Source organism: Tasmannia lanceolata, unplaced genomic scaffold (assembly GCF_043159265.1).
Source record: "Tasmannia lanceolata isolate RefF3 unplaced genomic scaffold, GAP_Taslan_0.1 ptg000025l, whole genome shotgun sequence".
Lineage (NCBI taxonomy): Eukaryota > Viridiplantae > Streptophyta > Magnoliopsida > Canellales > Winteraceae > Tasmannia > Tasmannia lanceolata.
Genome location: NW_027518702.1, coordinates 2,800,897 through 2,872,500, shown reverse-complemented (window position 1 = coordinate 2,872,500; position 71,604 = coordinate 2,800,897). Strand labels below are relative to the sequence as shown.

The 71,604-nt window shown below is 41.3% G+C and overlaps 2 protein-coding genes and 1 pseudogene across 3 annotated transcripts; 1 reads left to right on the top strand and 2 right to left on the bottom strand.

The window, feature by feature from the left end:
* Nucleotides 1–10,898: 10,898 nt before the first annotated feature.
* On the top strand, nt 10,899–12,756 carry LOC143858256 (uncharacterized). Its single transcript, XM_077368912.1, has 2 exons — nt 10,899–12,010; nt 12,633–12,756. The coding sequence occupies exons 1-2, from the start codon at nt 10,899–10,901 to the stop codon at nt 12,754–12,756; spliced, it is 1,236 nt and encodes a 411-aa protein (XP_077225027.1).
* Nucleotides 12,757–23,735: 10,979 nt separating this feature from the next.
* Nucleotides 23,736–23,845, bottom strand: LOC143858337 (U6 spliceosomal RNA; annotated as a pseudogene).
* A 1,136-nt stretch (nt 23,846–24,981) lies between these two features.
* LOC143857505 (6-phosphogluconate dehydrogenase, decarboxylating 2-like) lies at nt 24,982–40,038 on the bottom strand. 2 transcript variants are annotated; one of them, XM_077367936.1, is made up of 2 exons: nt 39,730–40,038; nt 24,982–26,716 (listed from the first exon to the last, which is right to left on the bottom strand). In XM_077367936.1, exon 2 carries the CDS (start codon nt 26,706–26,708, stop codon nt 25,239–25,241), a length of 1,470 nt encoding a protein of 489 aa, XP_077224051.1. In that variant the 5' UTR covers nt 26,709–26,716; nt 39,730–40,038; the 3' UTR covers nt 24,982–25,238. The 2 variants fall into 2 exon arrangements, with proteins under 2 accessions (XP_077224051.1, XP_077224050.1); XM_077367935.1 differs by lacking the exon at nt 39,730–40,038 and adding an exon at nt 37,854–38,269.
* Nucleotides 40,039–71,604: the final 31,566 nt, after the last annotated feature.

Sequence of the window (71,604 nt, the reverse complement as noted above, 5' to 3'; positions counted from 1 at the left end):
ACAATAGGTCCTCCAACAATCTAATCCCATATATGAAATAATCTTTAGTGCTATATATTGTGAGCACATATTCTAGTAATTATGGTAAAGGTTTCGCTTGGATAATTATACATGACTTTTTATTTGAAGATGAGAAGTAATTTTGGATTACAATACCCCTAGGTTATTTTTATATTTGTTTGGCTATTTGTATCTCCGGAAAAAACTATGGAAGAAAACTTTTATGCAAAAGGAAAAAATTCCAATTTCTTGTAGGGTCAAAATTTTCCTACAAAAACATAAAATTATTTACTTGTAAAATAAATAATCAATTAAAAAAAAGTTAACCAAATATTGGAGAACTTATTTTCACGAAACAATTTTTTGAGATTTTTTCCTCCACGCAAATGGCCGCTTATTGCAATTCACCCTATTGCTCATTAGAACAAGAGGAAGAGTTGCGGAAAAGAAGCTTCTATCTCAATTATAAATTAACCTTGGCCGGAGCCCACGAGGGATGGCCAAGATCAAAATGATCTCAACCAAAGAAAAGAATAGTTACAGGAATCCTCAACCGGAGGAAATGGATGTCACTCAACGTTGCTAATGGCGGAAGTCACTCAACGTGACTAAGCCACAAGCTTGATTCGTAGGAGAAATCACTCAACTCCAAAGTAAGGAAACTTGAAGAGAAATATTTTTATAGCAATCAAAAGTCCCTTTTGCTTCCATTCTAAGTCATGTTTATAGAGATTACATCAAAAGACTTGTAGTCCAAGACTCCATAAATGCATAGACAGATTTCCTAGACACATACAAGTTACTAGCTAGTCAAAATACACTTTCAAAGTAAACAAATTACAATGTATTAGGAAGACTACACATTTCCAAAGATTAAATATTAAAAACCAAAGACTAAATATTAAAGACCAAGACTAAATAATAAATGTGGTTGCATGTGACTTTATGCTGCTGTATTATTCTCCTTTGCTCGACTTCAAACTAAGCATACTTGGTGATTTCCGTTTGCATCATACTCCCCTTGTTCAAAAAATCTCGTCCTCGAGTTTTGAATTGCCAAAAATGCTTATCATCTGAAACACTCGAGAATCAAATCCTACTGCATAATCCCGAAGACGAAAATATAACTTGAACTTGCTTGAGGTCATTAAGATCAACTCTAGACTTCAACGCAGGATCTAATCAAAATGGATCGATATATATATATATATATATATATATATATATATATTGATGGAGAAATCGACCCAAACTTTCTCCATTTATCCATCACTTCAATCTCCATGCTGTCAAATCTAATTTCTTTGAATTCTTCGTTCAATATTTTGTTGGGTACCTCAGTCATTTCTTTAAGTGAATCATTGATCATTTTGTCACCATCAAAAGTTAATGACTCACCATTAGAACTTTTAGGAAAGATTAGATATCCATCTTCCGAATATTCATCATAGATTGGTGGCGATTCCCAATTTATGATTTCTTGCTCTAAGTAATAATAAAAGGATTTCAAGTCCGAATTTACCTCCCAATTTTGGCATTCGGGAACTCTCCTTTGAAGTGATCGAAGATACTCTGTATCCATCGTGAATCCACGTAAACTTTGCTACTAAACTTCTTCAAGCAAGGAAAGAATCAAGGAAATTCGGAATTGCAGTCCCCTCCGCCGGCCTTTACTAAAACGCTAATAGTTCCCTATATAAAACTATGATTTATGATATGTTTATTGTGTTGGAAACTACACTCAAAGATCTTTTCGTTGGTATATGACTTGTTTAGATCGGACACCGATAACCCCTTCAAAAATAGCATGAAACATACCCCAACTTTGATGTAGGTCGGAGCTCACGAGGGATGGCCAAGATCAATTCTGGATTGTGAACGAAGTGCCTCACGGGTTCTTGTAACTCCAATACCACTTTGATGCAGGTCGGAGCTCACGAGGGATGGCCAAGATCAAAATGATCTCCACAAAAAAAAAAGGATAGTTTCGGGAAGCCTCAGCTAGAGGCAATGAACTTCACTCAATGTTGCTAATTGCGGAAGTCACTCGACATGACCAAGCAATAAGCTTGATTTGTAGGAGGAATGACTCAACTCCAAATCAAGGAAACTAGCTTGCATAGAAATATTTTACAGCAATCACAAGTCCCTTTCCTTCCATTCCCATTAATGTTTATAGAGATTACATCAAAAGACTTGTAGTCCAAGACTCCATAAATGAATAGACACATTTCCTAGACACACAAAAGTTACTAGCTAGTCAAAACATACTTTCAAAGCAAACAAATTACAACTTTCTAGTAAGACTACAACTTTCCAAAGATCAATTATTAAAAACCAAAGACTAAATATTAGAGACCAACACCAAATAATAAATGAGGCTGCATGTGACTGTATGCTCCTGCATCATAAATCTTCCAAAACACTATCAAAACATACTGTGCCCATTAGAAACCTTATTCTAGAATGGATTTTTGGTTTTACTACTTGGAATTTATAAACATGGAGATAAAAACACAACCCCTTTCTTTGATCAGCCCCTCAATCAGTAGATCAAATTTCTTGCTAAAATCAAACTTTTGAACATAGAAAGCTTCAAAATGCATGGCATCCTTCATCTCTTGTATGCTCAAATTTGATTCAGAGCTTCTCCGACCGGGGGTTAAATATTAGGATCTATTGACACATGTGTTCTTCCTCAATTTTAGAGAAATCTATCTGATTTTTGAAGATTTTTGCCAATCGATGGAAAGTAATTGCATGCTTTACTCCATTGTTGCACACCCAGGTTGGTACTTGACTCTATTGTTGCACACCCAGGCTTACCGTTCAAGTACAATTTGTTACTTCTCTATTTTTCTTGTCTTGGCTGCTCAAGCTTTTTGTAAATTACTTCTTTCCTTCTTTAATTTTATTTGAACCTTCTATAGATGGGGTTCGATAACCAGCTAAAAAGTATGGCATCCCCTCAAGTAGTTTTCTATTGAAGCAAGAACTTCTTGATTTGGTCCATCATCTACAAGGTGGATCGCATCTGAAGACGGGTAGTTTGGTGTGGAGCTTAGATTGGAAAGTCATTTATAGAACTTTCCACAAAATGAAGGGTTATTATAAATAGACTAACTTTGCAAACACAGATGTCTCCACCCCATATTTCTCCATTCCCTTTGTTGCCACTTACATATGGGATATTATATACATAGATACATACATAGACACCTTGGTATTAGGGTATTATAGTCTTTTTTTCGACCCTTCCATCATGTTATGAAGGTTGTGTCCGCTTCATAATCGAGACGATCCAAGTAATCATCATCTTGATCTTCTCTCACCTCAGTACAGATTTCATCTCACAACTTCTCCGTTGTAAATCTTTATGTTCTGTTGAATTGGTTTCCTTTTTTTGAGAAAAATAGCAGGGAATGTAATTCTACTAATTCGCTGAAGGGTGTTTGGTAGGGAATTTAGCTGGAGTTTGACCGCCAGGGATGTCGGGCTCTTGTCGGTGACGTGGACCCTCAAATCGCAGGCAATTCTTTTTTCCCGTAATTGTCATAAGTTTTTAATTTTCATCATAGTTTTTTTTTGGTAATTGTCATATGTTAGTAGGTATTTTTTTTGTAATTTTCCTACTTTGCTTCCATTTTTTCATAATTTTTCATTTAAAACTTACTACTTCCCACAAATCCTAATACAAATCGTAATGATTACTTTTTTTCTATTTTATGTTTTTGCTAGCCACCTTTGCACCCATGCCAATTTTTGTACAAAGGATGGGCCACAAGCCGAAAAGTGGGTTCGGCGAAGGTGGCTAGCAAATTCATATACCAAAAAAAGAGAAATGTTATCAGCACTAATGTGTTTTTACGAGGGCACTCTCACTTTATTAAAAGTAGGGTATGGCCCGCACCATAGGATGATCCAAACCGTCCATTAGATGGGCCATAGCCTAAATAGGTTATGCCCTAAAAATCATTTCCATAGGCTGATCCTAACCCTCCGATCTGAATGTTAGAGGGTTGATCCTAACCCTCTATAGATCGGAGGGTTAGAATCAACCTATGGAAATAATTTTATGGCATAACCTATTTAGGCTATGGCCCATCTAATGGACGGTTTGGATCATCTTATGGTGCGGGCCATACCGTACTTTTAATAAAGTGAGGACTGCCCTAATTAAAAAAAACAGTAGTGCTGATAACATTTCCCAAAAATATCTTAAAAAATACGGCAAAAAACCTCCTTCAAATCTTCTGGCACAACCAAACAACATCTGGGAGATTTGCTCTCAATCTCCCCGTTGACTGATTTCCTTTTGATCTCCCTTTGACTTCTTCTCCAAATCCTCCCAACATCTACCAGAAATAGACAGGGATTTGGACTATAGTACGTGTGCCTTCAAAACCAGTGATCCATTTTCCTTTATTATCTGTGAGTCTTTGGTAGATCTCACAGAACCCTTCTACCCTATGTATCTGATCTAATTTTCCGCAGCCAACTTGTATGGGTTGTTCCCTGACATTTGTTTTTGTGCTGTAATCTTTCAAAAAAATCTTCTCCTTGTTGTAGGCGGATAAGATAAATTTTTTTGAATTCATGTCTTTCATCAGTCCATTCTGGGGGTGCGGTTATAATTTCTAAGTACCAATCCACCCATGTGTTTTCACGAATTAATGGTCCTACGGCCGTTTGTACTCTGTTAGGCAGGCCATCAAGGTACCAAAGTCTTCGCACATTCATGGCGAAGATGAAACCATTTTCATATAAGTATGACAATAATTCGCGTGGTAACGGTCCTCCTATTTTTAGGAAATTTCTCCTGTAATTGCTCTTTAGGACAGTGCTGTTGTGTTGTGGAATGGGATTTACTCCATAGTAAGGATAGATTGCTATCCGATACCATTCCTCATAATCCTTGAATGTTTTCTCAAAAATATTCGTCCTCACTTCTGGTGGGAGAAGTGTAATTACTTGTTCGAGTAATTGTCTTAGGAATGTAAGGAAGAAAACCTTTCTTAGGATGCAGTTGGTCCGGCATGGTATAACTCGATTCTGTTTTTCTTGTTCTCTTTGTCCCCATGCCGTCTCGGTTGTGGCCCTTGCTCATTAATAAAATTCAACATTTAGAAAAATACTAAAGAATATTTTCAGGGTAAAAATTATGATTTTAGAGTTGAAGGAAGGGCATTTTAATCCAACATTACTTTCTCATTTAAAGACATTTTGGCAATAGCTTTTAAATACTTAGGTGATACGATGGAAGTACCACCCTTGATATTTGATCCAACAGCAGCTTCTAAAAAACTGAGCTGCTGTTGGATCAAATATCAAGGATGGGATGATGAGTACGTGTTTATAGACCCATTCATTATATAATTTCTCCCTCTTTGGATACAAGCAAAATTGGTTCTTGTTTGCATATAAGATATTTAAATTTAATTGTATTTATAAATGCATTAAGGGCCCGTTTGGATGCCAAGGAGATTTTGATTTGGAATTCTCACATTTACAGCCCTTTTTGTGTTGTCATTTGGATCCGATCAAATCCTTGAATTTCCAATTCAGCAACCGACAGTGAAAAAAATCAGATTAGCTGTGGAAATAAGAAATTGGAAGTCCACAGATGTGGCAGTTTCCTTCACCCTCTTGGCTCCTCAACCTCTCCCCTACAGCAGGAATCACCCCCTTCTCTCTCTGTCTCCCTCAACATGAGCTGGCAGATCTATTCATTTTGCACTAAAAATTCAATTCCAAATCCAAATACAAAATCTGAGGTATCCAAACAAGCCCTAAGATCACTTTGGAAGCCATATTAAATAAGATAGGTATACGACAATATAAACATTATCTGTATATAAAATTATATGCAAATAATTTTTATAGATTTCCAAACAGGCCCTTGAACTTCATGACCACTTCATAATTTCCAATGAATATTTAAAAAATAATTTACAAATTATGGTTCTTTAAAAGAAAAAATCCTTTTCCAGAAACATAGAAAAATGAACAGATAAGTAATAAAAAAATGCATTCATATGCTTTGAGTATCCTTTCCAGCCCAAGGTAAGAAAAGAAGGATATATATTAGAAAGGAATAAAAAATAGTATGTATATAGACAAAAGTGAAATTTAAAAGTTTGAAATACCTTAAGCTTTGATTCCAACTACACAGAGTAAATATCTCTTTGCTCCCTTTCTCCTCTTTTCTTGCAAGAAGAATTATTTTCTTGAGTGTTTTAAGATACAAAAACTAGAGAGGAAGTAGAGCTTTACAGATAGAAAGCATGCTGAATATATGAAACGTGGTTCCCGATGCACTGTAAGTGAAAACCATGCTAAAAGAATTCACAAGGCTTTCTGTGTGATTTATCATGAAAATTGTATTAATCATCCAAAGAACACGACAACATGACTCATCTAATATATAGATTCATAGAAGTGTAACTCGGGTCACGTAGGGTCGGGTTGAGGCCAACCCGACCTGACCCGTCCCGTGGAACCCATTTTTCCAACCCGACCCAACCCTACCCGATTTCCAACCCGACGAGGGTCAACCCAACCCAACCTAAGGAACCCTTTTTGCCACCCGAACCCGACCCTACTTCAACACGACCCAACCCGAGTTTTTAAGCTTAAAAAATAAAAAATTATAAAAAAGTGTCGGGTTACACTCAGGTCAGGTTGCCAAACCTTCAACCCAAACCCGACCTGAAACTCAACCCAGGTTGGGAAAAGTCAACCCGAACCCGACCCGACTCGTAGGGTTTGGGTTGAACCCGACCCGAGTTGCACCCATTATAGAACAAATGCTAATATTGAAAGGAAAGTGATATATTCCCCCTTTTCTTTTACTCGAGACAGCCACTCTAATGTATTTACGCAATTACGCCTACTCTTTTACACTAGAAGGGGCTGTCCCAAGTGAAACAGGGGGTGAATCTATCATTTTCTTAGGAAATTCTTTTTTTTTTCAGTTATTTTTGTGAGAAGTTTAAAGAATCAACCTATCAACTATGGGGAGTGATAAATTGACTCTCAAATATCTTAAATCGACCCCCATGTGTCTTTCTCTCTCCTCTTTGGGTCGATTTAAGATATTTGGGAGTCAATTTATCACTGCCCTCAACTATTTATTATAGTAATATGATAGTTTTCTGTTTTGCTAGCAGCTCTCCTTAATGTAACTGTTTGTTAGTCACTTCGGTGAAAACCACTTTTTTCACCAAGAGTGTGCTAACCACCTTCCGTTGGAATCTCTACTTGTCTTTAATCACCACAAGCCTACCTCAATTTGCCTTCTAAAACACCAACTACATACATGATCAAGTCATCCTGGTCCTAACTTCACCTTACTGGATTCAGGGTGTCAACTGATTCACTTATGTCTTAGTCATGATCCACTTAAATCTCTTATCAGTCTAATCGGAATCGGAATGTTTTTCAGATCCTAATTCATACATCTCAGTCCTGATCCATTTCAAATCGGACCGTCCATCAAATGTGTCAAGTAGCTGCAAGGTGAACTACAGGCAGTGGCAATGCAGTGGGCTAGGAACGTAAGGTCAATGGTTAGAGATGGAAGACAGAGGGTGACTCGAGACTTGAGAGAGAAGAATGAAACATACTAAAAATAGGAATTTTTTTAAAAATGCATATGGCTTATTTTTACTAAAATACCCCTAAATAATACTAAAAATTTAGGAGAAAATAACCAAAAAAAAAGGGTTTTCATTTGATAAAATCGTGTGAAGGGGGGAGTGTTGTAAATGACCAAAGTAGAGTGACTTTGACGAGAATACCCTTCCTTACATACGTTTTTCTCTCTCCCTCTCCCTCTCTCTTTCTCCCTCTCTCTCCCCTATCAAATCAACTGAGAACTATGATGATTACTTTCAGCTGTTGGAAATATAAATTTCAGAAAACCAAAGCACTTTACCCACCCACCTCTCTCTCTCTCTCTCTCTCTCTCTCTCTCTCTCTCTCTCTCTCTCTCTCTCCGGCGGTCTTCTCCGGCGGTCTTCTCTACCTCTCTCGCCGGTGTTGTCTACCTCTCTCGCCGGTCTTCTCTACCTCTCTCGCCGGTCCTCTCTCTCCCCGCCACCGGCACAAAAGAGGTTGGTACCCCTCTTACTGTGACTTTATTTTTTTGAGATGGGTTTTTTTTTTTGGAAATGGCCTCACCGTGACTTTCTCCTTCACTTTTGTCAAAGATCAATGGTTAAAATCTAATAGAGTTTTGGAAAAAATGGTTTAAATCAATATTTGTGAAAAATCGTTTTTTAAAACCCTTAATATATTTTCTCATTTTTCAAAGATCAATGGTTTAAGAGATGGTTTAAAGCAATAGTTTGTCAGAAATATATTTTGAAACCCATAATCTGCATGGTTTAAACCACAAATTTGTAGAAAATCAATTGGAAAATTCATAATTTTTGCAAAATCAATGGTTTAAACCTACAGTTTGTAAGAAGTTGAGATATCATTGGTTTAAACACCTAATATTTTACAACTCAGTTGAGAAAACAGCTAATTTTTCAAATAATTTGTCACAGATTATTTGAACAATCAATTGTTTAAACCAATAATGTGTGAGATATCATTGGTTTAAACCACTAATATTTTATAACACAGTTGAGAAAACCTCTAAATTTTCAAATATCAATGGTTTAAATCAATAATTTCTCATAGATTATTGGTTTACAACCCTAAAGTTTGAACAATCAATTGTTTAAACCAATAATGTGTGAGATATCATTGGTTTAAACCACTAATATTTTATAACACAGTTGAGAAAACCTCTAAATTTTCAAATATCAATGGTTTAAATCAATAATTTCTCACAGATTATTGGTTTACAACCCTAAAGTTTGAACAATCAATTGTTTAAACCAATAATGTGTGAGATATCATTGGTTTAAACCACTAATATTTTATAACACAGTTGAGAAAACCTCTAAATTTTCAAATATCAATGGTTTAAATCATTAATTTCTCACAGATTATTGGTTTACAACCCTAAAGTTTGAACAATCAATTGTTTAAACCAATAATGTGTGAGATATCATTGGTTTAAACCACTAATATTTTATAACACAGTTGAGAAAACCTCTAAATTTTCAAATATCAATGGTTTAAATTAATAATTTCTCACAGATTATTGGTTTACAACCCTAAAGTTTGAGCAATCAATTGTTTAAACCAATAATGTGTGAGATATCATTGGTTTACACGCCTAATAATTTAGAACTCAGTTGAGAAAACCCCTCATTTTTCAAATATGAATGGTTTAAATCAATAATTCCTCACACATTATTTGTTTACACCCCATTCCATTGCTTCCTTTGTAGGGGCATAAACCACCATTCGACTGGTTCACTCCAAAGTACCATTCTATTGCATTGCACCAATACTAACCTCCCTTCCATGGAACGGTATGTAGTTCCCTTTCTATTCTCCTCTCTTTCAATTTTTAGCACATTTAAATTCCATTAAACAACTTCTAATCAGTGTTTAATTTTGTCTTTACAGGAAAGAGAAACGAAGGGCTTCTTTTGTCTTACACATCGACGGCACTCTAAAGGATGTGCTATCATTTGAATACGTGGGCGGCAAGATGTTGCCTCTTATTGTTGGTCGGAGAGCAAAATATAGAGATTTTGATAATCTAATTCATAGCAAAATTGGGACCAATAGAAGTGACGTTTCTCTATTTATAAAGTGTCGATATGTTTTCGACCCATCTCATATCATCTTATATGATATTCAAGATGACAACGACCTTGATCTAGTAATGATGCTCTTTGATAGTACGGTCATTAATACTGTGAGCCTATATGTAACTAAAGAGTTCAGATTCGGAGGGAACAATTCTCCGGAGCCTACGATTCCTTCCTCATTTGCAGAGGCTTCGAGGCCGAATATTAGTACTGTCCCCGTGGTTCCTGCATCACCGATTGTAACGGCCGTTGGTTGAAAAGAGAAAAGAACGCTTGGCGGTATTCATACCATACATCGGTAAATTATAGTATTGAACGTTGGGTGCGATTAATATTCATTCCTTTCATTTGTAAATCAATTACTTTAACTTTAATTGGCTACCGATCTGCAGGTATGAAGTGGACTTGAATAAGGATTTTGAAGATCCCACTTTGAATGAGACCGACGCAATTGAGACCGACTTTGAGAAAAGTCAACCAGGCATAAACGATTGGGACTTCTGTAGGGATTTTGGAGGTGATATTCATGCTATTGATTTGGTTCGACCGAACGATGGAAGTAATGACGACGATGAAGAGGACTTCGGTTATGATGAAGACGACTTCGGTTATGATGAAGAGGACTTCGGTGACGATGATGAATTGGGTCATGAGGAGGAGGATGAACCTAGTAATTATGTAGGCGATGCTTTGGGAAATACCAATATAAGGCAGCCGATGGAAGCAGATGAAATGGTTGTAGGGGGTGATGAAGTAAATGTGATCGTGGGACCTGAGGATTTCACGGTCGGGGCAATCTTCCCAAATCTTAAAGTCTTTCAGAAGAAAGTCACAGAGTACGCAATCCGGCATCGGTTTGTGTTTGTCCCACAAGAGACAAATCCCACAAAGTACAGCGTTAGATGCAAGGATCGTACATGCCCATGGCGTATCACAGGGACCACTTATACATATTATGTTAAGGTAAAAACATTTATCCCTCAGCACACATGCTCAAGCACAATGAAAGGGAACGATCATCCCATGGCCACAGCAAAGTGGGCTGCTGAGTGCTCTCTAGCCTTATTCGAAAGCCCAGAAGATGTTAGGGCTCCTATGATAAGACGGTACATCAAGGCCCACTGGAGTATAGCAATGTCGTATTGAAAAGCCCACATGGCAAAGATGATCATATAGGAAATTATGTGTGGGAATGCCGAAGCGTCATATCGCATCCTGCCTGCATATGCTGATGAGTTGGTAAGAAGGAATCCTGGCACAGTAGTGCAGTTGTGCCGAACTCGAGAGCTGCGGCCAAGAGGGGATGATACATTTGGGCGTTTCTTTTGGTCATTTGGCCCTAGCATTAGTGCGTTCAACCGAACAGTTAGGCCCCTCGCTCTAATTGATGGGACCCATCTGCGGGGGAAGTACAGGGGGACTCTACTAGCCGCAACTGCGATAGATGGCAACAATGGGTTATTCCCGCTGGCACTTGCAGTAGTCGAGGCCGAGACGTATGAAAGCTGGGTATGGTTTTTGCATTTGTTCCGTCAGAATTTCATTTCGGCAGGACGAGATGTCATCACGATTGGGTCTGACCGGATGAAGGGGTTGCCTAGAGCCGTAGCGGAAGCTCTCCCAGGGTCGTACCATTTCTATTGCATCCACCACCTCAGTGTCAACTTCCATGGAAAATTTAAGAGTGAAGATCTGCGAAAACCTTTTATGAATGCTGCATATTCCCTAAGGGAGGGTGCTTTTAAGGATGCGATGGAGAGTATTAAAACCATGAGTAAAAGCGTAGAGAAATGGATATCGGAGATTCCTAAACAAAATTGGGCCAGCTCTTATTTTGAAGGTTCTAGATATAACGTGCTGACAACTAACGCGGCTGAGAGCTTCAATGCACTTTTAAAGGGCGCAAGGGAGCTGCCTATTGCAGCACTTGTCGAACAGACAAGATGGAAACTATCTGACTTCTTTCAGTACCGTCAGAAGGCAGGTACGAAGTGGACGACTCGTTTGACCCCAAATGCGGAAGACTGGTTGGCCGAACAATGTATTCTAGCAGGTGCTTATATGGCGCACCAGTGTGGTTGGACCGTATATGAGGTGAAGTCCAAGTACCACGTTGATGAGGTGGACTTAGAAAAGAAAACATGTACGTGTCGTTTGTTTCAAACGATGGGAATGTCGTGCTCCCATGCAATAGCAGCCATGGGACTGGACCAACGAGACCCATACAGTTACTGCGGGGAATGGTATCATGCCGATACGTATCGGAGGACTTACGATGGAGCAATTTATCCCACGTTAGACCGATCGCAATGGCCGGAGTGTACCCATCCTTTGCCGTTGGTATTGCCGCCAAAATCAAGACGACAGCCAGGCCGACCGAAAAAAGTGAGAACGGAGAGAGGCATGCAAAGAGGAGTGCACCATAAGTGCGGTACTTGCGGTCAACTTGGACATAATAAGAGATCGTGCAAGAATCCGCCCATCGTAACTCCTCAGCCAAACGTGGTCTCAATCGGGCCTTCCGCACCAATGGAAAACTGGTATGTAATTTTTGAACTTCTGTTTACTCTTATATTATGATCCTCAATACAATCCGTGCCCCACCTTGAAACTATTCTACTAAATTGATTGCAGGCCCGTCCTATCCCGCCCGCCTCCGTTCTTTTAAGTAGGATTCTTTTGTTCTATTTTTCGGATCATTTGAATTGAAGGGACTTGGATTTCGTTGATAGAAACTGTTTCGAGGGTCGTCATCTAATGCTTTATCGAAAACTTCTGGTCTAAGGACCAATGAAGCACTGCGCAATTCAGAAGTTTGGATTCATCTGAAGATTATGAAGTTATATGGGAATGGCCTAGAATTATGTGTAGTCTATTTTTGAGAAATTTTACTGTTTGATACCCTATAATGTACAGCCTTCAATTTGTACCTAGAAAATGGTTGATTAATGAAGTTTGCAACACAGGTTTCATTTTAGATGCTACTTTCATGCCATTTGCAAATGGGGGCAATTATGAAGGCAAGTTTTGTTCTGCCTAAAATGGGTATCCTTGATCAAGCACACTCACTGTCAAAAAGTATAAAACTATATAAATATAAAGCTCCAAAAATATCCAACCATCATATAGCAGCTGTAGAAATATAAAGCTAATACAGCCCAAAACATCCAGAAAGAGACTCAGAATATAGCAAAGGAGTCGGACCAAAAAAATTGAGCCATCAGCAAATAACTGCATCCATCTACTGCTCTGGAGGAGGTGGTGGCGGATAAGAAGAGGAACTGCCCGGGTGCTTACTCGACGGACCACCGGTGAGGTACTGATAAAGGGTAGAGAACTGGGCGTCAACGTGAGTCGAGAGCGATTGGAAACGCGTAGACATCTCTGTGTCAACATGGGTAGTGAGCCGCTCAAACTGCATCGTCATAGATCGCTCAAGGGCCTCCTGCATGGCTGCGAAACCCTGAGACAAATCCGAAGAGGCATAGGGCGCCGCAGGGGCCTCAGTGTCCAGAGCGTCCTCGTCTTCTTCTTCATCAGGGTCTACGGCAACTTCTTCATCAGGGTCAACGACAACAACTTGATTCGCAAGTGCCATGCGCCGGAAGGTCCGATCATCAAAAGGAGCGGTGGGAGTGTCGGTTGCCTCACTCTCCAGAGTGATACCGAAGTGGCGAAATACACAGGTAAGGAGCATGCCATACGGCAGTGAGGCGCGGTGTCGAGAAAGAGTCTGGAACATAAAGCGAAAGATGATGTATGGTAGACAAAGCCGGCAACCCTCAAGGATGCAATATATGATGTATGCCTCAAGGGGTCGGATGGCATCGGTCATGCCACCGCGTGGGGTGAAGTTGTTGAACATGAAGTTATGAAGGATTTTGGCCACGGGTATGAGGTGAGAAGTTTGTACAAGCATGTTGGGCCGATAGTTCTTCGTAATTCGGCTAAACACAGTGTCGTGATCAAGATCTGGGAGGGAATGGATCCCATTGCTTGGCCAAAAGTAATGGTGAAAGCCGTCGGAACTAATTGCGAGAATCTCAGCAAGTTGATGAATATTGAGTTTGATGGGGGTGTTCTTGACACGAGATTCAATTCGGAAGTAAGAGGGAGTGATAGTGAGATTGGTATAGAAAAGACAAACTAACCGAGGGTAGACAAGCTCGTTGAGATGAAGAAATTTGGTCCACCCAACGGCATCAAATCGCGCTTGAAGGTCGAAATGGTGGAGAACGTCGGGCTCAATGAATCGGCCAGTGAGGATGCCCCGATTAACCACTTTTGGACATGTCTTCTTGGCTTGAACGGAGGAGAAGTATGAATCGGAAATAAACTCGGTTTCCCGAAGCGGAGCTTTAGCCTTCGCTCTCTTTCTTTATGGTTCTTCATTGTCTCGGCCGTCGGAGGAACGGCCAAAGTTAGGATTTTTCGTTCTAAGCATGGTTGGAAAATTAGGGTTTGAAGAAAAGGAAAGAAAAGAGAGAAAAAGAGGGATTTGAAGCCCTAAATGGAAAAATATGACGAAAGAAGGGGGGAGAAGGAAGAAAAACGGGTTGCATGTAGGATGGAGATGAGAGATTGGGGAAAAGAAGAGGAAGGGACACCTAAAAGATGGAAAAATGAGAGAAAGAGGAAAGGGTTTCAAGAAAAATGGTGTGGGTAGGGTTTAGGAGAGAAATGTAGGGTTTCGTAAGGAAGAAGAGGATCGAGGATGGAGGGAGTATGGATGGTGGATTTAGGGGAAAAAAATAAAAAACAAAGGAGGTTTTTGAGATGGAGGAGAAAAAGGGAGAAAGAAAAAATGAGAAAAAACGAGTCGGTCTACTCTTTATGCGCGCCTGGGCCGACTCGGAATTCCGCACAATACATTCGGAATTCCGACACATTTTTTTTATCATTTCGGTTACTGCGGAATTCCGCGTAACAAACTCAGAATTTCGGCCGCGGAATTCCGAGAAAATTCGCGGAATTCCGCAGTACAAAATTCGAATGTCGACGTTTGGGATATGGGTAATGCGGAATTCCGACAGTAATCGCGGAATTCGGAATTCCGATTATTTGTCGGAATTCTGTAGTAAGGTTCCCACGAATTTTTTTTTCCTTGTTTAATGTTTCCCCAAATTTCTCACTGATTATTGCGCACAATTTGTCATCTGATTTTTGGCCACGGAATTCTGGGTTCAAAACTGATTATTGGTCACAAATTTATTACCGACTGAAGTAATCAACTTTCGGCTTACATTGGATCTCAAAATCTAAAACAAATTTATAGAGTAAAAACCATCATCCATGTATTTGATAAGATCCACATATAGAACAACAGAGATGTTTTCGTGTTGGAATGTGTACCACTTACATATCCGTGTAAAGCCTATCTTATTTACAACAGCATTTTCTGGTGGTTGGTAGAAAAAGACAAACCAAATACAATGTTGATATAAAAAATGATTCGGAATTCTTCTGAGCCTTTACTCACATATAAACATTACAAGGATATTTTTTCTTACAAGCCTACATTTCAAATGGAATTCAACCTCGCCAAGCCTGCCTGTTCATGAACTCCTACAAGTTCAGAACCGTGCCACACCGGCCTTCTAAGAAATCCTCAAACAATTGTCGTCTCATCAGCGCTATATCTGCCTGACTGAACTCAGGCGGAACGTCACGTGCGAGGCAGTCCATCTCCTTAGGCATAAACAGCCCGCAATCATTGCTGCAAAACAACAACACATCATCGACCACGCTCTTCCACAATAAATTTAAACTTCCAAACTGATTTTAAGTGAACTTTATTACCTGTTGAGTTGTAAGGGCCTCTTCTCGACTTCCACCACTCTAAACTTGCTTACATCGAAGTCCCACATACTTATGTATAGCCGTTCAAGGTATCGTATCTATAAAACAATCCATACAAGCTAAGGATTTTATATACATTGAAATATAACCAAGGAAAGTGGGACCCGAACTCACCAATGGTACAACATCTCTATAGTAGATCTGCTCTCGCAAGGAGTTGAAGATGTAGAACTTCTCATCCACCATATCGAGGACCAGGAGAATCCAATGGTCAGGGACATGCAGCGGGAATAAGACTCTTTTTAGGGTATCCGGCGGGTAGTCGTTTAATCGTTTCACATACTTCATAAGACTATCTCCGCCAGTGTAGTCTTTGCTAGTTAGACAATCCTAAAAACATAATACAAGAGAAGTTAATGAAGTGACGAAAACAAATTCAAACCTTGTGAACAACCACCTATAAAAAATAACTTGTGATTGGGAATGAAAAACTATCTATTCTTACATAGAGGAAGGTAGTAATGACCACACAGGCTCTTTCTCCAGGCTTTCTTTTATTTTCGTCCCGAACGTTTAGATATTCGGTGTATACATTCATAATCTACGTAAAATAACATATAGAGATTTGAGACAAATATCGATGGTGAAAGAATTCAGCTGTAGTATAAATAACCAAATTATTTACCGGAGAACTTAACCACTCAATGGGGTTGTTAAGGATAAGCAAGTCCTCGGCATACAGGAAGTCGCCGTTAACCTGTATAACTCGTTCGCTGCAAAACACCTGATAGTTTAGGATTTACAAAGGCTAGATAACTATATTGGAAAAGGGCTTCAATCCAATTTACCTTGGGGGAAGCGCAAGAAGCTTTGGGAGCAACCGATGGCATTGCGGGTCTGCCACCAGCAATGCTTTATCATTGACCTTCTTAGTCCCGAAAGCCGTATACGGCGAAGTAGTGTATTTAGAGGGTTTACTTTTCCTCAAACGCAGCCTCACTCATCTCTCAATACTCCAAATCACTTTTGCAACAGGTTTCAGTGGACTGTCGGGGATGGAAATCACATTCCGTTTTATTTCCTCCTCCAACGAATCCTGGCTGGGGATGACTACCACCCCTCCGTCATCCCCTCCCATCATCTCCCCCTTTCCTTCATCCTGCGATTCGGCCACCCCTCCGTCATCCCCTCCCATCATCTCCCCCTTTCCTTCATCCTGCGATTCGGCCTCCATTCCACCCGAGGCAATGATCCTCTTAAGCTCGGCTATTTCATTTTCATGTCGTACTGACCTCCTTTCAAGGTCTCTAACCCTCTCCACTAACAAATCAAAATCAACCTTGCTTATAGACACATGGTCTTCCTTCACTTCCCTATCAACATCTCTTTTTCTCTCTGTCCTCCCCTTAAAAGGTATGCTCCTCTGAAAAGTGAAAATGGAAAATTATTAACATATCACTCAGAGAATGTACTATATAGTAATTGAATATAGACTTAAAATTCAGTACCTTACGTAACATATCACTCAGAGACGCTATCGTTTCTTTCTCTAAAATCCGAATGTCTTGGAGGCATTCCTCAACTGTTGGGGCGGTCGCAGAAGCTTCTTTCTTATAAATGTATCAACAATAGAGAAAATTTAGATAACTTGAATATAACGACCCTATGCAAGAAAGAGAGTCATTTTCGTTACCTCTCCCATCACAGTATCAGCCTCATCTACCGTGAAAGATAGCAGGCCCTCTTCTCGAGGAAGAGGTAGTAGGCACCTCACAACCTGAAATCAAATAGTTAATCTCGGTTAGAAGAAGTGAGTACTAGGGGAGTACAGAAGCTCTAGGTCTAACTTGGGTCTTCTTTAGCCTCCCATCACGGATCTGTCTGATAAAGGCTGCATGGTCAGTCCGCCGTGTATCGATCCCTGTGATCCACTTTAATAGGCGTGGATGTGCATCTGGAGCTGAAGGTGCCCACAAGGTAGTATGCTCAAAGAGCCACACCTGGAATGAATACAGACAGTCGGCCTTTAGAGAACAAAAACCCAAACTTACAAAAGAGTAATCATGTATATAATATATGTACTCTTCACCTGTAGCACAATAGCGCATCCGGTGATATATCCTGTCTTTCCGTTTTTCGAATATGAATCCAATGACTCTACCAGGAAGTCGTACACAGGGTATGCCCAAGCAATTCTTCCCACGGTCTCTGCTCCTAAGTAGGGGAAGAGGCAGGATTTTGTCCTGTGATCCACAGGGTCAGCTCGGGCAAAAAGCACACAGCAGCACAAAAGCAGCAACACATGTCTCACTGTTGCGTGGACCGATGCAATCTCATCCGATCTGGACTCCGCCCTTATAACATCTGCAATCTCACCAAATCTCGCCCAAGCACCGGAAAACCTCCAACCTTCGACCTCCTCTGTCGAATCCCAGTCTATTCGTATTCTATCTCCTACCAAGCTTAGGCTCAATGCCAATGCTAAATCCCTTACCTCAAAGGGGAGTAATATGCCACCTATTTGAAATGCCCTAGACTTGGGTATCCAAGATCGCACGAGGACGGTCAAAATTGCCTTGTGCAATTTCAGACCTTCCAAATTAAGCAAGGCCCCAAATGGGCCGCGCTCTAGCATATCGGTATGTGCTTTCCTCAAGTCAAGGGACCTGAAGAATTCGTCAAACTTAGAGGGGCAGCATCTCGACGTAGCATAAGACGCCTGCAAAACAAACCATTATTAGATATATACAACATTTTAAAAAATACAAGGCTTAAAAGAATAACGGAGGCATTACCATGGTTTGATGAGATGATCACTAGGGGGAAAAGATGGAATAAAATCCACTAAATCAGATTTCCACCTGTTCAAACATAATGTGCTGAAAGAAAGTTAACAACTGATTTAAACCAAGTAATTTCTCAAATATTTCGGGTTTAAAATAATGATTTCAGATCAATTATTGGTTTAAACTATTGATTTTTCAAGAATTAGGGGTTTAAACCAATGCTTTATATCAAATATTGGTTTAAACCATTATTGTTCAAAAGTTAGGGGCTGCTTTTCGAAATAGAAGGGGTCTAAACAAATGATTTGTCAATCATTATTGATTTAAACCATTTATTATTTAAGATTTAGGGATTTAAACCAATGATTGGTCAAAAATTAGGGGTTTAAACCAATGCTTTATATCAAATATTGGTTTAAACCATTATTGTTCAAAAGTTAGGGGCTGCTTTTCGAAATAGAAGGGGTCTAAACAAATGATTTGTCAACCATTATTGATTTAAACCATTTATTATTTAAGATTTAGGGATTTAAACCAATGATTGGTAAACCAATGCTTTATATCAAATATTGGTTTAAACCATTATTGTTCAAAACTTAGGGGCTGATTTTCAAAATAGAAGGGGTCTAAACAAATGATTTGTCAACCATTATTGACTTAAACCATTTATTATTCAAGATTTATGGGTGTAAACCAATGATTGGTCAGAAATTAGGGGTTTAAACCAATGCTTTATATCAAACATTGGTTTAAACCATTATTGTTCAAAAGTTAGGGGCTGCTTTCCGAAATAGAAGGGTCTAAACAATTGATTTGTCAACCATTATTGATATAAACCATTTATTATTCAAGATTTAGGGGTTTAAACCAATGATTGGTCAGAAATTAGGGGTTTAAACCAATGCTTTATTTCAAATATTGGTTTAAACCATTATTGTTCAAAACTTAGGGGCTGATTTCCGAAATAGAAGGGGTCTAAAAAAATGATTTGTCAACCATTATTGATTTAAACCATTTATTATTCAAGATTTAGGGGTTTAAACCAATGCTTTATATCAAATATTTGTTTAAACCATTATTGTTCAAAACTTAGGAGCTGATTTCAGAAATAGAAGGGGTCTAAACAAATGATTTGTCAAACATTATTGATTTAAACCATTTATTATTCAAGATTGTGGGGTTTAAACCAATGCTTTATATCAAATATTGGTTTAAACCATTATTGTTCAAAACTTAGGGGCTTATTTCTGAAATGGAAGGGGTCTAAACCAATGATTTGTCAAATTTTTTTGATTTAAACCATTTATTATTCATGATTTAGGGGTTTAAACCAATAAGGTGGGAGAAATTATTGGTTTAAACCATATATTGTCAAAATATTAACGGTTTTCTCAACTAATTTTCAAAAAAATTGATATTTTAACCAATGATTTACAAGAAATATTGGTTTAAACCATCATTTTTCAAAACTTAACAGCTGTTTTCCGAAATACAAGGGATACAACCTGTTTTCTGAAATAGAAGGAATTCAAACGAATGACTTTTCAACATTATTGGTTTAAACCATTTATTATTCAACATTTAAGGGTTTAAACCAATAATGTCTGACAATTATTGGTTTAAACCATATAGTTCTGAAAAATTAGGGGTTCTGTAAACTGAATAGGGGTTTTAACAAAATATTTCTATCAAATTTTGGTTGAAACCTTTATATTTCAAAACTTAGGGGATTTCCAAAATATGGGTTCAAACAATTACGGGTTTAAACCAAACTTTAGGGCTATAAACCATACATTTCTAACAAATTAATGGTTCAAACAAAACTTTACGTCTTTAAACCATAAATTTGTTAACAAAATAGGGTTTTAAACCAAACTTTAGGTCTTTAAACCATAGATTTCTATAAAAAATAGGATTTTAAACCAAACTTTAAGGCTTTAAACCATAGATTTGTAAAAATTAGGGGTTTTGAGAGAGAGAGAGAGAGAGAGAGAGAGAGAGAGAGAGAGAGAGTATTGATTTTCCCAAAACCCCTAAACTGATTTTCTCAAAACCCCTAATTTTTTGTTTCTAAACTGATATTCTCAAAACCCTAACTTAATATCTCAAAAACTAACTGAGAGGGAGAGACTACCAACCTGGGAGAGGACGTTCGCTTACAATCAGAGGCTACCGGAGAGAGAGGCCCGGAGAGAGGATACCGTCAAGAGAGAGGATGCCGTCGAGAAAGAGGGCCGGAGAGAGGGAGAGAGAGAGGGGGTTCCGTCGACAGAGAGGGTACCGTCGACAGAGAGAAACGCCGTCGAGAGAGTGCCGGAGAGACAACACCGACGGCCGGCGAGAGAGAGAGAGAGAGAGAGAGAGAGAGAGAGAGAGAGAGAGAGAGAGAGAGAGAGGTGAAAATAAAAAGTCAAGTTTCTGAGGGTAAAATAAACGATTTTTACCTCAGGATAGATTTGTCTTAAAAATCTCAAACCTGTCAAAGTCACTCTACTTTGGTCATTTACAACACTCCCCCCTTCACACGATTTTATCAAATGAAAGCCCTTTTTTTTTGTCATTTTCTCAAAATTTAGAGGATATTTTTTGTAAAATAATATAATAAATCAGATTTAGGATTGTCCCAGTGGCCTTTTGTTAGTTGTCCGGATCCAATCGGTAACCATTTCTGATCATATGTTAGGGTCCTGAAATGTGTCCATGGATCCTAGTAGTGAATCTAGATTATGTCCGTTTTAAGTTCCGATTCGAATGGTCCATCAGACCGTGTGGGTCCATTGATACCCCTATGCTCGATAAATATAGCCAATGCACGTAATTTTTTTGAGTCAGCTCCAGAGAGAGACACCTTGAGCTATCCTCTCCCATCAAAGGGACGAACCTCTCCCATTGTCATAATTTGGAAACCCATCACTGCTCTCTTCTCCAATTGCAAAAGAAATTCTATGCAAGGCCTTGTGATTCCATGCATTCCACTTCCAACTAACCATCATGATCATGACATGCTTTTACAAACTATACTTTATACCAGACAATACAATTGAACACAGTCTTCTACATTCATTAAAACTATGCAGCCATAAGTGATTTTTATGGTTTTAACTGTAGTTGAGTACCTGCAACCTCTCGAGTCGTACTAAGGGATATTAGATTCTTATGGATATTTGGGGTGTAGATAACATCATCCAAAGTGTGAACCACTCTAAATTCTGATATTCATCGTCCTAACCCCCGTGACATCACAAGTAAACCCATCACACGAGGATACCGTACCTTCCTTTTCTCTTTGAATGTATCAAATATCCTCTTCTAGACCATGCTTGAACAGAAAATCTTGATCTAATATCCACATATCATGAGGAGAACTGGAAAATGCCTATGGATACTGTTAGAATAACTCCAACCTCCTCATTCTTCACACCTACCACTACTAATTAAAACAGTATTTGTAAAACTTTTATAATTCTTGTCAGCATGTTCTAGATAGGTTCATTTCATGTGGCTAATTTTGTATAATGACATAACATCGCAGGCCTTTCCCACTAACCGTAGATCTCAACATGTTTTTTTGGATCCCTGTGAAACAACCTTCCTCTTTGACTCTCCCCACGAATAATCAACTCATGATCTTGATCAACGTAAAGATTAGGCTTCCTCCTAATCTAATAAAAAAGGAGCAATGACATTACATCTTCTATCTTCACTATATCTGTCCTGAATGGTAGATGTCACTAAATTTTTCGTAACAATTAGAGTCACTTTAGAAATAATAAGGCCTTGTTTTTTTTCCCTTCCTTATAAATTTTGTGGAGCTAATCAACAATCAATTTGAAAACAGCAATGTGTTGCAAAAAATTCATGCCTTCATACATCTTTAGCTGGTACAATTGATACTTCTAATACAACCTATTAGCCAAGCCCTTTGAACTGTAGAGCTTCTGTAACTTCTCCTATAATTTAAGGGATGATTGTCCCTTTATAATGCTGACATAATAATATCTATTAGACATTCAAATTTTCCTCACAACCCTCAGCTCCCTTTACTCGACATCATAGTCAAATTGCGTAGAGAGTCATCAGCTCAACATCCTCAGCTCGACATCTTACATGTCTCTGGAGTCAAACCCTTTCACTTCAATGCCTAGCTAGCAACAATGATGTCCTTCACCCTTCTTTGCCATAGAGTGGAGCTGTTTTTCATCAAATTTATCAATCTCGAACTTGGAGATTGAAATCATTATAGACGTATCAGATCACTCCACACCTCTAAAAATATACTTTCTAAAGTTGGTGGCCCCACAAAGAAGCAGAAAACTCAACAAAGATGGGCAAAGAGCTCTCTTCCCACAAACCAATCAAAGTAAAGAAATCTAGATCAATTCAACACTTACAAAATCACAAAAAAGTTCACATGATAAATACTTTGTTCCATAACTACACCTTTAATGGGTCTCTCCAAAACAAGCTTTCTAAATCCTTCATTCTTCTCTTACTAGATTGATCCAACCTCTGGTTCTGATACTACTTTGCAGGAAATTCACAATATAAATCTGATCCGACCACTCACAAAACAATAAAAAAATAACAGAACAATGCAAACGCACAATCACTCACTATAACCCCTAAAACCCATGTTGGCACCTCATTTTTTCCCACAATAACTCCTAAAAAGCTTTGCATCCCTATAAATATCCCATTTGCCTTCCTAAATTAGTAGTTGAAAAAACCCTTAGAAAAATTTCTTAAGAGAGTCTCTCTTTTATGCGGACCAGTTCTAGGTCTTTTGCCTTTCTCCTTTTCTTTTATTTTCTTCTTATGAAATTATCTATCATAGAAAAATCTCTGTCAATATTTTGCCAATTTTATAGTGTTAATTTTTCTTTTCTCTTCATTGAACAATCTTGAAATTTACCCAGTTTCTCTGTTTCTCTTAAAGAATTTAATGTCGTACAATAATCGCTCATGATAATCTAATTATCAAATTAGAGACAATCATGACGTAGATGGTTGCAGGGGCTACAAGAAATTCAATGTACTCTTGAAATAGCTGAAGCTAGCTTAAGTAGAACTAAAGGCAAGAGACAAGAAATTGAGGCAAATCTAACCCTCAGAAGAGCTTGGATACGAGTAGAGGCTATCAACGTTATTTCGTATTAATCTTTGTACCAGAATAATCAAAAGAAGTTAATGTTCTATAACCGTGACAATGAGCTCAAAACTCTAGACCCCGTGTTTTATTGTTTCCCATTACGTTTTAATTAAAGAAATATATATGATTTCATTGAATTGGGCATCTTCTGCACAGAAGGGCAACATACTTCATCTGTTTGACAGTGAGGATTTGTTGTTAGTTGATATGATAAGGGGCAACTTTGTTTTATGCAAGCAAGATCCAAATCGTTTCACATTGGGTTGTAATTTAAGAGCTTGAGTGATCCACTTGAACCATTTCTTGATTTGTGCATGTCATCCTTGTGCAGGCTCCATGCTAATCTTCTCTGTATCATTCCAATCTTATCCCATGTAGAGACAGCTTGAGTCTAAATTCGCTCCAGTCTCACACTGTCATCCGGCAACGTTTAGAAGACAAGGCTATTGAGATATTATTGGGCGTGGAACTTGGGTCGGGTTCAACACAATTTCATAGGTTTTTTTTTATTATTATTTGAATGGTACGATTTCATAGGTTTACTCCATTTCAATTGTACATATAGGACATTTTTGCTTGATTCGTTTTGTTTGAAGATTTAATCTCAAGATGTTACTATGGCCTGATATCTAATTTCAGATAGTTTTTGTTCTGCTTTTGGTTCTTGTTCAGAGAGCGTAAGCTTTATCTTTTTACAGGGGTGACTTCCCAAGAGGTCACCCATCCGAGTACTACTCTGGTCCAAGCACACTTAATTTCGGTGTTCTGATGGGATCCAGTTCATTTGTGCTAGTATGATCGCCTCCTGAGGGTAAGCTTTATCTTCCATAGTATTCTTCTCTGTGCTTTCGGCTCTGGTTTATGATGGTTTTATTTACAAGCTCATCTTCCCATATGCAAAGTGATCTGAACTGAAAATATCAACAATTGAATTGTTCTGAGCAGCAATGATCATTAGACGTCCTAAGCCAGAATTAGGCAATGGATGAGCAGCCACAACATTTAACATGCCAAATATCCGTTAAGATAACAATTAGGGTTGTTCAATTGGTGTGATTTTTAGATTGGAGTACCCTCTCCTCTCTCAAAGTGCTGTAATTTTCGAATTGTGGCGCTCATTTTCCATAAACACAGGTTGTGTTTGGAAAATATTCTCAGCAGGGCTTCTCACATTTTGGCCTTGCGGATAATGAAAACACGAAGAACACATTCGGCAAACCAGATCCACAACACTAGTTTCTCCAGATACCCACAAAAGACGGGGGAATGAGATTTCACACCATTTTTCGGAGTCATATGCGGTGCATTTTGGGTCAGATTGGGTTGAGCTTTTGCTAAAAACCTACCCGAATCAAATCTGATTTTATGGGAAATGCTTGACCCGAATTGCCAAAAATCGAGTTGCATCCCTGCGAAGGATATTTGAGGAAAGAATATAAACAAAAGAACCAACAATTCACAATTAGTAAGGAAAGTAGAGATTTTCATACCGAATAATTATCATGTTCCTTTTTCAAGTTCTGTCAATGAATTCACCCAAACAATTTCAGTTTAATTAACCCAAATCGATAACAAAAAGATGTTTATATCAACCTATGATCCATGATAACGCAATCTCAAGTCTACAGCAAACTGCAAGGAATCCGATGGATTGCCGAAAATCTAAGCTCAAACAGATAAATTCAGAGAGGAAAATAGAAGTTCAATACAAGTGTTCAGCCCCAAAGGCAAAAATTATTGTGCTTAAATGATAAGCATTTGATAAAGTAGAAGATTCACCCAAGAACCTCATGCCTTGGACTGTTTCGCAATCTTGAACCACTCGGTATGGAAGGCTCCAGGTATATCAGTCCTCTCATAAGTATGAGCTCCGAAATAATCCCTTTGAGCTTGGACCAAATTAGCAGGAAGTCTGTCCCTCCTATAACTGTCAAAGTAAGCCAGACTAGTTGACATGCCTGGTGTACTGATACCCGAATTAATCGCAAGGCAAACAACTCTGCGCCAAGCAGATTGTCGATCAATAATCTCCTTCGCAAACTCTGGATCCACAAGAAGGTTTGGGAGATCTGCATTCCTATCATATGCCTTCTTGATCCGATCCAAGAATATGGCACGAATAATGCATCCCCCCTTCCAAATCCTTGCGAGCTCCCCCAATTTTAGGTCCCATCCCTTCTCAATACTCTTCGCGCGGATCAAATTCATCCCCTGGGCATAGCTACATATCTTCGCTGAGTAAAGAGCTTGCCTCACATCATCAATCAACTTCGCCTTATCCACATGTTGATCACTTAGGATGTCACTAAAACCACCCTCTTTGAAAACTTTAGCCGCCGCCACCCTTTCCTCTTTCAACCCACTAAGAAACCTTGCATCCAAAGACGATGCAATGGTTGGAGCCGCAACGGATAGGTCAGCAGCTTGTTGAACAGTCCATTTACCAGTACCCTTCATCCCAGTCTTGTCCAAAACCTTGTCTACCAAATACCCATCACCCTTATCATCCTTAATCCCGAAGATATCTGCCGTGATCTCAATCAAGAAGCTCAGAAGCTCTCCCTTGTTCCAATCAGAGAAAACACATTGCAACTCATCATTGGAAAGCTTCCCAACATATTTCAACACATCATATGCCTCCGCGATCAATTGCATATCACCATATTCAATCCCATTGTGAACCATCTTAACGAAGTTACCCGATCCTCCTTTGCCAATATATGTGACACAAGGGCCACTGTCCGGAACCTGAGCCGCAACCTTGAGAAGGATATCTTCAATGTTCTTATAAGCCTTGAATGACCCTCCGGGCATCAAAGAAGGCCCATTTCGGGCACCCTCTTCGCCGCCGGAAACTCCCATCCCAAGATAGAGGAGACCCAATTCAGCCACAGCTGCCTCTCTCCTCTCTGTGTTTTCATACCACTCATTGCCTCCATCAATAATACAATCATCTTTCTCCATGTAAGGTGTGAGCGTTTTGATGGTTTGATCGACAGGGGCCCCAGCCTTCACAAGCATGATTATAACACGAGGTTTCTGGATTGAGTTAACGAAGGATTCAGGATCATGGAAGCCTAGTAGAGGAAGGTCTCCCTCACGTTTGGCTCGTTCGACAGTCTCGTCTACTTTGGAGGTGGTTCGGTTGTAGATGGAGATTTGGAAGCCTTTCTCAGCAATGTTGAGGGCGAGATTCTGGCCCATGACAGCAAGGCCGACAAGGCCTATTCTTGAGAGGTTAGAGGAGGGAGTATCCATAGTTTTTCCTATAAAAATATGAGATTGTCAGGGAAGAAGGTAGCGAGATACTAAACAGCAATCCATCAATAAGAAAAGAAATCAAAAAACAAATAAGTAAATGATTCGCATCAGAAACATGGGTGGGCTTTTTGAATCAGGTTAACTGAGGAAAAAAAGCAGCTACAAACTTAGAATCTCTTCAGACAAAAACTGGAGGGCGCTGATAAATTCGCCCTCTGTGAGGATGAAGTCACCCCCTTTGATAAATTCGCCCCCTGTGAGCATGAAGTCACCCCCTTTAACGCTGCTCTAACACCCTTTTAACGCAAAAAGGAAATTGCTACCCTAAGTATCAGGTATCAGAACCCTCCCTCCCTCTCTCTCTCTCTCTGTTAGTGAAAGAAAAATGAGAGAGGACATCTCCATCCACATGGAATTATTTGTAGCACTTTACATCTTCCAGATCCAAGAAAACAACATGAGTATGTGTTTCCCTACTCCAATTTCACTGAAAAAAAGTGTTTAATGCATCATGTCCTCCATCAAATGTTTTGTAACTCGGCATTTGGCCATCATGCTACAAGATAAATGAAAGATGTTTTGAGTAAAGAACCAGAATCCAAAGAGGAAACCCCAACAATGGTACATTGGATCAAGAAAAGCTAGGGTTCCATATATAAAAACAGATAAGGGAAAAGAATGATAACCTCCCATTCAAAACAAACAACGTTTCAATCTGAAAAAGAAATATGAAAGAAAGAAAAATAAGAAAAATAAAAGTTAAAAAAGAGATTCAAAGATATTCAAGATCCGAATTTAACTTGACAAACCATAGATTTTTTCAAAATCTTATCTCAAAAGATAAAAATTTGATAAGATATTTCTCCTTGAAGATAGGAGATGTGGGAGAGTTAGGAGATGAGGGAGAGTGGAACTTCGGCTTGGTTAGATAGGTTAGTAGAGTCCTATGAAATCTAGATAGGTGTTAGTAGTTGGACAGATAGGTGAGAATAGATATCTATGAATTATGATATCTAGATAGGGACACTAGTTGGAGATGTGGAGAGAATCATGGGAAGAGTCATGCGACTTATTTCTTTGCAAAAAAACCAAACTTGGGAGGTCTCTATTATCCTCGAATTGAACCAGCACTCTTTGTTTTACTTTGTTTTCTCTAAAACGTCAAGATTCCTCGACGAAATAGAGGACGCAGAAGGGGTAGAGAAAGATCCACAAGACAGGACTGTAACATTTTAGTATCAGAGCCAATCCCGACCATGGCAGAAGACTACGCCGAGGACCGTGATGCTGGGCTCACAGAGAGGCGGGACAGAGATCTGCTTGAGCTTAGGCAGCAATTGGCTGCATTGAGTACCAAGTATGATTACCTTTCTAATCAGCCGCAAAGAGATGTCGCAAAACACTCAACAGCTACAATGGGAGTTCAGATGGTTAGAAATACAATCGAAAATACAAGCTTGAATGGTTGTGTAAATGCTATATGAGGGAGGATGATTCGACTGGATTTTCTATCTTTTGACGTGGACGATCCCAGTGGATGGGTGTATCGAGCCGAGCAGTTCTTTGGCTATCACCAAACTCAGTGGGACCACCGCTTGACCATCGCTTCTTTTCACATGCAGGGTGAGGCTCTGCAATGGTACCATTGGTATGCAAAGGCACGTGGGGAACTGTTAACATGGCAAGATCTGATAGTGGCCTTGAATACTCGCTTTGGTCCAAGTGAATACGAAGATTTCGTAGGTGCAGTGCCCAAACTGAGGCAAACGTCTATCTTGAGGGCGGTTAAAGCGCAAGTCGAAAGGCTGTCAAATCGTATAGAGGTATTGAAAGAGGAGTTCCTCGTCAGCTACTTTTTGTCCGGATTGAAGGATGAACTTCGTTTTGAAGTTTAGATGTTCCAACCAAGGACAATGATGGAGGCAATGGGGCTAGCTAAACTCCAAGATGATAAACTTGAAGCGCAAAAACGACAATTCAAAGTTCGAAGAAACAAGGCACTATCTACGACTCCCACTCCAATCACCACCAGACAAACGCTTCCTCTTGTGCAGCGATTCACACTAGCCCAAGCAAAAGAGAGGTGGGAGGAGGGGCTCCGCTAAAACTGTGATGAGAAGTTCCATCTCGGCCACCGGTGTAAGACGAAACGCTTATTTCTCATAAATGGTCCTCCTTAGTCGGAGAAGGAAACTTCGACATACAAGGAATTGCAGTCGATCCCAAAAAGGTGGATGCAATACTCGACTGGCCCATTCCCAAGACTTCTAAGTCATTAAAGGGTTTCCTAGTACTTATAGGGTATTACAGTAAGTATACAATATTATGGGTAAATTTATGCTCCTCTCACCAACCTGTTAAAGAAGAATTCTTTTAATTGGAATGAGCAAAGCCGATGCAGCCTTCAATACCCTAAAGCATGCTCTAACTCACCCACCCGTACTTGGGATGACTGATTTCACACAGCCTTTTACAGCTGAATGGATGTATCGGGAGTGGGAATTGGGGGCGTGTTGATGCAAAACGAGTACTCAATATCCTATCTTAACCAAGCTCTAAAAGGAATATATCTAGCCCTGTCAGCCTATGAAAAGGAGATGCTTGCAATCTTATTAGCCATTCAGAATTGGAGACAATACCAACTTAGTCGACAATTTGTCATGCGTACGGACCAAAGGAGTCTTAAAGCTACTTGATCAACGTATCACTGGTCTGGCACAATATAAGTAGCTCACTCAGTTGCTTGGTTTCAACTATAGGATGGACTACCGGAAAGGAAAAGATAATCAAGCTACAGATGGGCTATCTAGGAGAGGTGATGAAGAAAATTGTGGAGAAAGAGAAAGTTGCCTCATGGCAATCTCTATACCGGTACCATCTTGGATGGAAAAGGTGAAAAACATGACCACTTCCGATCCTTATCTACAGCAGATAAAAGAGAAATGGGACAGATGAATTAGACACATCCAAGTATTCTAAGCAAGAAGGGATTTTTTCTACGAAGGACGCATTCTAGTAGGACCCCCATCTTCTCTAAAGAAGTTCTCCAAATGGAATTCCATGTTAACCCCACGGTTGGACATTCTGTGTTTCAAAAGACCCTCCATCAACTCAAGTAATCTTTCTATTGGCCAGGGATGAAAGAAGCAGTTAAATAGTATGTTCGTGAATGTGACACCTGCCAAGGTCAAAAGGGTGAGAATGTATCACTGATATAGCCCCTGCCAATTCCCACTCGGGTATGGGCAAATATCTTTATGGGTTTCATAGGAGGAGTGCCGGTTATACAAGGAAAGTCTATAGTTTTGTGGTGGTGGATCGTTAAACAAAGTATGCACACTTTATCACTCTTATCACATCCACACAGGGCAATAACAGTGGCCCAGATAACATTAAAAAAAAACAGTGGCCCAAGTATTCTTTGAGAATATTTTTAAATTGCAGGGTCTTCCTTCGTCGATCATCAGTGATCGTGATCCGATCTTTACAAGCTTATTTTGGCAAGAATTCTTCAAGCTGCAAGGAAGCCGCCTGAAACTCAGTTCCTCACAAACGGATGGGGAAACAGAGGTCTTAAAGAGATGCCTAGAAACCTTTCTACGTTGTTTTTGCAGCCATATCCCTTAGGAATGGGTGAAGTGGCTCACTTGGGCAGAATATCGGTGCAACACCACTCAACACTCGACTACCAAGATCACCCTATTTGAAGCTATAAATGGTATACCTCCTCGTACATTGCTTTCATATATTCCAGGCACAATCAAGGTGGGCTGTTGAGGATGAGCTAAAATCAACACTCAACTACCAGGTTGAGCTTAAATCAAGACAACTTAGAACAGGCCCAAGCTCGTACAAAACGCCAAGCTGATCTACATTGTATTAATACCGATAGGGAGTTCCATATTGGACTTGAAATGATGCAGACATTGCTCCGGCGAGAGAGATGGGGTTGATGGGATTCTTCGCCGTCGAAGTAGCCATTGCTCCGGTGAGCTAAGGGGAGCGTCTCCGTCTCCAGGGGACTGGTTTGTCCTCAGAGCTCGTCGTTTCTGAGGACGCTTCCCTTTTCCGGCGATAACCCAGTTGGAGGAAGTCGGGATCTTCTTTGTCGGTTTCTCCTTTAGTTCCTTCTTTTTCTTCTCCTTCTTCTTCCTCTTCTTCTTCTTCATCCTCGTCGGCCCATTTCTTTCCCTTGATGTCTGTTGAGCTATCCCCTTCGGCTGGGTAGTTTTCTTCACCTTCTTCAGTTTCCTCTTTTTCAGTTTGCTCTTCTTCGTTTTCATCTTCTTCTTCATCTGCTATTTCATATCCTTCTGCTTCTCCTTATTCTAATCCATTTGTTTCAGTTTCCTCAGTTTCTTCTTCATTTATTTCCTCTTCCTCTTCTTCTTCTATGGTGGTAATTGCTTCTGCCAAGTACACCTCTGGCTCCCCAAGCTCTTCTTCAGAATCTGAGGAGGTGGTGGTGCTGGAGTCAGAGTCTGTGGTGAAGTTGAGCATGTGAATTCCTTTGCACATTGTGAGGCTTTAAGATTGTTCTGAGGTTAAAGAAATTGTTGACGGTTTTAGGGCCCAAGCCCTTCAAGTCTCCTTCCTGGTTAGAAATTCTGGTTATTTAGGTTGGTGGGGTTTCCTTGAAGTAATGGCTGGTGTAGGAACCTGGAATCCTTCCAGATGTGTGAGTGGGGCTAATGCAATTCCGCTTGGTAGGGTGGATCCCTCTGGAGGCCACTATAGCTTAGCTAGTGGTGCTATTCTTATCCCATTGGGATCAGGGCGAGCAGAGGGTACCAGGTTGATGGAAGGAGGTCCTAGTAGGCCAAATCAGGAGCAAGAGTGGATGATCTCAAAAGGGAAGAGAGCAAAAAGGGTGGATAGGGTTGCTAGAAGAAGGTTAGAAGGAGGGTTTGGAGACTAGAGGTGCTACTGGTATGGATTCAGAAACTTCAAGAAAAGATTAGTCTGCTGAGAATATAAAAAAGTGTGGTCATCGAGAGACTTCAACTTCCCCCTTCCACAAAGAGCCAGGGGTCCAGAAGATGGGTTCTTAACTGAGAGAGGACTTGGGATCTGTCAAGGGGAGGTTATGCCGATGACTTCTGAAGGTGTGGCCATTAACTTAGAAGTTATTCCCTTGAAATCTATCAGTAATGTGGATATGGGCATTTGGGGGTTGATTAGACCTGGATGGTCTGGAGATCTTCCGGCAATGGAAGAATGGTTATCTAAAAGAAATGGTGGTCATGGGAAGGTAGTGGTGTATAAGATTGCTGAATTGGAGATTCTGGTTATTCCCCAAGCGGGGATTGATAGAAGGATATCAATGGAGGTGTGGAAAAAAGCTATCAATTCCCCTTTTCGTGAAATCTCGTTATGGATGGATAATTTTAAAGGTGACCAAAGCTCTCAATAGTGATCAATAGAAGGGGTGCCGCCTGAGGCGTGGAGTGAGGAAAACTTTGTGAAAATAGGGGAAAGGATTGGAAAGGTTTTGGAGTTGGATTCTTCTTGCAAGGCTGGTTCTGGATATGCAATGGCTAGAATGCTAATAGTCACAGAAGGGATCCCTAGTAATGAAGTTGTTTTGCAAGTTTCTCTTAGGGGTTCTATCAAGTGGGTTAGAGCGTCTCGCGAGATGGAGGTGGGAATTAATATGGAATCAGAGGAAGAAAACTCAAACGAAAGTGGTTCGATGGGAAGTCTAAGTGACAGAGAAAGCTCCCTGATTGATGATAATCAAAGCTTGGAGGGTGGAGTAATGGCGATTGGTGAGGTGGGCGGCGGTTTCATAAGCGCTCCCGAGGTAGGCGGAGAAGCTGAGGGGGCGCAAGTTAGCATTGAAGGCTATACTGTGCCTCTAGGCATGTACGATAGCTGTCAAACACCTGGCAGCTTTTTTGAATTTTGAAACAGTGGGTCTCCCAATTGCTTACAGGTGGCGTAGCATTATAGATGGTAGCCCTATCGAGGTGGCAGTAGTGGACCCCACATCTATGTTGGATAGATATTCTGAATCTTTGAATGTTTATCCCTCTGCTTGCTATTTTATGGTGGGCCAAATATCGCCAAATACCTCTTGGGTCTCTCCTAATTGCAGCCCATTAGGAGAGAATAATCATTGGGCCTTGGATTCTTTAGAGACCGCTGGTGATAGTATCGAGCAATCCAGCCCACGGTTGGTTGGTTATTTTCAATCGGCTTCTTTTAGAATTCAAGTGAGTGTGTCCAAAAATGAAGGGTCTTTTCTGTCCTTGGGTTCTTTGGTGCTGCAAGGAGAGGCTTCTGATCCCGGAGGGGGGAGAAGGTCTCAGGTTTTATGCCGGAGATGCAGAAACTTTGAAGGAATTGCTACGTGCGTGGATTTTGAGGAAGAGGAGCAACTTTTATTAGAAACCAGCCCGGTGGAAAAGGTCAGTGGAGATCTATTGGGAGAGCCATCCCTGGTAGCGCATGAATCTGAAGAGGTTACCATTTACGGGGGGAATTTGCTTAGAAACACGGCTATTAGTTTGGACCCCTAGAAGTACAATTCTAAATCGAGGTATAAGGGGAGGAGAAGCCTCTCTATTTCTATGGAATCCTTCGATGAGGGCCCAATACTGAAAATATCAGTTGAAAACTTGGTGAATGTATCTATGGTGGATATTGCTAGTGTGGAAAGTATCATTGCAGATTGCTTTGGAATGCTTAGTGGCTTGGTGGGGTGTGATCCTAGAGAGAGGGCAAATTGCCAGGAGGGCAGTCTGTCGAGGGTAAATCACCCCATCACTGGTTCCTGGGGTCAGTGATGGGGTTTGTGGGAGTTTGAATTTATTCCTTCTCAGGGAGCTTCTGGAGGTATTGTAGTGGCATGGAATGATAACTGCAAGAAGATAATTGACTTATGGAAGGGCAAGTTTACTCTGTCAGTGGCGCTTAAGAAGGTTGAGGATGAATCCTTGTGGCTGTTTTCAGGTGTCTGTGGTTCATTATCCAGGGAGGCAAAAAAGGAATTCTAGGAGGAATTGGGTAGAGTTAGAAATTTGTGCCCGTTTCCTTGGTGTATAGGTGGGGATTTCAATGAAATCAAGGCTGTTGAGGAGAGGCTTGGATGCTCAAGACTTTCGCAGAACATGCAACTCTTCATTGATTTTATTGCAGAGAACGAGTTAATCGATCTTCCGTTGGCAGGGGGATCTTTTACTTGGGCCAGAGGTGACAGTAGGAGTCGATTAGATCGTTTCTTGATTTCTTCTGAGTGGTTGGTATTGGTCCCGGATGTTCTTCAAAAGGCACTAATTCACTCAGTGTCGGATCACTGCCCCTCCTGCTTGATCTTAGACTGGAGTCGTGGGGTCCTCATCCCTTTAGATTTGAAATTGCATGGCTTGAGTACCCCAAAATGGAGGAGAAGCTGGGAGAATGGTGGGAGATGTGTATTTCAGAAGGTCCGGCTGATGTGGTGATTGGCAAGAAATTAAGGTTTGTAAAGAAGAAACTAAAGGAATGGGTAGCGGATAAAAAAGAAAGTTTGAATGAAAGGAAAAGAGGGCTGGAGCATAGGCTAGTAGAGCTTACTGCTCTAGAAGAGAGTGGTTTGGGGGGAGATGAGGAGTGTCAAGAGATGGGGAAAGTAAAGCAAGAACATCAGGCTATTTTGTTGCATGATGAGATTACGTGGAAGCAAAAGTCCAAAGTTAAGTGGTTGGAAGAAGGGGACAAAAATACAGCATATTTCCATGCAATGGCAAGTGCTAGGAGGAGAAGGAATAGAATTGGGGTGCTCAATGAAGATGGTAGGATGGTGTCATTAAAGGAAGGCATCTCTTCAGCCATTATAGCTTTCTATTCCAAGCTCTATTCCTCTAAGAATTTATCACGTCCTATCCCGGAGGATGTTGTTTTTAATTGTCTTTCTCTGGAGGAGAGTTCAAAGATGGAAGTTCCTTTTGGTGAGGAAGAGATTGAAAAAGCTCTCTTCTCTCTTCCCAGAGATAAGGCTCCTGGACCAGATGGCTTTTGTTTAGCATTTTCCCAGTCTTGTTGGTCGGTGGTGAAATGTGACATTTTCAAATTCTTCAAAGAATTTTTTCATGGGTTGCAACTGGATAAAGGAACGGGAGCCACGTTTATTACCTTGATCCCCAAAATAGAAGGAGCTTCCAAGATATCAGATCTCTGGCCTGTTAGCTTGTTGGGATGTCTATATAAGGTGCTTGCAAACGTGCTGGCAAATCGAATAAAAGTCGTGCTGCCAAAGCTCATTTCCAATAGCCAAAGAGCTTTTGTGGACAAGAGGCAAATTTTGGATTGTTCACTGGTAGCAAATGAAGCCATTGATGATTATCTCCGACTAGGAAAAAAAAGAGGTGGTTTGTAAGTTGGATATGGAGAAGGCTTATGATAGGGTAGAGTGGGATTGTTTGGACTATCTTCTGAGTAGAATGGGTTTTGGTAGTGTATGGAGAGGTTGGATTAGGAGATGTGTTTCATCGGCTTGGTTCTCAATATTGATTAATGGCTCGGCAAAAGGATTCTTTAAATCCTCGAGGGGTTTGAGGCAAGGGGATCCTTTATCTCCCTTTCTTTTTGTTATAGTGGCGGAAACTCTTAGCAAGATTATTCAGAAAGGTAGTGAAATGGGTCTGATAGAAGGTTTCAAGATAGGAAAGAACAAGGTAGAAGTTTCAATACTTCAATTTGCGGATGATACATTAATTTTCGGTGAGCCAGACAAAGTGAAAGTGATGAACCTCAAGGTCTAATTTCGCGAGATGATTACAAGTCAGAGGTCTAATTTCGCGAAATCAAGCATGTTCGCAATCAAATTATCCTCTAGAGAAACTAGTAGTTGTGCAGCTACTTTGGGCTGTAAGGTAGAAAAGCTTCCCTCCTCTTATCTTGGCCTTCTACTAGGAGTGGGAAGACCAAATAAAGCTCTGTGGGAACCTATAGTTGCAAGAATTGAGAAAAGGTTGGAGACTTGGAAAAGAAGCTAAGTCTCAAAAGGGGGCAAACTAACCCTAGTTAAGGCAGTTTTGGCAAATCTTCCTGTTTACTTCCTATCGCTATTTAAATGCCCTGTAAGTGTGGGGCTAAGGATAGAGAAGATACAACGAAGGTTTCTTTAGCAGGGGTCGAATGAAAAGAAGGGTATCCCATTGGTTAAATGGGAGAAGGATTGTGCTCCGATTAGAAAAGGTGGATTGAGAATCAGGAAAATTAAGGGTTTCAACTCTGCATTGATGTGCAAGTGGTTATGGTGGTTTGGGGAGGAGGGTCAGGCCCTGTGGGTTAGAGTAATTGGGAGTAAGTACGGGGTGCTTGCTGGAAACTGGGAATCGGATGATGCTTTAGAGAGAAGAGGGGTTACGATTTGGAGGGATGTCCTACGTATTAGAAATGTGTTTAGAAAGGGTTGCAAGTTCAGAGTGTATTCTGAAGGCGTATCAGGTTTTGGCATGATGATTGGTGCGCAAATGAGCCCTTGGGTTCTCCATTTCCGGATTTACTGAGAGTGGCTGCAGACAAGAATGCTTTTGTGTGTGACTATTTCGAAAGAGTGGATCAGAAAGCGATCTGGTGTCCACGGTTCAGAAGAATTTTTTTTAAAGAGAATTAGAGAATCTATCTTCCTTGTTTGAAGTGATCGAGAAATGCTATATTAAGAAATCCGGTGAGGATAAAAGAATCTGGATTTGGAATTCCTACGGAATCTTCTCTGTGAAATCTATTTATGCTAAGATTGTTCCGAGTGGTGATGATTCTTTTGTGGCTAAGGTTTGGTCCTTTCAGTGCCCCCATAGAGTGTCATTTTTTGGTTGGTCTGTTAGTAGTGGATGTATCCAAACCATTGAGTTTTTGAGAAGAAGGGGTTTATGGTTGATTGATCACTGTCCGTTATGTCTGGAGGATGGAGAATCTATTGATCATTTGTTTATGCATTGTAAAGTAGTAAGGGTGATTTGGGGTTTAGTCTTGGCAAGATTTGGTATCCAATGGGTTTTCCCCCAATCAATCGCTATTCTTTTGGAATGTTGGGATTTTGTCCATTGAAAAAAGAAAGGGAAGGTGTTGTGGAGAATTTGCCTTTTAGCTCTTTGGTGGTCGGTATGGAAAGAAAGAAATGGTAAGGTCTTTGATGGAAAAGCCTGCTCAGCCTTCAGTATTTATCAGAGGATTATTGCTCTATCTATTCAATGAGCGAAAAGTCTTCCAATGTTCAGATTCATGTCGGCTTATGATTGTGGGAAAGATGGCATTTCATCTGTATGGAAGGGTTAAGAAGGCCAAAGACAATTCAAACGTGGGTTCCACCGCCCGTGAGTTTCTGCAAGCTAAATGTGGATGGAGCATCCTTCGGAAATCCGGGTTCGTCAAGTTTTGGTGGCCTGATGAGGAATCATGTAGGTGTTGTGGAGTGGGCGTTCTCCGGTCCGAATGGGATTTCTAATTCGTCAGAGACTGAAGTAAAAGCAGGCGTATTATGGTATCCTTCACATTGAAAAACATGTCTTGGATAAGGTGATTGTGGAAGGGGATTCCTCCAATGTTATTAGATGGCTTGCTGGTAAAGCTCCTCCTCCATAGAGATTTCTCAGCCTTATTGAGGAGGTATCGGATTGGGTGTCAGGATCGGAGATTTCTTTTGCCCATGTTAAAAGATCAGCTAATGAAGAACTGATGGTCTAGCTAAATCTGAGGTCATTAGGCAGGGTCTAGAGTAGTTCGATTATTTACGCCCTAATTTTATTTTATTTGGTGGTTTTGTTTGTCTCTTCTTTCTTCTTTCCCTTTGTATTATAAGGACCATCTCGGTTCCGTTTTATCAATATATTCCGCCATTTCAAAAAACAAAAAAAAAAGGGAGTTCCATACTGGAGATTGGTATCCTTAAGATTGCAGCCATATAGACAAGTAGAGTCCAACATTACCGTAGGACAAGGTCGTTTTTAGGGGGGAGGAATGAAAAAGATATTTTGGGTTGCTTAGATAGGTTAGTAGAGTCCTATGAAAATCTAGATATGTGTTAGTAGTTGGTTGGATAGGTGAGAATAGATATCTATGATATCTACATAGGATGGATTAACAGTACAAAATTGTTCTACCCCAATACAGAGTTAAAAAATGAGCTAGAAATCGAAGCTTTATGGGAAAACTGACCTGCATCTGGGATTCTGATTGCTCGAATTCCGGAAACTGAAACTGTGGGTATAGAACGGCTATCGTGTATTCCCGTGGATCTAAAAAACCTGAGATGAAATTTTGCTGGGAAATCTCTTCTGAGAGAGATCCACCTGTTGTGAAACACGAAAGCCCTAGATTCAATCCCGGAGTGATCCAACGGCACAGAAACCCTCCCCGAAAGTTCTCCGGAGATCGTCATCCTCCCCAAGTTTCAGGTCCTACCAAAGTTTTCAAGCTTCGATTTGCTTAGATGGAAACTCAGTGGCATATGGTTTGAAACTTGCGATTGCAGAGAGAGAGAGAGAGAGTAATGGTAAGGGGGCGAATTTATCAATGCTCTAACTTGGAAGGGATTCGTCAATGAGAATCATCAAATGAAAATGTAAACAATATTTAACTATCTTAAAAAAAGACACACAAGGAAGAATAAATAATAATATTTGGGGAGCTGATAAATTCTCACCCTGGAAGGAGAATTGACGTCAAAAAGCGTCAGACTTAAACGCTTTTTGACGTCAATTCAAGTTCAGGGCGTGAATCATCCTACATCGGGTGCGAATTTATGATAACCCTAATATTCGCACAGAAAATTATTAAAGTTAAATGAGTAATAAATGCATTTTGGCATTTTACTAAGACTGGCCAATGGGGCGCCCTTGTAGGAGGGTTTTTGCTGGGCGCCCTTCATTTTGTCATTCCTCTTAGACAGGATGATCCAAACCGTCCATTTGATGGTTTTGCAAGGTCTTAGACGGAGGGTTGGGATCATCCTATGGAAATGATTTTTGGGGCACAACTTATTGGGAAATGATATTTATGCCCCATCACCAGGGACACCCATTTGCCAGTGTACTTTGCAATCAAAGCCTCTGGATTTTTCTGACATAAAGTACATGAGCCCTCTTTTTGCCCTCTTTTTGCCATTGATACACTTCCCAACTTATTTACGTTTCGGCACATCAAATGGACGGTTTGGATCATCCCCAACGTATTTACGTTGTGGCATCAAATGGACGGTTTGGATCATCCAGATGATCCAAACCGGATGATCCAAACCGTTCATTTGATGTGCCAAAACGTAAATAAGTTGTGCCCAAAAAATTCTTTCAAGTAACATGATCCTAGTAGCCCTACGATCTATACAGGAACTAAAACCTTTATAGATCGGATGGTTGATATCATCCAATGGAAATGTTTTCTGGGGCACAGCGTAAATACTTTGTGGCCCATCAAATGGACGGTTTGGATAATCCTATAGTGTAAGCTGTCCATTTGATGGGCCCCACAAACTTTAAATCTCAGAAAAGTAAATGAGTGGTTCACTGAATAAAATCTACCTAGCAAAAGCTATTGATTCATGGATATGATAAGTTTCTTTGAATAGAATTCAGTATTGTTTTTCTTTTATCGGTAATTCACCATTGTTTCACAGAAGAGCAAGATGGATTTCTTCAACCGCAAAGCTGCGATTTTATAAATGAAAAAGATGGGATTTTTAACCAAAAACCACCCAAAAAAAATCACACACAAAAGCCAATATTCCAACAAAAAATATGAATTAGTTAGAGGAAAAAAACCCAAATGGAAACAGAACCAAAAAAAAAAAACCAACAAAAATTTTGCTTAATTAAAGAGGAATATGATAAGTTTCTTTGAATAGAATCCACCATCTGATTTCACAAAACAGAGTTTTAAACAAAGCACACAAAAAAGGGGAGATTACAAACAAGATGAATTAACTAGAGGAAAAAAACCCAAAAGGAAAGAGACCCAGATCAAGGATTCTCAAAAAAGAAACAATAAACTGATGATAGATCAAAACCATAAAAGAAAAAGAAAGAGAAATCCAAACCTGTGATTTTACTCCCACAAAGCCAAGAAATGGAAATCTGCAAGAAAATCACTCAGGGATCTGGGTATTGAAGGAAAAAAATCGATTGGATCGATTTAAATGGGTGTGAGACTCAAAGATTCAACGAATTTGATTGACTTTGAACAGATGTTGTCAAATTCAGGCAGCTTTTGGCTTCTCCCTTTGCTGATTTTTATTCCCACCACACTACCAATCATATGTCGGAAATCGTGAACAGAGAAATTGGGTTTGGTTAGACTAGAGTGTGAAAGGGCGAGACGAGTCTTATAAAAATTTTCCCGTTTAGACGAGGGAAATTGATATATTCGCCATCCCTTATCGTTGGGTAAACCTTATCGTTGGGTAAACTTGGGTTGGGCTCAACCCGAACCCGACGGGTTCAACCCCATTTTGGCTCGGCTTGGATTGGGTTGGATTAGGGTTGGGAAAAGCCAACCCGATTTAATTTCGGGTTGGGTTAGGGTTAAGGCCTTGGCAACCCGAGCAGACCCGAACCTGACTTTTCGTCCTCTAATTTTGTCTTAATTTTCTTTGGGTTAATTGTTTTTTCAATTTTACTGAAGGTGAATCGAACAAACGCAACTCAACCAGACCAGATTTCAGGTAGATGGGTTGGGTTAGGGTTAGGGTTGTCAATTTGGACTCGAGCTCGGCTCAGTAAGGGCTCGGCTCGAATCCTTAACGAGCCGAGCCCGAGCTAGGCCAGACTCGATTTAATATATATATATATATATATATATATATATATATATATGAGAGAACATTTCCTACACACTTGTGTATGTAAGTTACCTACACACTACCTTAAAATACAGTGGGGGCCCACATTGTTTGGGTGATCCAAACAATTCATTTGAATGGTCCTCACATAGATAGGGTATCCACAAAAAATCAGATACATAGGATCATCCTAACCATTCAAACTATGGAGGCAAAAAATGGACTAATTTGTGAAGGTTTATACACGTCCATTTTACCTCCACAAATCGTAGGCTTGGGATGATCCTATGGATCTGATTTTTTGTGGATACCCTATCTATGTGAAGATCATTCAAATGAATTGTTTGGATCACCCAAACAATGTGGGCCCCCACTGTATTTTAAGGTAGTGTGTAGGTAACTTACCTACACAAGTGTGTAGGAAATGTTCTCTCTCTCTCTCTCTCTCTCTCTCTCTCTCTCTCTCTCTCTATATATATATATATATATATATATATATATATATATATATATATATATATGAGGAAAGTGAAGCTACACCACCGGTGTAGCTAACTTAGCTACACCGCCGGCTTAAAGTACAATGGGCCCACATTGTTTGGGTGATCCAAACCATTCATTTGATGGGCCCTCACATAGATAGGGTGTCCACCAAAAATCAGCTCCATAGGATCATCCCAACCCTACGATTTGTAGAGGAAAAAATGAACGTGTAAAAACCTTCACAAATTTGTCCATTTTTGCCTCCACAGTTTGAAGGGTTGGGATGATCCTATGGAGCTGATTTTTGGTGGACACCCTATCGGTGTGAGGGCCAATCAAATGAATGTTTTGGATCACCAAAACAATGTGCGCTCATTGTATTTTAAGCCGGCGGTGTAGCTAAGTTAGCTACACCGGTGGTGTAGCTTCATTTTCCTATATATATATATATATATATGAGTTAAGTGAAGCTACACATACGTGTAGCTAACTTAGCTACACTGGCGGCTTAAAATACAGTGGGCCCTCATTATTTGGGTGATCCAAACCATTCATTTGATAGGCCCTCACATTGATAGGGTGTGCCCAAAAAATCAGCTCCATAGGATCATCCCCACCCTTCAAACTGTGAAGGCAAAAATTGATAGATTTGTGAAGGTTTTTACACGTCCATTTTTGCCTCCACAAATCGGAGGCTTGGGATGATCCTATGGAGCTGATTTTTTGGGCACACCCTATCAATGTGAGGGCCCATCAAATGAATGGTTTGCATCACCCAAACAATGTAGGGCCCACTGTATTTTAAGCCGTTGGTGTAGCTAAGTTAGCTACACGTATGTGTAGCTACACTTCTCTCTCTCTCTCTCTCTCTCTCTCTCTACATATATATATATATATATATATATATATATATATATATATATATATATATATATATATATATGAGAGAACGGTTCCTACACATATGTGTAGAGAAGTAGAGAGTTCTCTACACACTAGCTTAAAATACAGTGGAGGCCCACATTGTTTGGGTGATCCAAGCCATCCATTTTAAAGGCCCTCACATAGATAGGGTGTCTACAAAAAATCAGATCCGTAGGATCATCCCAACCCTACGATTTGTGGAGGTAAAATGGATGTCTTTAAACCTTCACAAATTAGTCCAATTTTTGCCTCCACAGTTCGAATGGTTAGGATGATCCTATGGATCTTATTTTTTGTGGACACCTTATCTATGTGAGGGCCTTAAAAATTAATGGTTTGGATCACCCAAATAATGTGGCCCCCACTGTATTTTAAGCTAGTGTGTAGATAACTTATCTACACATGTGTGTAGGAACCGTTTTCTCTCTCTCTCTCTCTCTCTCTCTCTCTCTCTATATATATATATATATATATATATATATATATATTATATGAGAAAAGTGTAGCTACACGTATGGGTAGCTAACTTAGCTACTCCGTCGGATTAAAATACAGTGGGCTCACATTGTTTGGGTGATCCAAACCATTCATTTGATAGGCCCTCACATTGATAGGGTGTGCCTAAAAAATCAGCTCCATTGGATCATCCTAACGCTTCAAACTGTGGAGGCAAAAATGGACAGATTTGTGAAGGTTTTTACACATCCATTTTTGCTTCCACAAATCATAGGGTTGGGATGATCCTATGGAGCTGATTTTTTGGGCACACCCTATCAATGTGAGGGCCCATCAAATGAATGGTTTGCATCACCAAAACAATGTGGGCCCCACTGTATTTTAAGCCGACGGAGTAGCTAAATTAGCTACACTTTTCTCATTATATATATATATATATATATATATATATATATATATATATATATGACCCTAAATCTCTTATAGGTTATGTAATTATTTAATTTGAACCATTCGATTGTACATGACATGTCCAAAAAAGCCCAATATATGTAGGATTTTGGCACCCAATTGGCCCATTAACGAGCTCGGTAAGGCTCGCGAGCTGAGCCAAGCTCAGGTATTGAGCTTAAAGAGCCGAGCCGAGCTCGGCTCAGCTCGGCTCGTTTACACCCCTAGTTAGCAGTTACCATCCTCAACCGGAGGCTCGGGTTGGGTTGGGTTAGGGGTGAGGAAATGCTATCTAGGGTTGGGTTAGGGTTGGCCTCAACCCGATCCAACCCGACCGAGTTACCCCTCTAATAAATACAATAGAAAGGGGTGCCATAAGGAAGAAAAGGGGGTGTTATCACTTCCCCTACGAACAGTACTGACGGCAAGAGCACTGGCTTGCGGGAGCTTTTCAAACTGTGTATCTCTAATCTCCGAATCTCAACCGTACAAGTGGTAAGTAAGAGTGATTGAAATTCGAAAGCTGATTTAGAGGTGGGCGCACTTTATGTGTGGAATATGGCGTGGTGGGCCTTCCGCATTGGGTCCCAAGAACCCAACAGAGATCATTGAACCGCATTAAAGGAATCTCGGATCTAATGGTTAGGATCCTCCAGTTCAACGCATTTTGCAATATGGCCAAGAATCAATGGTTATGATCCACCGATCAAAACGATTTGAGCAATGGACCACACGCCATGCATTTCACCAGATGGAAACTGCCCCATCTTCATGATATGTGGGCCCAACAGACCCGATTTGGATCGGCCCCACCTATATATGTGTCACTGTCCCTGTGAATGCACATGCATGTGTGTCTTTGTTGACACTGTCTAGGTCCCACTCATTGAATAAAGGTTGCATATATGTTAGTTGGATCCAACCTGTTGGGAGTTCCACACAAAAGCAAAGACCCCACATCAGAAATGTGAAGAGATGTGAATGGACTTACAAGGGCCTGTGCGTCCTCCCCTTACGGGCTAGCTCTTAAGAGTGACTTTGCTCGGGTCCCAATAAGTGGTATCAGAGCTGGACGTGGTAACCCCGGTGATCCGAGGATGATGAAATTCCCATCAGGAAAAATCTCAGTAACTCCGATGTACCTCCGAAGACGCTGAAATTCTCTCAGAGAAGATCTCGTAGTTCCATGTTATCGCCACGCATGGAGAGAGAGATTGTTGGAGATTCCGTGCAAAAGCAAAGATCCCACAAGGGAAACATGAAGAGATGTGGATGGAGTAGCTTTCAAGGGTGCTACCCAGGGTCCCAACGCAATCCATTTGGATCTGTCATAATTTGGATCCATCGACAGGCCTAGCACTTATACTGTCTGTTTATGTAAAGGTGGGACCCATGAATCTTGACCCTTCATAATGCCCCACCTCCTATGACCACAAATATTTGAGGTGGCCTATTCCTCTAAATAAATATTAACAAGTAGAAATCCAGTTATCTGTTTTAAATATTGATTTGAAGGGTTTAAAGTCTAACCTGTAGTCCTAAGTCCTAACATGCCCTCCACCCTATCAACCTTCTAGAAAAATAGGTCCTTTACGGGAGCCTCCCAAGTGAGATCATAAAAAATTCAACTTATCCCACATGCCCGCCACAGGGTCAACCTTCTAGAAGAAGAGGTCCTCTCCACGAGGGTAAATAAAAAATAAAAAATAAAAATAAACCTAAAAAGAAGTGTGCTTTTTTAACTACAACGCACAAAACTAAAAGGGATAATTACATTTCCACCCTCTCTACTTTCTTACACATCCACTTCCACGACTATAGTTTAAAACGTGACAAATAGACCCATGTAGTTTCAATTTGTTTAAGGTTTGCCCCCTCAGCTGAAGGTTCATCCATAGATTGAAGGGTTAGGATGATCCGATGGAGCTGATTTTTTGGGCACACCCTATCTATGTCAGGACCCATCAAATGAACGCTTTGGATCATCCAAATAATGTGGGCCCATACCCGATTCCAAACACTACCAAAAAATCATCCAAATAATGTGGGCCCACATTGTTTGGATGATCCAAAGCGTTCATTTGATGGGTCCTGACATAGATATGGTGTGCCCAAAAAATCACCTCCATCGGATCATCCTAACCCTTCAATCTACGGACGAACCTTCAGCTGAGGGGGCCTACCTTAAACAAATTGAAACTACAGGGGTGTATTTGTCACGTTTTAAACTATAAGGGTGGAAGCGGATGTGTAAGAAACTAGAGGGGGTGTAAATGTAATTATCCCAAACTAAAAATAAGTGCTTTTTTTGTTTGTATGCATGGCACATTCTAATTGTTGGTTTCTCCCCCGTCCGTCTCTATTATAGTTAGGGAAACGTTGTTTTAAATAAAAATTGTGTTTTATTGGTTTGCAATTTAACACTGGGTTTAAAACTTTTATAGTCCCCCCATGGGGAGTCAGGAGCATTCTTCAATGTCGAGAAGCTATGAAATCTCAGATCTGTTATGTTGTGGGGAAGGGGAAAGCCATTGATTTTTGGACTCATCCTTGGCACCAGATGGCCCTGTTTGTGACCAAACTTCAGAGGGAGTCCGTCATAATCTGGCCAAACGAGTTTCTATAGCTGAAATGAAAGAAGATGGAGCCTGGGAGCATATATCAAGGCAACCATACCTGTCTCAACTTCACAATATTATTTGCTTGGGGCTGTACTCTGATGGGGTGTAAAAAGACCAGCCTATCAGCTGCCGACACGTGGCCCGAGGATGGCCCACCGCAGACCCCGCGTCAGCAGGGGTAGTTTGGTAATTGCAGCAGAGTAGGTGAGCTCGAACCTATAGCTGGCTGACACCTGTCCTGGAGTAATAACTCCCCAACTACCCCAATTTTTCCTTTATAAAAGGGCTTCCAAAGCTCATAAAAAGGGTATTAAATTCTCACCCACCACTCTTAAAACTCCCTCTTCACTCCGGCTCATACTGACTTGAGTGTCGAAGGGCCTGTCCGGAGTATACTCCGGGTCGGTCATTCTGACCTCGTTTGCTTCTGTGTAGAACACAGTTCATCCGGACTCTATTTCTTTCTCTTCAGCTCCTCGGGCCCTCCAGCTCGGCTCTTACGTCACTGTCATATCTGTTAACCGATTTCGGGCCTAACAGATTGGCGCTATCCGTGGGACCCTGAACTAAAGGTTGTTCCAATCACTTTACAAAAAATGGCAGGGCGCAAGAGTGCGCGAGTGCCAACCGCACGGACTACCCGAGCCGTGCTACCCGGCAGGACTCGGAGCGAGCGACTCGCCTCGCTGGTGGTGGCAGCTTCTGCCACGGCCGAACAGAGCCAGCCTCGTTCGGTACACCTCAACTCCATGCCCACTCCGGATCAAGTTCAAGCCCTTTTCCAACAGATGACAGCTCTCGTCGGGCAGTACCAGCAGCTACTCCAGGCGCCTCCCCAACTTCCTCCAGAAGCTCCACGACCTGTCCCAGAGAGGCCAGATATCCACAGGGGAGAGTCATCGCGCCATGGTGAGGGCCGAACTCACCAATCCACCAGACAAGTCCGTCATCCACCGGCCAGGCATGCACAGACAGAGCCGCACCACCGTCGGAGGTCGCGGTCTCACTCTGCGCAAAGGCGCCGGGCTCCTGAAGAACGCGCACCACAGGCAAAATCCCGGGCCCGTCGTAGGAGTCCGGAAAGCCACTCCGGCTCCGCGGCGAGCCAATCTGTGGAAAGAAGCAAGTCACCAGACCGTAGAGCTGACCGATGCTACAGAGAATAGAAGAGATGGACTACAAAATTACATAGCTGGCTAAGGATCAAAGCCGGCCTGTGTCTAGGGCGTTCTCAAGCAGAACGCCGTTCACCTACGACGTGATGGGTGCCCCAGCACCCAGGGGATTTAAAATGCCAACTATCCCGCAGTATGATGGGACCACTTGGAGACGTTCCGGACAATGATGCTCCTCCACGGTGCGTCAGATGGTTTCCTCTGCAGACATTCCCGACGACCCTGACAGGTGCAGCAAGGGACTGGTACTCAAGGATCAGACCGAACTCCATCAGCAACTTCGATAACTTTGGGGAAGACCTGGTCCGCCACTTCATGAGCAGCTGCAGACCAAGGAAAACAACAGCATCCCTGATGACCTTACGGCAGGAGGACAATGAGCCTCTGAAGGTATTCGTGAGCCGCTTCAACAGGGAGGCACTCCAAGTGCCAAATCTAGATCCCTCAGCCGCTACGAACACGCTCCTCGCGGGTGTTAGGTCTAACGATTTTTGCCGCTCAGTGGCTCGCCAAAATCCGCACTCACTAGCGGATCTGATGGCCGGGGCTGAGGAGTACATAGCAGTTGAAGAGACACTGGTGGCCCTGGACTCAAATCGGAGGAGAACCTCCGAGGATAAAAACCCTACCAGGCAGCGTAGGGATGACAGGGCCCCCAGAAAAGAGAAGTCCCCGCAGAGGAGGGAAGAGAACTTCACCCCTCTCAACACCTCCCGGAGACACATACTGGCCGCTATCAGTAGTGAAGAGTTCGTGAGATGGCCTACCAGAATGATCTCCAAGGGAAATAAGAGGGACCAATCAAAGTACTGTCGATTCCACAGGGACCACGGCCACGACACGGATGAATGCTGGCAACTCAAGGAAAAAATCGAGCTGCTGATTGGCTGGGGCTACTTGAAAAGGTATGTCCGAAGTGACGATCGCAGACCGGAGCGTAGAGAGAAGAGTCCTCAGGGCCGCAGCCCTCGACGGTCGCAGCCTCCCCCTGCTAAGAACCAATCTCCTTCATCCAGTCCACAACCAGAGGCACACAATTCCCAGCCAAGGGGAGTCATAGGCACAATTATGGGCGGACCAGCCGCTGGGGGCACATCGTCTGCTGCTCGAAAAGCATATGCACGCCGAGTCAACGCCGTGCACACATGCAGCAAGAAGATGAGGACGGAGAATGAGATCTCCTTTTCAGATGCGGATCTCGACAACCTGATACTGCCACACGACGACGCACTGGTCATAACCATGCTCGTTGCAAACTGGGAGTTGAAGAAAATCCTAGTCGACAATGGGAGTTCGGCCGATATTTTGTACTATCATGCTTTCGAGAGAATGATGATAGGTGATGACCGCTTAAGGCCGGCGAACTCCGATCTGATCGGTTTCTCGGGGGAAGTCGTGAAAATGGAAGGGCAGATTGAACTCCCAGTCCTCGTCGGAGAGCCGCCCTGCCAAGCTTTCGCCATGGTCAACTTCCAGGTAGTGAGGGCCACTTCGGTCTATAACGCTATCTTGGGACGACCCAGGCAGAACTTAATCCACGGAGTCGCTTCAGCGTATCACCAGAAAATGAAGTTCATAACGCCAAACGGCGTGGGTGAGGTCAGAGGAGATTAACCACAGTCCAGGGAGTGCTATGCCATTGCACTCAAAAGGCAAAGATGCATCGAAATCCTTGCCGATTGAACTACTTGATCTGAGAGACGACACAGGTGACTGAACCCGCCGAAGACCTCAGAAAATACTATCAGTAGTAGACCACTCGGCGTGGAAGTGACTTCCCGGCGTGGAAGTGACTTTGTAAATATCTGCTGAACGTGAATGACAAGCTCTTTTGCAAATCTCTTCGTACTCATTACTTGGAAACCTAGTTCGCTAAAACTTGGCTACTCATCAAATTGGAAACCCAGTTCACTAAAACTAGGGTACTCACTGCTTGGTTCTTCACGGCTCGTCTCCGCAAAGACCGGGAGCGCACTCTTGGTCCGGAACCAGTCCGGATGCAAAAACCAAAGCTCCTCGGAAACCCAGTTCGCTAAAACTTGGGTACTCATCAAATTGGAAACCCAGTTCACTAAAACTAGGGTACTCGCTGCTTGGTTCGCCACGGCTCGTCTCCGCAAAGACCGGGAGCGTACTCTTGGTCCGGAACCAGTCCGGATGCAAAAACCAAAGCTCCTCGGAAACCCAGTTCGCTAAAACTTGGGTACTCATCAGATTGGAAACCCAGTTCACTAAAACTAGAGTACTCGACGCTTGGTTCGCCACGGCTCGTCTACGCAAAGACCGGGAGCGCACTCCTGGTCCAGAACCAGTCCGGATGCAAAAACCAAAGCTCCTCGGAAACCCAGTTCGCTAAAACTTGGGTACTCATCAAATTGGAAACCCAGTTCACTAAAACTAGGGTACTTGCTGCTTGGTTCGCCACGGCTCGTCTCCGCAAAGACTGGGAGCGCACTCCTGGTCCGGAACCAGTCCGGATGCAAAAACCAAAGCTCCTCGGAAACCCAGTTCGCTAAAACTTGGGTACTCATCAAATTGGAAACCCAGTTCACTAAAACTAGGGTACTCGACCCTTGGTTCGCCACGGCTCGTCTCCGCAAAGACCGGGAGCGTACTCCTGGTCCGGAACCAGTCCGGATGCAAAAACCAAAGCTCCTCGGAAACCCAGTTCGCTAAAACTTGGGTACTCATCAAATTGGAAACCCAGTTCACTAAAACTAGGGTACTCGACGCTTGGTTCGCCACGGCTCGTCTCCGCAAAGACCGGGAGCGCACTCCTGGTCCGGAACCAGTTGGATGCAAAAACCAAAGCTCCTCGGAAACCCAGTTCGCTAAAACTTGGGTACTCATCAAATTGGAAACCCAGTTCACTAAAACAAGGGTACTCGACGCTTGGTTCGCCACGGCTCGTCTCCGCAAAGACCGGGAGCGCACTCCTAGTCCGGAACCAGTCCGGATGTAAAAACCAAAGCTCCTCGGAAACCCAGTTCGCTAAAACTTGGGTACTCATCAAATTGGAAACCCAGTTCACTAAAACTAGGGTACTCGACGCTTGGTTCGCCACGGCTCGTCTCCGCAAAGACCGGGAGCGCACTCCTGGTCTGGAACCAGTTCGGATGCAAAAACCAAAGCTCCTCGGAAACCCAGTTCGCTAAAACTTGGGTACTCATCAAATTGGAAACCCAGTTCACTAAAACTAGGGTACTCGACGCTTGGTTCGCCACGGCTCGTCTCCGCAAAGACCGGGAGCGCACTCCTTGTCTGGAACCAGTCCGGATGCAAAAACCAAAGCTCCTCGGAAACCCAGTTCGCTAAAACTTGGGTACTCATCAAATTGGAAACCCAGTTCACTAAAACTAGGGTACTTGACGCTTGGTTCGCCACGGCTCGTCTCCGCAAAGACCGGGAGTGCACTCCTAGTCCGGAACCAGTCCGGATGCAAAAAACCAAAGCTCCTCGGAAACCCAGTTCGCTAAAACTTGGGTACTCATCAAATTGGGAACCCAGTTCACTAAAACTAGGGTACTCAACGCTTGGTTCGCCACGGCTCGTCTCCGCAAAGACCGGGAGCGCACTCCTGGTCCGGAACCAGTCCGAATTTAAAAACCAAAGCTCCTCGGAAACCCAGTTCGCTATAACTTGGGAACTCGCCGCTTGGAAACTTAGTTCGCTAAAACTCGGGTACTTGCTGCTTGGTTCACCATGGCTCGTCTCCACCAAGACCGGGAGCGCACTCCTAGCCAGGAACGGGCCCGGGCAGAAAACCAAACCCTTGCAAAAACCCAAGATAAATAAAACTTGGTCATCCTAAGCCGTTCAGAACATCTCCAGCCGGACTGGATATGACGCCTCTCGCTAGACGACAAAAATCAGTCCGGCCCAAGCCGGACTGACTCCCAGGCCGGACTGACAAAAGTCGAACTGACTCCCAGGCCGGACTGACCAATTCCGGACTGATTCTCACGCCGGACTGACAAATTCGGACTAATTCTCAAGCCGGACTGACAAATTCCGGACTGATTCTCAAGCCGGACTGACTCCCAGGCCGGACTGACAAATTCCGGACTGACTCCCGGGCCGGACTGACAAATTCCGGACTGACTCCCGGGCCGGGCTGACAAATTCCGGACTGACTCCCAGGCCGGACTGACAAATTCCGGACTGACAAATTCCGGACTGATTTTCAAGCCGGACTGACAAATTGCGGACTGATTCTCAAGCCGGACTGACAAATTGCGGACTGATTCTCAAGCCGGACTGACAAATTGCGGACTGATTCTCAAGCCGGACTGACAAATTCCGGACTGACTCCCAGGCCGGACTGACAAATTCCGGACTGATTCTCAAGCCGGACTGACAAATTCCGGACTGGATATAGCGCAAAGCGCTACAGGACAAAATTCAGCTCATCTCAAGCCGAACTAGATATAGCGCGAAGCGCTACAGGACAAAAATCAGTTCATCTCAAGCCGACCAGGACTCGATGTGATTAGCTACAAGACAAAATTCAATTTCGTCTTTTAGCAGATTGCGTTATATTCAGTCCATCTCAAGCCGAACTGGATATAGCGCAAAGCGCTACAGGACAAAATTCAGTCAATCTCAAGCCGAACTGGATATAGCGCGAAGCGCTACAAGACAAAATTCAGTCCATCTCAAGCCGAACTGGATATAGCGCAAAGCGCTACAGGACAAAATTCAGTCCATCTCAAGCCGAACTGGATATATCGCGAAGCGCTACAGGACAAAATTCAGTCCATTTCAAGCCGAACTGGATATAGCGCAAAGCGCTACAGGACAAAATTCAGTCCATCTCAAGCCGAACTGGATGTAGCGCTAAGCGCTACAGGACAAAATTCAGTTCATCTCAAGCCGAACTGGATATAGCGCAAAGCGCTACAGGACAAAATTCAGGTCATCTAGAGCCGCACTGACTTTTCAGACCGGACTGACGGCTTGGCCGAACTGATTTTCCAGGTCGGATTGACGGCTTGGCCACACTGATTTTCCAGGCCGAACTGACGGCTTGGCCGCACTGATTTTCCAGGCCGAACTGACGGCTTGGCCGCACTGCTTTTTCAGGCCGAACTGACGGCTTGACAGCACTGCTTTTCCAGGCCGAACTGACGGCTTGGCCGCACTGCTTTTCCTGGCTGGACTGACGGCTTGGCGGCACTGAATATGACGCGTCTCGCTACATGACAAAAATTAGTCCTGCCCAAGCCGGACTGAATATGACGCATCTCGCTAGACGACAAAAAACAGTCCGGCCCAAGCCGGACTGGATATGACGCGTCTCGCTAGACGACAAAAATCAGTCCGGCCCAAGCCGAACTGGATATGACGCGTCTCGCTAGACGACAAAAAACAGTCCAGCCCAAGCCGGACTGATTCCCAGGCCGGACTGACAAATTTCCGGACTGATTCCCAGGCCGGACTGACAAATTTCCGGACTGACTCACAGGCCTGACTGACAAATTTCTGGACTGGTAATTTCCGGACTGCTCCAATTTCCGGGCTGATGATTTCCGGACTGCTCCAATTTCCGGACTGATGATTTCCAGACTGCTCCGATCTCCGGACTGCTTCAATTTCCGGACTGCTCCAATTTTCGGGCTGATGATTTCCGGACTGCTCCGATCTTCGGACTGGTAATTTCCGGACTGCTCCAATTTCCGGACTGATGATTTCCGGACTGCTCCGATCTCCGAACTGGTAATTTCCGGACTGCTCCAATTTCCGAACTGCTAGTTTCCGGACTGCTCCAATTTTCGGGTTGATGATTTCCGGACTGCTCCAATTTCAGGACTGATCATTTCCGGACTGCTCTGATCTCCGGACTGGTAATTTTCGGACTGCTCCAATTTTCGGACTGCTAATTTCCGGACTGCTCCAATCTCTGGACTGATGATTTCTGGACTGCTCCGATCTCCGGATTGATGATTTCCAGACTGCTCCAATCTCCGGACTAATAGTTTCCGGACTGCTCCAGCCTCCGGACTGATAGTTTCCGGACCACCACCAATCAGAGATGTACTCACCACATTTCCTCAAGTCATCATAATAACTTGAAGAACTGGGGGGCAACTGATGGGGTGTAAAAAGACCAGCCTATCAGCTGCCGACACGTGGCCCGAGGATGGCCCACAGCAGACCCCGCGTTAGCAGGGGTAGTTTGGTAATTGCAGCAGAGTAGGTGAGCTCGAACCTATAGTTGGCTGACACTTGTCCTGGAGTAATAACTCCCCAACTACCCTAGTTTTTCCTTTATAAAAGGGCTTCCAAAGCTCGTAAAAAGGGTATTGATTTCTCACCCACCACTCTTAAAACTCCCTCTTCACTCCGGCTCATACTGACTTGAGTGTCGAAGGGCCTGTCCGGAGTATACTCCGGGTCGGTCATTCTGACCTCGTTTGCTTCTGTGCAGAACACAGTTCATCCGGACTCTATTTCCTTCTCTTCAGCTCCTCGGGCCCTCCAGCTCGGCTCTTACGTCACTGTCATATATGTTAACCGATTTCGGGCCTAACATACTCGAAAGTAGATGAAGATCATGTTGTATGGAAAGCTTCCCCCTGTGGTCAGTTCTCTCTGAAATCAGCTTAGAACCAAATTCGAACACATTTCCCCCCTGAGCCCTTTGTTTTCGACCTTATGGAGAAAGGGGCATATCCCTAGACATAGCTTTATCACCTGGCAAGCGTTAAACAATAGGCTGAGCACGAGAGATAGACTCCATTTCTTGGGAACTAACAGAAATCAGAACTGTCTATTGTGTAATGTTAATTCTGAATCCGTTAACCACTTGTTCTTCCGCTGCTCCTTTTCTGCCTGGATCTGGAGATCGATCCTGTGGAGATGTGGGTCCAGAAGAAAACCTCTCACCTCCATTCTTGATGAGGAAATTTGGATTTGTAATAACTTCAAAGGGAAAGGTCAAGCAACATCTATAATGAGAATTGGGTTCTGCGTGGCAGTTAATAAGATCTGGGGAGAAAGGAATAATCGGCTTCACGGTAATCCTCCGTGCCATAAACAACAGATTCTTCATGAAATTCTGAGTATCATTCGTGCTAGAATCGGCCATCTCCAGCTCGAAGATATAAGGAATTCTAGAAATCTGCAAATTGCTCAAAACTTTGATTTGCCCTGCTTCCAAACTGTTAAGCCTATTCAGTTCTGTTCTTGGATTAGCCCTGACCTGGGAGTTGTCAAGATTAACTCGGATGCATCTGTTCAGAATGGAAATGCCGGGATAGGTGGTGCTATTCAGGACTCATTTGGGAAGGTCTTAGCTCTATTTTCCTGTCGAATTTCGAAGAAGGAAATTCACATCCTTGAAATGATGGCTATTTTCCATGGGTTCAGACTTCCAAAGATGAAAGGATTTCCGGAAATTTGGGTTGTATCCGATTCTAACCTGGCGGTTAATGTGATTTCTGATACATGGGATTGCCCTTGGAAAGTGAAGGAAGGTTATCCCCTTCCGGCAAGATCGCTATGCGCAGTGGAACAAAAATTGCATAGAATTTTAAAATTTTCTTTTGATCTTGCTTTTGCCCAAGATCCTAGAGTCTAGATTAGTTGATTAATTTAATCAAACATAAATAAATACCTCTTTGAGGAAGAAATCAAGGAATCACACTGCTTGATCTACTCCTTGAACGGTTGTGATCGTTCTAAACGTCGTGGACCCCGCAAGTTGAACCGATGGATTCTTTTTCTTTGCTTAGACTATTATGGATATGAATAACTCTTATTCACCTATCTAAGGTCTGATCTAATCATTACATTCGTTGTAGATAATAGATAAATTGACTTGAAGCCTTTCTCTTTGAAACTAGTTCAATTGGAAGAGAAATAAAGAGAGAGAGAGAGAGAGAGAGAGAGAGAGAGAGAGAGAGATGGAAAACTATTTTTCCAAAGGGGGAACAAAGGAGAACGAATTTTTGAGTATTCCACACTTAACATTTCGTTCTCTCCTCTCTCTTTTATATAAAGTAGAGTTTTGGTTTGATAAATTCTTGTTTCCCTCTCCCAATTCCAATCCAATTGAGAAACCGACTTGAATTGAGACTTCTCGAGTGAATGGGACTCTCATGAACCTCCAAGGATATGTGTTGGATATATGGGAGATGTGTATGCAAATTGCTTGCTTTGTAAATCCTACAATTTAGCAATTCTTATCCAACAAGGAGTTTGAGTGTAATTCAAAGTCCTTGAGCAATTGAGACTCTTTTCCCCAGCTCTCCAACTGATTTAGGAGTGTTGTGGGTCTCAAAAACCTTATCCAAATGTGTAGTCCTATCCCAATTCCCAATTCCGTTCCAATTCCGCAACTTTTGCAAAACCGGTTTGGGAACAACTATCCTCATTTGGATTACACATTATTATGATAATTATTAATCAAATTAATAATACATAATAATCTATAATAATTAAATAATTAAATAACAATTTAATCGATTAATAACTCACATCTAATGAGAGTTATTTTGGCTCCAATTTGTTTTTCAAAAATTCGCTTACTTTCTTTTGTTACATTCCTAACAAAGATATGTATATATATATATATATATATATATATATATATATATATATATATATATATATATAAAATTAATATCCACATTAATCTAACAGATCATATATGTCCATGCAATTACATAAAATGCGGAACCCTGATCCATTTGGATGTTATCGGGTCATTCGAGTTGTGAGTGGGATTGTCGAAGGGATCCGACAATCCATCCTGTAGAACCCTATGGTGGACCCCACTGCGATCTCGCTCTGTAGTTAAACTACACTCGCATTAAGTCAGTGGCCTACATCGAGACGCAACCCTGAAGATGACCGTCCGATCATCTTACCCCTAATCACATCATGTATGTGCAAGTTCTTTCTTCGTAACCACATCTACTGAGTTGAGTCATACGGGATGTGGACACCATTTACCCCCTTGGCCCACGCTTGATATACCATTTTGGTCAAGCGGTGTTCGGCCTCCAAATGCATTTGTAAAATCATTTGAAAACAATTCAATATTTCATAAAACTTTCCGATAAACATTTTATCAAATCCACCTGGCCAGGCTATTTAATAGGCCTACCACTCTGACAAAATTGTAGATGTCAATCCCTAAATTTTAGGATAAAGCATCCCTTGTTGAGTATCATTATTGGTCTCGAGGGTTTACTTTAGGATATAGCTCTATTAGGGGTGCAACTTGGGTTGGGCTCAACCCGAACCCGACGGGTTCAACCCGTATTTTGGGCGGGTTGGGTTGGGTTTTTCCGGGTCGGGTTGTGGGTTGGGTTGGGATTTCCTAACCCGATTTGCAAATCGGGTCGGGTCGGGTTGGGGTGTCGGGTTGACCCGACCCGAATTGTAACCCGGGTGCAACCATACACACTATGATGATTTTATGCCATAGTGAATCTGTTAAGTTTTATTATTTTATAACTTTCTAATTTTCTATCCTTTATTCCTTTTTGGGGAAATAGGGAAAATGGCCCACACACAACACGTCAACACACACATAACTTGGCTTGCAAGTCACGTTTACTTTTCTGTTTTCTCTCTTTTGTCTTTTAGACTTTAGTCTTTTACACCTTTTTTTGTAAAAGAATAAAAGACAGAGACTAAGGACTTTTCAATCTTTGATTCTTTTCTCTCTTTTACAGTTTTACACCTTTTTTTTAACCCTAACACTCTAACAGCACCTCTGTTTTACTTTTCTTCTTCATTCTCCACGTGTTCGAAACCCAATAGCGGCTTTGTCTCCGTTCTCCACAACTCCACGGGACCACGTCCGCGCGAAACACAAGGAGAGGTATTTTTTAAAAATCTTTTTTGTTTAGATTGAACATGGAGAGGTAGTTTTTGTGGGTTTCTATTTTAAGTTGCATGTTTTGTTTGATCATGGAGAGGTAGTTTTTATGTTTTTGTTTTCATCCTTTTTAGGCCATTTAGATACATGGATTCCATAATCCTAGATTATACAAGCTAAAATCTGGATTTTGTGAAGGAAACCCTGGATTCTACATTTTAAGGATTGTAAAATCCAGGTTTTTGCTTGTAAAGTCTTGGATTTTACCATCCCATATTTCAAAAAAAAAAAATCCAGGATGGTAAAATCCTAATCCTGTATTATACAAGCTAAAATCTGGATTTTGTAAAGGAAAACGTGGATTCTACATTTTAAGGATTGTAAAATCCAGATTTTTGCTTGTAAAGTCTAGGATTTTACCATCCCAGATTACAAAATCCATGTCTACGATTACGAACGGCTCTTTATTGTTTTTGGTTTATTGGATTGCTATTCATGTGGGTTTCTTTTTAATTTGCATATTTTGTTTGAGCATGAGTTCTTTTTTATTTCATTTTGTTTTTCAGGCTCTTGTTCTGCTGAACTTGTGGGGATTTGCCATTTTTTAGAAATATTATGTTTTTATTGGGGGTTTCTCCACGTGGGTTTCTTGTTATTTTCATCTATAATTCTATATGTTTTTTTATCGTCTCCACTCTTACTTCAAGAAAGGTATAAAAATCATTTAACATTGGGAGACCCCAATCCAAATCCTATCTTATCTCTCTGTCTTTTGCCTTTTGGTTGTTTAGATTCCGTTGTGTTAATGTCTGTAATGGGAGACACCAATCCAAATGCTTGTGATGACCTCAATGTAATTGTCCATTCTGACACTGAGAGTGCGGATGAGGCTACTTCGAACTCGAAGCGTAAGAAACCGTATAGAGTGATATCCGAGGTTTGGAGACATTATCTCAAAATTCCAAAGCCAAATGGAGAAAAAGGAGTGAGGGCAAAATGCAAGTATTGTGCAAGAGATTTTGGGTGTGACAACAGTCAGGGTACTAGTACACTTAGACGACACTTGAAAAAATGTACAAGATATGGTGGTGATGAAAAACAACAAGTCTTATCTCTATCCAAATCATCTGAGCATGATGGTACATCACTTTTCAATTGGAAATTTGATCAAGAATTGTGTAGAAGAGAATTGGAGCGTATGGTTATAGTTGAAGAATTGTCATTCAAATTTGTTGAGCGTGAGGGTTTTAGGAAGTTCTGTAAACTTCTTCAACCTAGGTTCAATTTTTTATCTCGTACTACCCTTACAAAAGATTGCCTAGAGTTGTATTTGAGCGAGAAGAGGAAAATCAAAGAAGTTTTGCAGAGTTCATGTCAACGTGTTTGCCTTACCACTGATATGTGGACTTCTGTCCAAAATTTGGGATATATGTGTGTCACCATCCACTACATCGATTGTGACTGGAATTTGCAAAAGAAGATAATTAGCTTCTGTGCAGTCCCCTCTCCACATGCTGGTGAAGTCATTGGTAATGAATTGGAATCATGTTTGTTGGCATGGGGTTTGGAGAAAGTTTGCACCGTTACAGTTGATAATTGTAGCGCTAATGATGAGGCGATTCGGAATTTGCGAAGAAGACTGAATAAGAAGAATAGTTTGTTGTTGGATGGTGAATTCTTACATATGAGGTGTTGTGCACATATACTCAACTTAATCGTAAGAGATGGGATGGAGGAAGTTAAGACGTCGGTGCTTCAAATCCGAAATGCAGTTAAATATGTTAGAAGTTCACCAGCGAGGCAACAACAATTTAAAAAGTGTGTTGAGCAAGAGAAAGTGACATGCACGAAGAAATTATCCCTTGATGTATGCACTCGTTGGAACTCCACATTCCTCATGCTACAGACAGCATTACAGTATCAAAAAGCATTTGAACGTTTAGATGATTTGGATATTAATTTTCAGAAAGAACTAAAGGATGGAACACCTACTGAGCATGATTGGAAGATGGCAAAAGTATTGTGCAAGTTTTTGGAAAAATTTTACAACTCTACAAAGAAGTTATCTGGATCACTTTATGTGACTTCAAATACTTATTTTCATGAGGTTTATGCCATTGAGGTTTTCTTAATGCAAGGGATAGCAAGTCCAGCAAACAATGAGAATACTTGTCTTCGTGATATGGCATTGAAGATGAAGGAAAAATATGACAAATATTGGGGTCACATAGATCGGGCCAACATATTGTTACAAGTTGCTGTGGTCCTTGATCCTCGTTATAAGTTGAAATATTTGGAGTTTTGTTATTCCAAAATTTATCATGCTGAGAAAGTTGTGGATTTGGTCGGAAGGGTTAAAAATGCTATTGAACGTCTTTTAAAGCATTATCAAACCATTGAAGTGATTCCCGATGTTCCACCAACCCAGTTAGATCAACTTGGTGACCGGAGTGAGATTGAGGTAGGTGACGAAAACTATGAATTTCAACGTTTTCAAGCAGAGTATCGAAGACAGTTCGCAGCAGAAGAAACTGTCACGTATGGATCAGAGTTTGATCGTTATCAACTTGAACGTCTTGAAGATGTTGGTAAATTTGACATTTTGTGCTGGTGGAAAGTGAATAGGTCAAGGTTTCCAGTATTAAGTCAAATAGCACGTGATATTTTAGCAATTCCAGTATCGACAGTTGCATCAGAATCAGCGTTCAGTTCAGGGGGACGAGTTCTTGACCAATATCGTAGCCTCTTGACTCCCCAACTTGTAGAATGTTTGATATGTACCAAAGATTGGTTGAGGAGTTCATCAACCCCTATTGAGCTCGATGAATGCTTGGAAGATATTGAGGAAGCTGAGTCTGCAGGTAATTGAATATTCACTTGTATAGTAATTCTTTTGAAGCATTAGGTAATTGAATATTCACTTGTGTAAATTTGTAAATATGTTGCTTGCATTTTTCAGTTATCGGCGAAGGAGTTGGAGCTGATTGAGTATCTTATCTTGCATAGCCGCGCGCTACTACATTTTGTAGGTAATTCCTTTGAGCCTATAATAACTATTCTTTCAATGAATGGACTCCTCCTTGATATGTTACAGGTCTAGAGTCTCCCATGTTTACCAAGTTGGATATTGTGACGTTTTGAATGAAGTTGATGGCTTACCTTTTTGTGACTCTGTCTCCCAGGTCTAGAGTCTCCCATCTTTACCATGTGGGAAAATTGCACATTACATTGTAAGAGGCTTGATGGTTTTGCATTCCAATATTACAATTGTGTAATGTACCATTTGCTATTCAAATGGTTGTGACTTGTGAGTTTGGTTAAATTGTCATTCCAATAGTTATGCTATTCAACCATTAAATTGTTGGTACCATTTTAATTATGATACTTAAGATATTGCCCATTCAACCAATAAACTGTTGGTACCATTTTAATTTTAAATACTCTCAGCCATATCTTGAGTATCATCTGCTATTCAACCAATAAAGTGATAAACTGTTGGTGCCATTTTAGTTTTGGATTCACCAATGCAGGGGTTAATTAGAACTATGATTTTTTCGGGTCAACCCGACCCAACCCAACCCAACCCGACCCAACCCAACCCAAATTGGAAATCGGGTTGGGTTGGGTTGGGTCGGGTTGACCGAATTGTAAATCGGGTTGGGTCGGGTTGAACCTTGCCGGGTTGGACATCGGGTTGGGTCGGGTTGGGTTGGAATAATGGGTTCCTCGGGTTGGGTCGGGTTGGCCTCAACCCGACCCGAGTTGCACCCCTAAGCTCTATCCGAATGTGATTCTAAAATAGAATCACTATAAGATAGACTAAAACCCTAGAACGGACCGGCAGACCAATAAGATCCTTCAGGTTTAAGGACTTGTGAAGGTTCCTGTCTGGAAGAACAACTTTATATTTTCTTGTCCACAAGTTGTTCTTTATTTGATCTGGTTCGGTTATGCGATCCAATCGTCGCACCCACTCTTCTTGCTTAGGGTCCACTACCCAGATGACTGAGATAAGTCACCTCACGACACGTACAAGTAGGCAAGACTGGTGCTAGTTGTATACAGAAAGAGATATCCAATCTCTTTTCCAACTAAGAACTATTAAGGCTTGTATAGAACCGAGATGCCATATCTCCTTGCTCCCTTGGATCTATGAATCCTTTGAGCATGTCATTTCTACTATGCTACCTAAGGACGAACATATGTTAATAAACAAGCACATCACACACATTCATTAATATAATTACCCATTCATGTCATGAAATAAACCTTTATTGATTAGAAAATGTCGTTCTACTAGATTTTTAGGACATATACTCTAACAATCTCCCACTTGCCTTCAAAGCCAGCCATGCATGTATCTTAGACCCATTCCCTCCAGATGCTTGTCAAATATCTTTTGACTAAGGGACTTGGTCAAAGGATCTGCCACGTTGTCCATTGAAGCTACTTTACCAATTGCCACATCACCTCTATCGATAATCTCTCGTATCACATGATATTTTCGAAGGACGTGCTTTGACTTCTGATGAGACCATGGTTCCTTTGCTTGAGCGATCACCCCACTGTTATCACAATACAGCGTAATAGGCCTCTCAACAGAGGGCAGAACTCCAAGTTCATCTATAAACTTTCGCAGCCATACTGCCTCCTTCGCCGCATCACTCACAGCGATGTATTCCGCCTCAATCGTGGAGTCCGCCGTGGTATCTTGTTTGCAACTCTTCAATGAAACTGCTCTATTATCTAAGGTGAGGACAAAACTTGATGAGAATTTCATGTCGTCTACATCTGACTGAAAATCCGCATCAGTATGTCTAGAAACGACTAATTCGTCTCCTCCACATACTAAACAATAATGTTTAGTTCTTCTGAGGTACTTAAAGATATGCTTAACTGCTGTCCCATGCTCTGGACCTGGGTTTGATTGATATTTACTAACCACACTTACAGATAAACAAATATCTAGCCTTGTACACAACATGGCATACAACAAGTTTTCCACTACCGAAGCGTAGGGAATCCTGTTCATTTCTTCCTTCTCTTCATATGTCTTAGAAGACATCTTCTTAGAGAGCTTGATTCCATGCCTAAAAAGTATTAACCATTTCTTAGAATTTGCCATATGATACTTGGCCAAGATCTTATCTATGTAAGCTTCCTGTGATAGTCCAAGTGTCCTAGTCCTACGGTCTCTAAACAATTTAAGGCCAAGGATATAAGACGTTTCACCCAAATCCTTTATAGCAAAGGTACTAGATAGCCATACTTTTGTATTAGACAACATTCCAGCATCATTCCCAATGAGTAGAATGTCATCTACATACAAAACAAGAAATGCTACAGCATTCCCACTGACCTTTTTGTAAACACAAGCCTCATCTACGTTTTGTGTATAGCCAAATTATTTGACTGCTTGATCAAAACGAAGATTCCAACTCCGGGATGCTTGCTTTAATCCATAAATGGATCTTTATAACTTGTACACTTTCTGACTTCCTTCTCCGGCAGCTTCAAAACCTTCTGGCTGGATCAGATAGATATCCTCTTGAATGTTTCCATTCAAGAAAGCGGTTTTGACATCCATCTGTCATATCTCGTAGTCATAGTGTGGTGAGATAGCTAATAAAATCTTAATAGACTTTAGCATGCCTACTGATGAGAAGGTTTCCTCATAGTCAATTTCTGCCTTTTGACTATATCCCTTCACCACTAACCGTGCTTTGTAGGTCTCTACCTTACTGTCAGGGCTTTTCTTCCTCTTGAAGATCCATTTGCATCCAATGGACTTAATGCCCTCTGGTGGATCAACTAAAGTCCAGATCCCGTTAGTGTACATTGAGTCCATTTCAGATTTCATAGCTTCCATCGATGTCTAACATCCCTTCTTTGTTGTTAAGGGGATCATTATCATTTTTATCTGAAATAATATCATATTATTCACCTAAGTAGACTAATCTATCAAGTTGTGTGATCACCTTTCTACTACGTCGGAGTGTTTGTATAGGTATAGTGGGCTCTTGCTCAGTGTCTTCTCTTTCCATTGGAGTTTCAGGTTGCTCTTCCAAGGCAATCCTGTCCCTCTTAACAGTATCTTGGATGAACTCTTTTTTCATAAATATCGCATTCCTGCTTACAAAACAGTTTTGCTCGCTTGGATTATAGAATATATAATCCTTTGTTTTCTTAGGATATCCAATGAAAATACACCTTTCGGTTCTTGCCTCTAACTTATCAGCACTTATCTTTTTAACATGTGCGGAACACCCCCATATCCTCATATGATTTAATGAGGGTTTTCTGCCTGTCCATATCTCATATGGAGTAGATGGTACTGATTTAGTTGGGACACAATTTAAGACATAGAGCGCCGTTTCTAGGGCATATCCCCATAGAAACAGAGGTGCTTCTACGAAACTCATCATAGACCGGACCATGTCCAACAAAGTCCTATTTCTACGTTCTGAAACACCATTTAATTCTGGTGTTGTAGGTGGGGTCCATTAAGAGATGATTCTGTTTTCCTTTAAGTAATCCATAAACTCATCCAAGAGATACTCTCCACCTCTATCAGAGCAAAGAGTCTTTATTCTTTTATTTAATTGATTCTCTACTTCATTCTTGAACTCTTTGAACTTTTCAAAGGTCTCAGACTTACGTCTCATAAGGTACAAATATTCGTACCTTAAATGGTCATCCGTAAAAGTCACGAAGTATATCAGCCCTCCTCTTGCTGGATGAGAAATGGGACCGCATACATCACTATGTATAATCTCCAACAAATCTTGGGATCTTCCACTCTTGCCCTTGAAGGGAATTTTGGTCATTTTACCTTGAAGACATGGTTCACAAGTTGGAAAAGGTTCCACCTGGATAGAATCCAATGGACAGTCTTTTACCAATCTTGTAATCCTATCTATGTTAATATGGCCTAATCGAAGATGCCATAGATGTGTGGGATTGGTCGTATTCCTTGCCCTTTTGAGGTTCGGAAGATTCTGAATAAGAATATCATCAATGTTACTTACATTTTCTAAGGAATTTACTATAAATAATCCGTCAACTAATGTACCTTCTGTGATTAAGGAATTACCATTTTTGATAAAAACACTACTTCTATTAAAACTTGCAGAATAAACATCAATCAATAGTTTTGAAACTGAAATCAAATTTCTTATAATGGAAGGTACATAAAGATAATTATTTAAACGTAAATATCCTCCTGAAAATGCTAATAGTAGATGACCCACAGCTTGGACTGCAACTGTTGCATCTGTTCCAACCTGTAGGTAGAGTTCGCCCTTAGTCAACCCATAGAGAGGCCTTGGTTAACTTCTTGAAAGTTTTCTTCTCTTTGATTTTGAAAATATTTTTCTTAGAACCTTGACCTTTACCCTTTGTTTTTTTTCTTTGCCTTTCGGTTTGAGAGTTGAAACTTGTAACGACCCGGATTCTCAGGCTAAATTTTGAGGCAATTCTGAGCCTAGCTCTTTATAAAACAGAGCAAACGAGCCCCAAAAATCCGGATTGCTACGCCTCTCAAAAAAAATAAAAGAGGCACAAAACACACTCATTCTTTCATACAGCGGAAGTCTTAGTTAAAAACAAATCATTTATTTAATGAAATAGAGACAAAAATAAGGGAAGAGAATTTTATTCCAATACTTTCAATAATAACTCCACAAATTTGCCAAATTAAATATCCATGCCCCAAAGGACTTTGGAAAGAAAACTAAAAGAAATAAATAACTGCCTAAACTATGCCATCTCTCCCCATCCCATTGCCTAGGTCATCTCATCAGCAAATGCTCCTTCGTTTTGATCGATTTGCTGGTTTTCTGGATTTTCGCCATTAAAGTCTGTTGAAAAGTTTTAAAGGTCAGGATGCAAGAATAACGGTTATGCAGAGTAATAAAACTTAACTTAGGCAATTGAAGATGTAAAGATATAATCATCTCATATTAGAGGCATATCAAAGAAATTTAGCATATCAAGAAAGACATGGTATTTGGTGCAACAATAAGCAATAATATAGAGGTTTTTCTAATAACACCTTTGAATTTGCAAAAATAGGACTCTTTGTTAAATATGATTGTTCATTAGAGACTATTGCTCTAGTCATTAGAATCTAAGGTTCTAAAATCGTTTAGAGACTATGCTCTTCCTTTCCTTCCCCATTAATTTCTATACACAATGATACCCATGTAGAATTATAACCTTCGAACTGTTTTTGTACGAAGATACCTTTCGCACTGTTTTTGTACGAGGAGTTCACGTAGTTCTTTTGACCTTCTCGCCCCTTTTTGGGTACGAGAGAAATGGTATCAAGGGTATAAGAAACTATGGCCTTTAAATCATCTCCATCATAGGGTTGTGGGTTTTCAATGAAAGCCATGAATTGGATTCAAGAATCAAGAAACAAAAACATAAGAGGTTTTATCTAAATTTTCAAGAACTCTAGTTATAGTGTAGATTACAAAACATAATCCGAAATCTTGCCTTTGCCTTTGAATGGATTGGTTTGATTGATGTGATTGATTACTTGAATGGAGAGAATTGAATGAAGCTTGATGGATCTTGGAGTTGAAAGCCCTTCCTTCTTCTCCCTTTCCTTGAATTCTCCTTTTCTTATTCTCCTTAGGTTTTAGGGTTTTGATTTATGAAGAACATTAGGTTATGATAGTGTATATATATGGTCATGAATCTTTTTAGGGTTTGTTTGGGTGTTAACTTACCAAAAAAAAGGATGGAAATCGGCACTTCATAGAGAGTTTGAAAACTCTCGGATTCTCAATCCGCGACGTTCTCGGAGTTCCGAGGCATTTTCTCGGAGTTCCGAGAATTCTCGGAGTTCCGAGAAATGCTCTCGGAGTTCCGAGAACCGGATTCCAAAACTACTGTCCGATTTCTCGGAATTCCGAGGTTAATTTCTCGGAGTTCCGAGATCTCTCCAGTAGTTCTCGGAGTTCCGAGAATTATTCTCGGAATTCCGAGTTTTATATATATATATATATATATTTTTTTTTTTGAGGGTTGTTACACTCTACCCCCCTTAGAGGAATTTCGTCCTCGAAATTAGATCTCTCTCATAGGGTAAACCGAAAACAACCGATTATTATACAACAGATTATAAATGAGAAGTAAGGAATATACCTCCGAGCAAATGCGGATATTTCTTCAAGATTTCCGATTCGCGCTCCCAAGTTGCTTCTTCAACGCCATGATGTCGCCAAAGAACCTTGACTAACGAAATCGTCTTATTTCGCAAAGCTCGCTCTTCTCGATCTAAAATCTTCACAGGTCCTTCAGAAAAAGACCAATCTTCTTGAAGCTCGACATCATCCTCGGCCAAAACATGTGAAGGGTCGGGATGATACAATCGAAGCATCGATACATGAAAAACATCATGCATCCGCTCCAAATTAGAAGGCAACTTCAATTTATAAGCTCTTGCCCCAATCCTTTTCACAATTCGGTAGGGTCCAATAAAACGAGGAGTCAACTTCCCTTTCTTTCCAAAACGCATTACTGCCCTGAACGGCGAAATCTTCACAAAAACCATATCGCCTTCAGCGAATTCTAAATCTCTCCTCCGCTGATCGGCATAACTCTTCTGTCGACTCTGCGCGATCTTCAAACGATCCTTAATCAATGCAACTTTTTCAGTCGACTCTCGAACCAACTTTGGTCCAAGCAATTGCTTTTCACCAACTTCAGCCCAGCACAAAGGTGATCTGCAGGCACGGCCATATAGAGCTTCGAATGGAGCCATCTGAATACTCTGCTGGTAGCTGTTGTTGTAAGCAAATTCACATAGAGGCAAATGCTTCTCCCAATCTCCACCAAAATCTAGAACACAAGCTCTCAACAAATCTTCAAGGATCTGATTTACCCTTTCAGTCTGACCATCAGTCTGAGGATGATATGCTGTACTGAAACTCAACTTCGAACCCAAAGCAGAATGTAAGCTCTTCCAAAATCCCGAAGTGAAACGAGAGTCTCGATCAGAGATTATGGTCGAGGGCACACCATGATACCTAACGATCTGAGCCACATATGTTTCAGCAAGCTTTTCCAACTTCCAATCTTTCCTAATCGGAATGAAATGAGCCGATTTAGAGAGACGGTCCACAATCACCCAGATACCATCACAATTGCTCTTCGATTTGGGTAAACCCATGATAAAATCCATGGACAAGCTATCCCATTTCCACATGGGAATCTCCAAAGGGTCCAATGTACCTCCAGGTTTCTGATGCTCTGCCTTTACTTTCTGACAAGTTAGGCATTTAGAAACATACTCAGCAATGTCCCTTTTCATTCCACTCCACCAAAGATTCCTCTTCAAGTCTTGGTACATCTTTGTGTTACCTGGATGGATGGTGTAACGAGACTTATGTGCCTCATCCAAAATGTCCTTTCTGATTTCTTCCTTAGCTGGCACACAAATTCTGTCTTTAAAGAACAAACATCCATCCTCTCCTACTGAAAACTTTGGTTTAGAATCAACTTCAGCCTTTAATTTCAAAATTCCTTCATCATCTATCTGAGCTGCTTTAACAGTTTCTATGATATTTGACCGAACTCGAATATTAGCAATAAAGGATTTATCGCCAATTTCGCAAGTTCCCAAATCTAAATCTCTGAACCGCTCAAGCAATTCCCATTCTTCCATCATCAAACAGGCCATCATAGGGTGTTCTTGTCGGCTAAGAGCGTCAGCCACTACATTAGCCTTGCCTGGATGATAACTCAAGGTGAAGTCATAATCCTTCAAAAATTCAACCCATCTTCTCTGTCTCATATTCAGCTCTTTCTGATCAAAAAGATACTTGAGGCTCTTATGATCTGTAAAAACCTCAAACTTGACACCATACAAGTAGTGTCGCCATATCCTCAAAGCGAAAACCACTGCTGCTAATTCCAGATCATGAGTTGGGTAATTCACTTCGTGCTTCTTCAACTGCCTCGAACCATAGGCAATGACCTTGCCTGATTGCATGAGCACGCAACCCAAACCTCGAAATGATGCATCACTATACACCACAAAATCTCCTTCTGCGGTAAGAAGTATCAAAACTGGAGCTGATGTCAATATTTTCTTCAATTCTTGAAAACTGCTTTCACATTCTTCATTCCAAACATATTTAACATTCTTCCTGGTCAATTTAGTCAAAGGTCCAGCTAAAATTGAAAAGCCTTCAACAAACTTCTTGTAATACCCGGCCAGACCCAAGAAACTTCTGATCTCAGTAACATTGGTAGGCTGCTTCCAAGAAGTAACTGCTTGAATCTTAGTAGGATCCACTTCAATTCCTTCTTTTGATATCACATGACCCAAAAATGTAACACGCTCGAGCCAAAACTCACATTTAGAGAATTTTGCATACAACTGATTCTTTCTCAAAGTCTCCAATGCAAGTCCCAAATGCTTAGCATGCTCCTCTTCAGATTTTGAGTAAATAAGGATGTCATCTATGAATACCACCACGAACTGATCCAAAAATGGCTTGAATACTCTATTCATCAAGTCCATAAATATGGCTGGTGCATTTGTCAATCCAAACGGCATTACGACAAATTCATAGTGACCGTATCGAGTACGAAAAGCTGACTTTGAAATGTCCTCGTCTCTGATACGCAACTGATGATATCCAGATCTCAAATCAATCTTCGAGAAATGAGTAGCTCCTTGCAACTGGTCAAAGAGATCGTCTATCCGAGGAAGAGGATAACGATTCTTGATAGTCACCTTATTCAACTGCCTGTAGTCAATGCACAAGCGAAGACTACCATCCTTCTTCTTCACAAATAGCACAGGAGCTCCCCATGGGGATGAACTGGGTCTAACAAATCCCTTCTCCAACAATTCTGATAACTGCTCCTTCAATTCTTTCAATTCAGCCGGGGCCATTCTGTAAGGTGTTTTAGAAATAGGCTCGGTCCCTGGCACAAGATCGATAGTAAAGTCGATCTCTCGGTGGGGAGGTAATTCAAAGTCTTCTGGAAAGACATCCAGAAACTCCCTCACCACAGGGATGTCTGAAACAGACAACTCAATACCGACTTCTTCCTTCTCCATGAAAGCCAGAAAGCATTCACATCCTTTATTGATCAACTTCTGAGCTTTCACAGCTGCAATTACTTTAATCTTCTTCATAGGGCGCTTCACTCCCTCAAAAACGATTTCTTCTTCTCCAGGAATTGCAAATTTCACGATTTTATGAAAGCAATCCACATTAGCATGATAAGCTGCTAGCCAATCCATACCAAGGATAACTCTAAAATCGTTCATCTCCAATAGCACTAAATCAGCCAAAAGCTCTCTACCACCTATCTTTATAATACATCCCTTACACACTAAATTTGTAATTACATCATCTCCTAAAGGAGTAATAATTCTCAAAGGGAAATTTAGAGTAATAGGGGTCAAATTCAGTTCCTTCGCAAAAATTGGCGATATGAATGACAAGGTAGAGCCAGAATCTACAAGAATATGCACAGATGTATTATTAACAAAAAGCTGACCTTCAATGACTGCGTCGGAGGCATCAGCGTCTTGTTGATTAAGCGCATAGACTCGGTTGACAGGTGCTTGAGATGCACTCTTCTCCGGATTCTGCTGGCGATTCTGATACCCTTTCCACTGATTCTGCTGCTGCTGCTGCGCTGGGGGTTTCTGCTGCTGCTGATTATTATTAATTCGGTTCCCCTGATTCATTGCTGGCTGAAAATTCTGCTGCTGCCTTTGAGGTCTCATGTCCCTAAATGTAGGCTTAGGACACTCCAAAATCTTGTGACTCGGGTCTCCACAGTTGTGGCAGACATTCATCGTCTTCCAACACCTTCCAGCATGAAATTTTCCGCAAATAGCACAAGGAACCCTTGCAGGAACTCCATCTTCCATTCTCTGTCTCTTAGGCGGCGGCACTTGATTCCTGCTCCCTGATGGCGGCATTCTGGCGGCCATAATCACTTTCTCACTACGCTCAGCCATCTCGGCTTTCGCGCAAGCTTCTACCAAAGTCTGAGGTTCATGAAGAACAACTTTCGCCATAAGAGATGGGCGAAGGTTGTCAACAAACTTCGAAACTTTATCCTCCTCTGTAGAGGCATAGCCAGGTGCATACCTCGACAACTGCCTAAACTTGGCTCCATACTGAGCCACAGTCAAAGATCCCTGCTTCAGAGACGCAAACTGAGATGCCAATTCCCTCTTAACATGGTTAGGAAAGAATTGGTTGTTGAACCGTACTTTGAATTCGGTCCACGTCTCATTCTTAGCATAAGGATAATTTTGCAGTAAGGATCTCCACCACACTCCTGCTTGGTCCTTTAGTAAAAAGGTAGCCAAACGGATTTTCTGAATATCACTGCACTCCATCACTTCAAAAATTCCTTCCACTTCCAAAATCCAGTGGTCTGCAACCAAAGGGTCTCCCACTCCTGTAAACTCCGATGGCCTGTAGTCCCTGAATTGCCTGTGCAGCTTAGTCGGATCTGCTGCAGGCGCATGGCGAGCTGCTAGAGTGGTTGCAATGTTCTGCAAAGCGGCCTGATTAGCTGCTTGGTTAGCAGCCTGTGCCTGAGCTTGACCTCTAAGGAGATCAGCAATCATGAGTAAAGGATCTGCTCCTTCACCAACATGGGCATCACCACGACCTCTCCTAGCATTACCTCGCAACTCTCTTTGATCCATTTGTCAAAAGAACACACAATTGTTAGTTCATAAAAATTCTAATTTACTTAATTTAATTATGATCATGTAAATTATGGTTAGGTTGTACTTTAGTTAATTAGGTTCAACTACCCAACCTTAGACATATACCCAGACTCGCACTAGGTTCCTCACTGACTAACCTAGATAGGCTCTGATACCACCTCTGTAACGACCCGGATTCTCAGGCTAAATTTTGAGGCAATTCTGAGCCTAGCTCTTTATAAAACAGAGCAAACGAGCCCCAAAAATCCGGATTGCTACGCCTCTCAAAAAAAATAAAAGAGGCACAAAACACACTCATTCTTTCATACAGCGGAAGTCTTAGTTAAAAACAAATCATTTATTTAATGAAATAGAGACAAAAATAAGGGAAGAGAATTTTATTCCAATACTTTCAATAATAACTCCACAAATTTGCCAAATTAAATATCCATGCCCCAAAGGACTTTGGAAAGAAAACTAAAAGAAATAAATAACTGCCTAAACTATGCCATCTCTCCCCATCCCATTGCCTAGGTCATCTCATCAGCAAATGCTCCTTCGTTTTGATCGATTTGCTGGTTTTCTGGATTTTCGCCATTAAAGTCTGTTGAAAAGTTTTAAAGGTCAGGATGCAAGAATAACGGTTATGCAGAGTAATAAAACTTAACTTAGGCAATTGAAGATGTAAAGATATAATCATCTCATATTAGAGGCATATCAAAGAAATTTAGCATATCAAGAAAGACATGGTATTTGGTGCAACAATAAGCAATAATATAGAGGTTTTTCTAATAACACCTTTGAATTTGCAAAAATAGGACTCTTTGTTAAATATGATTCTTCATTAGAGACTATTGCTCTAGTCATTAGAATCTAAGGTTCTAAAATCGTTTAGAGACTATGCTCTTCCTTTCCTTCCCCATTAATTTCTATACACAATGATACCCATGTAGAATTATAACCTTCTGTGGACCCCGATCCGGAGAGGACGAGTGCGGCGAGGGACGCGAGGTCCCCACAGCAATCCTCTAAGATCTCCACAATGTGAAGGAGAGCTCTGCCAAGGAACTCTCGAAACGGATGCCACCCTCACAGCATAGCACGAGTGGCGATACAAAACGAATGAGATACATCCTGATCAGGAGCCAGGGCTCGAAACCGAGATGTACCTAAAAAGAACTCAGAGTCGCCATCCATGGATAGGCCACGGAACCCTAAAATCAAATCCTCTGTGCAATGGATAACCAGAAATATATATGGGTTCGTGCCTGGTTACGAATGGGGAAGGTCTGAGAGCACCCCCAATTCGCCCGAGTGCAAGCACTTGGTCTCTTATGCCATTTTCATTAATTCCAAAGAAGTTTGAGTAAAAATCATGTGAAATGGGAACAATCCTCAGGAATCGTCTACCTAAGCATGCATTTCCTGAGAATGGAGAAATAAACACGTAAAATGAAATGAAAAATGTGTCACCTAAGCAAAGCTAGGTTATGA

Excerpts from the sequence above, each read along its gene's own strand:
- LOC143857505 (XM_077367935.1), bottom strand. The coding sequence starts at position 38,076 with ATGACGATCTCCGGAGAACTTTCGGGGAGGGTTTCTGTGCCGTTGGAT. Across the intron at positions 26,717-37,853 it reads AATCAGAATCCCAGATGCAG|GAAAAACTATGGATACTCCC; the intron begins GTCAGTTTTCCC and ends ATATTTTTATAG.
- LOC143858256 (XM_077368912.1), top strand. The coding sequence starts at position 10,899 with ATGTGTGGGAATGCCGAAGCGTCATATCGCATCCTGCCTGCATATGCT. Across the intron at positions 12,011-12,632 it reads GATGGAGCAATTTATCCCAC|CCTTCAATTTGTACCTAGAA; the intron begins GTTAGACCGATC and ends TATAATGTACAG.